Source organism: Mytilus californianus, unplaced genomic scaffold (assembly GCF_021869535.1).
Source record: "Mytilus californianus isolate M0D057914Y unplaced genomic scaffold, xbMytCali1.0.p SCAF_6, whole genome shotgun sequence".
NCBI classification, from domain to species: Eukaryota; Metazoa; Mollusca; class Bivalvia; order Mytilida; family Mytilidae; genus Mytilus; species Mytilus californianus.
This window is the reverse complement of record NW_026262712.1, coordinates 12,746,951-12,807,898: the sequence shown is the minus strand read 5'-3', so window position 1 is coordinate 12,807,898 and position 60,948 is coordinate 12,746,951. Positions and strand designations below refer to the sequence as shown.

At 31.4% G+C, this 60,948-nt stretch overlaps 1 long non-coding RNA gene across 1 annotated transcript; it reads right to left on the bottom strand.

The window, feature by feature from the left end:
* Positions 1 to 2,310: 2,310 nt before the first annotated feature.
* Positions 2,311 to 28,492, bottom strand: LOC127705089 (uncharacterized). The gene is made up of 3 exons (XR_007983643.1): positions 28,374 to 28,492; positions 21,296 to 21,463; positions 2,311 to 2,517 (listed from the first exon to the last, which is right to left on the bottom strand). It is a non-coding gene; the product is annotated as an uncharacterized LOC127705089 (long non-coding RNA).
* Between the last annotated feature and the right edge of the window lie 32,456 nt (positions 28,493 to 60,948).

Sequence of the window (60,948 nt, the reverse complement as noted above, 5' to 3'; positions counted from 1 at the left end):
TTTTTAGAAATAATTGTTTTTCGTTCTTAAAATGAGAACAGTAAAACAAATAATGAAATTCGTCGCTTATCTCACTGGAACTACACAACTCACATGTCCTTTCATTTCGGGCAATGTTTTGCCATCTCCTCCTTTTTATAGGTAACGCATGGTTACCTGCTCTGAATCTACATAATGTAAACTATGTTTGTCTTCAAGAATAGTGAGGTAGTTTAAACATTAGATTGGTTCTAAAGACTTCAAAATGAATGTTATCGTTTGGAAAAAAATTACGGCAGGCATCATCCCAAATGTATGAGAGAATTATACCAATGTTCATTTTTAGCAACTGTACTATTTCAAATTGACCTTGACGACAATTATACCATAGTTTTATGATGTCACAACGATTTAGATTCTTTTTTAAATATCTGTTTAACCATAAATAGAGCATTTTCAGCAAAATTTGATTTCTAACTCATCTTTGGCTTTTATCTCCGAAATCTGTGTTGGCAAGATTCAATTTTGTCTATGTCGACTTCTCCCGACATGCGTCATTGCTGCTTTACAAAAATAAATTTTGCGTACATCGATTCTTGTCAATTGTCAACTTTCGAAATGGATTGCGTCTTTCTTTATGTCTGAATACGAGACTTCCAGCCTGGAAAATTAATATCGTTTTATTCTCAAGGTTAATCCATTTATTATTAGGCTTGATAAAAAGTATGTTTAGGGTGACATGTTAAAAACAAATAATGTAGTTTCTTTTTACTTCTAAAAAAATGTCAGAGAAGACGGTTGTAATAAATTCGGGGCGATTGATCCAAAATAAAGCTTAAATTTATGGCCAATTTATGTAGCATTTTTTTAATCAAGATATTAAATATTGACTACGGTTTGGCTGTTGATTTAAATACAGTTGGGTATGATTAATTCAAAATCTTAAAGATAAAAGTATAAACATTTTAACTCAATAATGTTGATTGTTAAAACAATTACTTACCCTTCGCATCAAAACAATTTCATTTTTGACTGGGAATCGTCCATGTAGGTCATGCTTAAATCTCCAATGCAGTATACTCATAGTCTGACAAATAACATTTTTTTTACCGTCATTCATAAAAATGTCCTTGTAAAATAATTTTCCGTTTGCTCCAATCCGTGAAAGTCTTTAATCATCACTGTTAAGAATTGGATCTTTTCCTTGATATCCAAATCTTCACGAATGTCTTCTTTTTCATACCATTCATATTACGATCATCTTTTTTCTTTCTGTTTTAAATATTTCGTTGGAAAGGTTATTTGACGCTCCATTACTGTCGATATATCTTGTTTTACTGATATTCGCTCCTTTTAAGAAGACTGTGATTTTTAAGAACGTGGGGGGGATTTACATGTTAGGCCCATGCCGAGGGAATATGTTTAACGAATCAAAACAAAACAAAATATATGCAAACTATCTTAACATTGAAAATTGCAATAGGTAAACACTGATATTGCTAATTAGTAGTGTTGCGGTTTTTCCTAAATTATACCATGTCTCGTGAGGAAAAACAATGTTAAAACAGGGGCTTTCAACAAAAACTATGGTATAATTTACGAAACACCGCAAAACTTTTCAAAAGATATGAAATATATTCAACATATATTGATCTTACAGAATGCCTTGTTATTTTGTAGTTTGGGGCATAGGATTTAAATATTAGGTAGAAAAAAGCTGAAACTTTCAGTTCGGACTTGATTCAGATAGTCACCTTTATTTTTTTTAAACTTTTTGCAGTGAACTTGGATTTTCATAAAACTGTACAGCTATCTCAATTATGTATTGAACATATTCTATAAGACTGAAATATCTATATGTTACTAGTTACAAACATCAATAAATATGTTTTGTTCGTTAAAAAAATTGGTTGATTTCATCACTAAAGATAGCAAAGACACGATATACACTCAACTAGTGCTTTGTTTTCAAGTTTATAAACACAACCACATCCTTAAATTTATTTTTTAGTCGTACTCATTTACAAGTATGTATCAGTCCTCTATAAATGGATATTCGTATTTGCAGGAATGATTGTTTTCATTGTATTGATGCACGAGTGTATTTGTCTTCACTCTAACAAACAGTTTATGCATTTTTTTTTTCAAATGGTTCTATGTCAAAAGACAAAAGATAACGATTAGACCATTCACATATATGATAAAGATAACATAAAGATATTGCTTACTGGAGTAAAACCTAATTGATAAAACAATGGTATACGTGTAGTTTTCGTAACAACATATATGCATCATTGCTCAATTCTAGTGACATCAAACAAATACCTGTTTGTAAGATCAAGTCATATCACAAAAGGATTACTTGGACTTGATAACACAGTCACATTGCTTCCGTCTAGATTGCATCTTGAGAGTCTGTTTATAACCTCACTAACCCAGTAGATATGATCAGTGGTTGTTTCAACAGCTATTCCTGATGGATATAAACCAGTCTGGACAACTGTCTGTAATGTTCTACTCTTTGACGGATATGCAAATCTATATAAATGATTAAATGTTATTTACATTACATAGATTCACTGATTATACCGGTCTTGTATTTAATACTAAAAACTATCCACTGTCTTGTTCATGTTGCTCGCACACACTATACTGAATGTGTTACATCATGATAGTGGCATAGTGTAAAGACATACAATGATGAATCTGTGTTTTTTTAAACAATTACCTTGAGTTTGTGCCACTGGTTTGAACGATTGTTTAAACATATATTTATCAACATATAAATGTAGGCTGCACATCGTAACCGAAATAGTTTCCATACTAGTAAAATTGATAGATTATAAGCTTGTACAGCCTAATTTCCCATTGTTTTGCTTTTTCTCAAAATCCACGTATGTAAAACTTCATTTCAAACTAATATTTCAAACTTTTATTTTAAGTTGTCAAATTTCAAGGCAAAGTTTGACAGTTGATGATGTTTTAGGAAAACGTTTTATTTGAATCTGCAAGGACTAAAAACAAAATTAATTGCAAAATTCCACATTTTTTCAGAAAATTTCATGTTCTTTTTATTATTATAATTATCATTTATATTAGTAGTAGTTGTAATAGTAGTAGTAATTGTACAAAAAAAAAAATAGTAGTATTTTTTGTATTAGGCATTTGTACTTTTCTGCCGAAAGACCTCTTATTTTTGTTCTGATTATTAGGTCTTTCCACTTTTCTGTGGAAAGACCTACTGTATTTCTTCTGATTATTAGGTCTTTCCACTTTTATATGGAAAGACCAATTGTATTTGTTCTGATTATTAGTATTATTAGGTCTTTCCACTTTTCTGTGGAAAAACCTATTGTATTTGTTCTGATTATTATTATTTATTTTTTCTTCCGCCAAATTTTGTTCTCCCATAAAATTTTTGTTTCGCAATATGTCGCTAAGATATTTCTTAATATGTAGTATCTGCGATTTTTATTTTCACCAATTCTAAGCCAAACAATTTTCTTTGTAAGAGTTATCTCCCTATTCACTGTTTATCAAATGTGTGCATCTCATTCGTAACAAAAAAAGATATCGACAAGTCTTTTTCTAAATTGTTCGTTACATCCGCAGGAATTGTTATTTAATTTGGATCGAAGCGATTCGATGAAATTTTTTACGAGGTATCTACCTTTACAAAATAAATTTGCCGGTATGTATTTTAACTCATAAACTATTAACCGTATAGACATGGAATGTTTTTATTTGAGGCCCTTAGGTCCTTATTTAGAAAATGAAGTCAAGGTCAAAGGTCAAGTTCTCAATTTTGACTTTTCCTTTTTGGGCATTTTCTCCAACACTTTTAAATATATATATAAAAGCACAAGCGCAACATGTTTGTTTTAACTCCAACATGGCTTCTTATAAAGCCATATGACCTTTTACAAAAAGGTTAGGTGACATATGACCTTGAAAAATGACAACCGGAAGTGACCTTGAGAAATCGGAAGTAGCCTTTTCGCACTTTTTTTCATGCAAAAGTACTCGGAATCCATATATTTTGCAATTTTAATACATTTCATTTTCACTATAGACTAAAAGTGACTTTCGATAAACCGGAACCGGAAGATAAATATATAAGAACAAGTGCAAAATGTTTGCTTTAATGTACTGTAGATATATAACATTTGGTTTGAAACAATCTAATGACATCTTATAGGAGTTAGTGCCCCTGAAATGTCTAATTGTAAGGTTAATTGATTATTTTTTTCAACTTGGGTCATTATATAGCCATATGACCTTTAACAAAAGGTTGCATGACATATGACCTTCAAAAATGTCAACCGGAAGTGACCTTGAGAAACCGGAAGTAGCCATTTTTGCACTTTTTTCATAGAAAAGTTCTCGGAATTCATATATTTTGTCATTTAATTCCATTTTCTCATCACTGTAAACTAGAAGTGACTTTCCATGAACCGGAAGTGGCCAATTATCTCCTGATTTACAGGCAACAGTATATAAAAACTACATATTTTTGAAATCAGTGTGAAAAATGAGATCAGAAGTGACATTTACTTCACCGGAAGTAGCACATTATATCTCTTATTTCACTCAAAAGTATATAGAAATATTTTATGTATCGCATCAGTATAAAGAAACTTATGATTGGGTCTCAATTTTAACTTTGAGCAAACCGGAACTAGCTTCTTTTCAATAATTTAAAAAAAATTATGTGGAAAGACTTTCAATGAATTGGTTTTTAATTAGGTCTTTCCACTTTTATGTGGAAAGAACTATTGCATTTGTTCTGATTGTTAGGTCTTTCCACTTTTATGTGGAAAGACCTATTGTATTTGTTCTGATTATTAAGTCTTTCCACTTTTCTGTGGAAAGACCTATTGTATTTGTTCTGATTATTATTAGGTCTTTCCACTTTTCTGTGGAAAGACCTATTGTATTTGTTCTGATTATTATTATTTTTAGGTCTTTCCACTTTTTTGTGGAAAGACCTATTGCATTTGTTCTGATTATTATTATTAATTTTTTTTCCCGCCAACTTTTGACATTTTTGTTCTGCAATAGGTCGCTTAGATATTTCTTATATTGTATCGTACAGTTTATGCGCTTGTAAATGTCACACTGCTAAGACGAACAATTTTCTTTGTAAAAGTTATCTCCCTATTCACTGTTTATCACATGTGTGCATCTCCTTCGTAACAAAAAAAGATATCGACAAAATTCTTTTTCTAAATTGTTCGTTACATCCTCAGGAATTTTTGGCTAATTTGGATAGAAGCGATTCGATAACATTTTATAGGAGTTAACTAACTTTACAAAATAAATTTGTCGGTATGTTTTTTTAACTCATAAACCTTTAACTGTTTAACCCTGGAACCTTTTTATTTGAGGTCCCTATGTCCTAACTTAGAAAATGAGGTCAAGGTCAAAGGTCAAGGTCAAGTTCTCAATTTTGACTTTTGCTTATTTTTGCATTTTCTCAAATACCTTTTAAAGTATATATAAAAGAACAAGTGCAAAATGTTTACTTTATTGTAATGAAGATATGTTACATTTGGTCTGAAACAATCCAAGGGCATCTTATAGGAGTTAATGTCCCTGAAATGTTTGATTATAAAGTTCATTGATTATTACTTCAACTTGGTTCATTATAAAGCCATATGACCGTTTACCAAAGGTTGGGTGACATATGACCTTAAAAAATGACAACCGAAAGTGACCTTGAGAAAACCGGAAGTAGCCAATTGTGCACTTTTTTCGTAAAAAAGTACTCGGAATTCATATATTTTGCTTTTGGAATACATAAACTTATTACTTAAGACTCGAAATGACTTTCGATCAACCGGAAGGCCAATTATCTCCTGGTTTTAAGGCAAAAGTATATAGAAAGTATATATTTTTGAAATCAGTGTGAATGAAGCTATCATATGAGACCGGAGGAGACATTTACTATACAATAAGTAGCAAATTATATCCCTTATTTCCCTCAAAAGTATATATAAACCACTTATGTATCGCATCAGTATAAAGTAACTAGCTTCTTTTCAAATTTTCTTTCTTGTGGAAAGACCTTCAATTGATCTCTGAACAATTGGTTTTTAATTGATGTTTTTTTCCGCCAAATTTTAATATTTGTGTTACATAATATGTCGCTTAGATATTTCTCATATTGTATCGTAGTCTATGCGCTTTTAAATTTCACCCTGCTAAGACGAACAATTTTCTTTGTAAGAATTATCTCCCTATTCACTGTTTATCAAATGTGTGCATCTCCTTCGTAACAAAAAAATATATCGACAAAATTCTTGTAACAAATTGTTCGTTAAATCCTCAGGAATTTTTGGCTAATTTGGATAGAAGCGATTCGATAACATTTTATAGGAGTTAACTAACTTTACAAAATAAATTTGTCGGTATGTTTTTTTAACTCATAAACCTTTAACTGTTTAACCCTGGAACCTTTTTATTTGAGGTCCCTATGTCCTAACTTAGAAAATGAGGTCAAGGTCAAAGGTCAAGGTCAAGTTCTCAATTTTGACTTTTGCTTATTTTTGCATTTTCTCAAATACCTTTTAAAGTATATATAAAAGAACAAGTGCAAAATGTTTACTTTATTGTAATGAAGATATGTTACATTTGGTCTGAAACAATCCAATGGCATCTTATAGGAGTTAATGTCCCTGAAATGTTTGATTATAAAGTTCATTGATTATTACTTCAACTTGGTTCATTATAAAGCCATATGACCTTTTACAAAAGGTTGGGTGACATATGACCTTAAAAAATGACAACCGAAAGTGACCTTGAGAAAACCGGAAGTAGCCAATTGTGCACTTTTTTCGTAAAAAAGTACTCGGAATTCATATATTTTGCTTTTGGAATACATAAACTTATTACTTAAGACTCGAAATGACTTTCGATCAACCGGAAGGCCAATTATCTCCTGATTTTAAGGCAAAAGTATATAGAAAGTATATATTTTTGAAATCAGTGTGAATGAAGCTATCATATGAGACCGGAGGAGACATTTACTATACAATAAGTAGCAAATTATATCCCTTATTTCCCTCAAAAGTATATATAAACCACTTATGTATCGCATCAGTATAAAGTAACTAGCTTCTTTTCAAATTTTCTTTCTTGTGGAAAGACCTTCAATTGTTCTCTGAACAATTGGTTTTTAATTGATGTTTTTTTCCGCCAAATTTTAATATTTGTGTTACATAATATGTCGCTTAGATATTTCTCATATTGTATCGTAGTCTATGCGCTTTTAAATTTCACCCTGCTAAGACGAACAATTTTCTTTGTAAGAATTATCTCCCTATTCACTGTTTATCAAATGTGTGCATCTCCTTCGTAACAAAAAAATATATCGACAAAATTCTTGTAACAAATTGTTCGTTAAATCCTCAGGAATTTTTGGCTAATTTGGATCAAAACGATTCGATGAAATTTTATATAGGTTATCGACCTTTACTCAATAAATTTGTCGGTATGTTTTTTTAACTAATGAACGGTTAACCGTATAACCCTGGAATGTTTTTATTTGAGGCTCCTATGTCCTAACTTAGATAATGAGGTGAAGGTCAAAGATCAAGGTCAAGTTCTTTATTGTGACTTTTCCCTATTTTTGCATTTTCTCCAACACTTTAAAAGATATGTATAAAAGAACAAGTGCAAAACGATTGCTTTATGGTAATGAAGATATGTTACATTTGGTTTGATAACATCTAATGGCATCTTATAGGAGCTAGTGCCCCTGAAATGTTATAATAATTATAAGGTTAATTGATTATTACTTCAACTTCGTTCATTATAAAGCCATATGACCTTTAACAAAAGGTTGGGTGACATATGACCTTGAACAATGACAACTGGAAGTGACCTTGAGAAAACTGTAAGTAACCTTTTTTGCACTTTTTTCATGAAAAAGGACTCGGAATCCAAGTTTTGTAATTTATATACATTAACTTATCACTAAAGACTAGAAGTGACATTCGAAAAACCGGAAGTGGCCAATTATCTCATAGTTTACAGGCAAAAGTATTTATAAACTATATATTTTTGGAATCAGTGTGAATAAAGCTATCATATGAGACCTGAAGTGACATTTACTTCAACGGAAGTAGCTAATTATCTTCCTTATTTCACTCAAAAGTAAATGGAAACCACTTATTTATCATATCAGTATGAAGAAACTTATGATTTGATGCCAATTTTAACTTTGAGTAAACAGGAACTAGCTTCTTCTCAATAACTTTGTAAATATATGTGGAAAGACCTTCAATTGTTCCCTGAACAATTGGTTTTTAATTATTACTTTTATGTTTTTTTTCTTCCTCCAAATTTTGTTATTGCGATAAATGTTTGTTTTGCAATATGTCGCTTAGATATTTCTCATATTGTATCGTATAGTTTATAAGCTTTTAATTTTCACCCTGATAAGCCGAACAATTTTTTTATGTAAGAGTTATCTCCCTATTCACTGTTTATCATATGTTTGCATCTCCTTCGTAACAAAATAAGATATCGACAAATTTTTTGCAAATTGTTTGTTACATCTTCAGAAAATTTTTCGTAATTTGAATCGAAGCGATACAATGACATTTTATATGATTTATCTACCTTTACGAAATAAATTTTATAGTATGTGTTATTAATTCATCAACCGTTAACCGTATAACACTTGAATGTTTTTATTTGAGGCCCCTAGGTCCTAACTTACAAATTGAGTCAAGGTCAAAGGTCAAGGTCAATATCTGAATTGAGACTTTTCCTTGTTTTTGCATTTTCTCCAACAATTTAATAGATATTTATAAAAGAACAAGTGCAAAATGATTGCTTTATGGTAAAAAAGATATGTTACATTTGTTCTGATACAATCTAATGGCATCTTATAGGAGTTAGTGCCCCTGAAATGTCTAATTATAAGGTTAATTGATTATTACTTCAACTTGGTTCGTTATAAAGCCATATGACCTTTAACAAAAGGTTGGGTGACATATGACCTTGAAAAATGAAAACCGGAAGTGAGCTTTTTTTTGCACTTTTTTAATGAAAATGTACTCGGAATCCATATACTTTGTAATTTAGATACATGAACGTATCACTAAAGACTAGAAGTGACTTTCGATAAGCCGAAAGTGGCCAATTATCTTCTGGTTTACAGGCAAAAGTATATAGAAACTATATATTTTTGGAATCAGTGTGAAAGAAGCTATCATATGAGACCGGAAGTGACATTTACTTCACCGGAAGTAGCTATGTATCTTCCTTATTTCACTCAAAAGTAAATAGAAACCACTTATCGAATCAGTATAAAGAAACTTATAATTGGATGTTAATTTTAACTTTGAGTAAACAGGTAAACGGTAAGGAACTAAGCTTCTTTTCAATCACTTTGAAAATTGAAGTTGACCTTGAAAATGACAACTGGAAGTGACTTTGAGGAAACCGGAAGTAGCCTTGTTTGCACTTTTTCCATTGAAAAATACTCAAAATCCATATATTTTGTAATTTTAATACATTTACTTATCACTTAAGACTAAAAGTGACATTCAATAAACCGGAAGTGGTTAATTATCTCCTGATTTACAGGCAAAAGTATATAGAAACTGATGATTAGATGACATTTGAAAATTGATGTCGAAAAACCTTCAATTGTTCTCTGAACAATTTGTTTTTAATTATTTTTTTTCTTCTGCCAAATTTTGTTCTTGCGATAGATGTTTTTTTTCGCAATGTGTCGCTTAGATATTTTTCATAGCGCTTTTAAATTTCACCCTGCTTAGCTGAACAATTTTCTTTGTAAGAGTTATCTCCCTATTCACTGTTTATAAAATTCGTGCATCTCCTTCGTCACAAAAAAATATATCGACAAAATTCTTTTTACAAATTGTTCATGACATCCTCAGAGATTTTACGCTAATTTGGATCGAAGCGATTCGATGAAATTTTATAGGTGTTATCTACCTTTACGAAATAAATTTGTCGGTATGTTCTTTTAACTCTTAAACCGTTAACCGTATAACACTGGAACCTTATTATTTGAGGTTCCTAGGTCCTAACTTAGAAACGAGGTCAAGGTCAAAGATCAAGATCAAGTTCTAAATTTTGAATTATGCTTATTTTTGCATTTTCTCAAACACTTTAAAAGATATGTATAAAAGAACAAGTGCAAAATGTTTGCTTAACTGTAATGAAGATATGTTACATTTGTTTTGATTCAATTTAATGGCATCTTATAGGAGTTAGTGCATATGAAATGTCTTAATATAAGGTTATTTGATTATAACTTCAACTTGGTTCATTATAAGGCCATATGACCTTTAACAAAAGGTAAGGTGACATATGACCTTGAAAAACGACAACCGGAAGTGACCTTGACAAAACTGGAAGTATCTATTTTTTGCACTTTTTTCATATAAAAGTACTCGGAATCCATATATTTAGTAATATAGATACATTAACTTTTCACTCAAGACTATAACTGACTTTCGATAAACCGGAAGTGGTAAATTATTTCCTGTTCTACAAAAGTATATAGAAACTATATATTCTTGGAATCAGTGTGAAACAAGCTTTCATATGAGACAGGAAGTGACATTTCCTCCACCGGGGGTAGAATATTATTTCCCTTATTTCACTCAAATGTATAAAGAAACCAATTATTTATCCTATCAGTATAAAGAAACTTATGATTGGATGCCAATTTTAACATTGAGTAAACCAGAACTAGATTTTTTTTCAATATCTTTGAAAATTGATGTGGACAGACCTTCAATTGGTCTCTGAACAGTTGGTTTTTAATTATTAAATTTTTATTCTTCCGCCAAATTTTGTTATAGTGTAAAATTTTTCTTTCGCAATATGTCGCTAAGACATTTCATAAATAATATCATACAGTTTATGCGCTTTTTATTTTTATCCATTCTAAGCCGAACAATTTTCTTTGTAAGAGTTATCTCCCTGTTCACTATTTATCAAGTGTGCGTATCTCCTTAGTAACAAAAAAACGAAATCGACAAAATTCTTTTTCGAATTTGTTCGTTACATCCTCAAAAATGTTTGACTAATTTTTATCGAAGTGATTAGATGATATTTTATAGGAGTTATCAACCTTCATCAAATAATTTGTCGGTATGTTTTTTTTAACTCATAAACCGTTAATCGTATAACCCTAGAAATTTTATTTGAAGTCCATAGGTCCCAACTTAGAAAAAGAGGTCAAGATCAAAGGGCAAGGTCACATTCTCAATTTTGACTTTCCTTTTTTTGGCATTTTCTGCAACATTTTTAAAGATACATATTAAAGAATTAGTGCAACATATTGTAATGAATATATGTTACATTTGGTCTGAAACAATATAATGGCATCTTATAGTAGCTAGTGCCCCTGAAATGTCTAATTATAAGGATAATTGATTATTACTTCAACTTGGTTCATAATGAAGCCATATGACCTTTTACAAAAAGATAGGTGACATATGACCTTGAAAAATGACTACGGGAAGACACCTTGAGAAACCGGAAGAAGCCAAAGTATATAGAAACTAAATATTTTTTTTAAAATCAGTGTTAAAGAAGCTATCATATGAGACCGGCAGTAGCACAGTATCTCTTTTAGTTCACTTAAGAGCACATCGAAACCATTTATTCATAGTATCAGTATGAAGAAACTAGCTTCTTTTCAAAATTTCTTTGATGTGATATGTGAAGATATTTCTTATATAGAATCATACAGTTTATGCGCTTTTTATTTTCATCCATTCTCAGCCAAACAATTTTCTGTGTAAGAATTATCTCCCTATTCACTGTTTATTAAGTGTGTGCATCTCCTGCGTAATTCAAAAAGATATCGACAAAATTCTTTATCTGAATTGTTCGTTACTTCTTCAGTAATTTTTGTCTTATTTGGACTAAAGTGATTCAATGGAATTTTATAGGAGTTATCTGCCTTTATTAAATAAATTTGTCAGTATGTTTTGTTAACTCATAAACCGTTAACCGTATAACCCTAGAATACGTTTTTATATTTTTATGTGAGGCCCCTAGGTCTTAACTTATATGTTATTTTTTTTCTTCTAAACCCTTTTCTTGCGGTAAAAATTTGTTTTGCACGATGTCGCTTAGATATTTTGGATATTATATCGAACACTTATTGTGCATTAAAAACCTATCTCGTAAATGCGCAAACTTTGTATTATAAGAGTTATCTCCCCAAACACTGTTTTTTCTAGTTAGTTTATCTCATCCGTAACCAAGAAAGATAACGACAAAATTCTTTCTTTATATTTGTTTGTTGCGTCCTAAGGATTTTTGGCTGATTTGAATCGAAGCGATCCGTTGAAATTTCATATGAGTTATTTACCTATATCAAAGAAATTTGTCGTAAAGTTTTTGTAATTCGTAAACCGTAATTCAGAAAATGAGGTCAAAGTCAAAGGTCAAGGTCAGGTTCTGGATTATGTTTTTTGTATTTTCTCCGATATTTTTTACGTTATATATATATAACTAGTGCCAAATGTGTGTTACATTGTGATGAAGATATGATAAATTTGGTCTAAAACAATCCAGTGAAATTTTATATGAATTACTGCCCCTGACATGTTTTATTTTAAGGTAAATTGATTATTTCTTTATATTGATGCACGATAAAGCCATGAGATCTTTTTCAAAATGTTGTATGACATATGACCTTGAAAAATGTCAACCGGAAGTGACCTTGAATAAAGCATTGTATGTATTTGTTTTATAAAAAATTACCTAGAAACCATATATTTTTCAAATGGACATGCATAAACCTATCGTTTTAGACCGGAATTGACATTCTTAAAAACAGAAATAGCAAATTATTTCCTTATTACAGGCGTAGGTATATACAAATCCATTTTTTTTTTAAATCAGTGTGAATAAAGCTATCATTGGACATCGGAAGGGAAATATTCTTACCCAGAAGTAGCCAATATCTCCTATTTTAGAGGAATAAGTATATATCTAAACCATGTATTTGTGGAATCATTGTAAATACAGCCACCATTTGAGACCGAAAGTGATATTTTCAGAACCGGAAGTCAGCAATTATCTTATAAGAAACTTATGATTGGACGCCAAAAGTAACTTTAAGTAAACCAGGAGTAGGGTCTAATCAATTATTTAGACAATTTTGGAAAGATCTTTGATTGTTCTCTGAACAATTATTTTTTCATTTATTTTTTTTTCTTCTTCCGCCACTTTTATGTTTTGCGTTTAAATTTTGTTTCGAAAGATGTCGCTTAGATGTTGGGTACATGATATTGCACAGTTATATCACCTTTGCTCAGCCTTTACCATCAAAAATGGTCGTTTTGTTTTTGTAACTCAAAAAAATGTAATCCGTATCAATCTAGTCTTTTTATTTGAGGTCCTTCGGTCCTTACTTTAAATATTAGGTCAGCCATCAGTTTATCAATCTATCAATCAATATAATAGGTGTCATTGCCTCTGGACTGCTTTATTTTAAGATAAATTGATTATTTCTTCAGATTTGTACGTGATGAAGCCATAAGGTCGTTTGCAAAATGTAAGGTAACATATTACCTTGAAAAAATTCAACCGGTAGTGACCTTGAGTGAAGTCTATAAAAAGGACCAACCAGCAAATTTACTTTGTACCGGATCTTCTAGAATAGACGATATTATGCAGATAAGGAAAAATCGTGTATTATTTGTGAAGTTGATACGGAATATTTATCAACAAGATCTTATAATGTTCCGATGAACTTTCTTAGAAAAAAGACGACACGTTCTTTGACATTCGCCTGGTTCATCAACTTTCTGCTGAGACAATGGTGACGTGTTATTAAGTCTGAGTAGCAACTGCAAGCTCTGGAATACCGAATGAGTTGGGAAATGTATATCCCATATGCAGGCGAAGTTGGTATATTGCTATTAATGTGGGGGAAATTGATAATTTCAAAATAAAAATCGTCTCGTTTGCCATAGATTCTTGTACTGAGATGATCGTTAATGTCAAATTAAAAGTATAAGTCTAAAAATGAGACAGAGGAAGCCGTGTCTGGTGTTTCTTTAATTTCTAGTTCTTGATGATATATAAATAAAAGGCAATCACTTAAAATTTGATTGTTAATGGAAAAACATCATCAATATATATGAATGTGAAATTAAATGATCTGGGCTCTTGAATCTTTTTGTTTTTTTTTTAAGTGTCAGAAGGAGCTCCATCTTATCTGACAATAAGAAGTGGTCGGCAAGTAGAGGTACACAGTTCGTTTTCATAGGAATGCCGCCAATTTGTTGAAAAAGTCTACCAACGAATTTAACAAATATGTTGTCAATGAGAAACTCTAGCATATTGATCAGTTGCTCCTCTGTGAAGAATGTTTTACCTTTTTTGTTCAGTATGAACAAAATATGACGTTTGGAATCCAAAAGTAATAAATTTATATCGTTTGATACATCTTTATGTTGAAAAGCCTTGTGAATTATTTCTTTAAGACGAGTTTTCAATTGCACATGGCAAATGGAGGTAAACAGGGTTGACAAATCTAGAATTTTGATAAACTAATTTCAGTTCCAAGTCAGGAATATGACAGTTGTTGTCAATTCGTTTGATGTGTTTTGTCATTTGATTTTGCCATTTGATTAGCGACTTTACGATTGAATTGTCCTCGGAGTTCAGTATTTTATTTTATTTCAATTTTTCAGAGAAAGATCGAGATTTAAAATTATCCAGAAGTTCTTTAGAATTTTTTTGAATCCACAAATGGTTAATACCACTACGCGAATAAACAGCTTCACAGTTTTTCTGAAGACCTTTTTTTTTCTGCAGACAGACTCTATGTTAAAATAATGGACAATTCTTTCGTCGAACATGTAGATAAGCCGGTAATGTACCATTGTTTGTACGGAATTTTCTGAAGATAAGGTATTCAATAAAAACAAGGTAAGTCCTCCGATTTGCTGAGCTATGTTATGTCAACATTGTTGTTTAAATACACAAAATATTGCCAATCACCTCTGTGTAAACAGACTAAAACTTTAGCCCAGACATGGGTCGAACTAATTTAAATATAATTGATTAAATTAAAATAAAGATAACACCATTTTTTAGAGTCACTAATTAAATTATGTTCACATCTGATTACAATTGCCCCAATGATGCTTCAGACAAGTATTTTACAAGAAATAAAAAATACCATTTTGAAATGAATGACATAGATCTCTGGGCATGTCCTTCATTACAAAAGTCTCTGTCATTGAGGAGAGTCGCCGCACGCACTGCATGATATAAACATATGTATATTGTGTCTTGTACTTTTATTCTCCTTATGGTATATCATCTATTATGAAATTTGTTAACTGCATGTAAACTAAGGATGTATGCCATCAACCCTAATTCAAGCTATTAAAGATATCAAACTTACAAATTCGTTCACAAATCACACGTGGAATAAACAAACGCTTTCCGCTTTCCGAATGAATTAGTTAACTACCCTTTTGATATCTTTTTGATAAGACCTGTTTTGTGTATTACAATTTTCATTCGGCATTGGTCTTCTGTTTGGCCTATTTTTAACTTGTATTGAAGTTAAACACGCTTGAATTAGAGTTTCAATTATGCAGTCAATTATTAATTCATTCAAAAAGTTTTTGTATATTTCACACGTGCCTTGTGAACGAATGTTTAAGCTTTACATCTTTGATAACTTATAACTATTTAAGTTGACACACAGAAGAATCTAAATGTGACAACCAACTGCATCCACTCTTCAAATTTTCTTGGCTTATAATCGTCTTGTTCTTCTACGAATGAAGGCAATAATAGTATACCACTGTTCAATAATCATAAATCGATTAAGCGAAAACAGATCCGGGTCACAAGCCAAAGCCGTAGGACACACATAAACTATAACAGCAGAAACACTAAACTGCATCAAAAATAAACCGCCAACATGCATAGAAACGGACTATTTGATGACAACTGCAATATTCCTGACTTAGTACAGAACATTTAAAAAAAGATGAAGAGTTGAACCTGGTTTTATGACTAGTCAAACCTATTGCTTATCGTGCAATGTTAAAAATTCCGCTTAAACGGCAACAATACGTGACACGAATACAGTACAAATAAACACATGAAAACTCAGGACAGAGAAATATATAAATGAATAATATAGTAGTACATTTCAACATGTAAACCACAGAATAACAACGGACAATTATCATGAATTTACGACACTACCCCCTGATATCACACACGAATTAACAACGCCACAAAAGTGACGTATTTTTATGACGTTTATGACGTTTATATTGTCACAGGTACATTTCGAAAAATAGAGCAAATTAGTTTTATTGTAGACACGTGCAAGAATATAAAATTGGTATTGAGTTTGTAATAGTGGGATTTTATGTAAATAAAATCATTTTCTAAACATAAACATAGCATAGTGACTTACTATTATACTACTATAGCTAAAGCCATTGTCATTGGAAGTGAACATAACGCATACTCAACTTAGCATGTTGCAATTTAGAGTTAGCATTTTGATGACTCAATCCATCATCACGCTGTCTTAACATATTTAGCTTTAGCATAACGTTTCGTAATATATGACAGTTGAGGCTTTCTAAACCGACAATCTGCCAGGGACTTTTCGTAATATATGCATAAGTGAAGAATGAGGAATAATTATGAAACGTTGGAGAGAATACATTTGATAATGTTGAACGAAGACAGGATTGAAAGTGCTCTAATAAAGATAGCAAACATTTGTAATTTGTATAATGTGTGGTGTCTGGGTTAGAACATTTAACCGAATTAATAATATATGTTCAGGTATCTTTAACCGCAGTTTTCGATTTTGTTGATTAATTACACGTATTCACTGCCCTAAACGAGTGATATTTACATACAAAACACATATGGTTCTTTTTAACACAAGTATGTTTTGCCCATCAGATAAAAAGCTTTCAGACTTAGATTGTTTTAATTGTCGAGGACACCCAGTAATACATGTCTATACATGAATGAATACCTGTAATTTTCGGTCTTAAATTTAGTATTAATAAAGTTTAAATCATCTGTCTGGTCTTGTTAGCGCTGTTACGCGAACATTTCTTCCAAAAGTTTTTTTTTTTATGAAAATCATATTTGTATAAGTAATGTCTTGGACAAATTAGAAAGTCAGTGCCAAGCAACTATTGTCAAGGAACTACCCCACTTGAAAATATAGTTACATGGAGAGGTTCATCGTAAGTGCTTTCAAGTTTGCATCAGGACTATGATGAAACTTATACTGAAGATTTATTACTGATGTCTAAGACGACTTTCTTACATCAGCACTAATTAAATATGTGTACAGGAACTGTTTCTCAGAAATGAAAACTCTGAAGAAAATTGCATTGTAAGTGTTCTTAAATGTACATTTTGGAAAGCCTATTGTGTGGCCTCATTGATACATTGTATACCATAGGAGACACAACTGGGCTGCTTTGCAGAATGAATTGATTGGTTCCTTTTTAGTGTTTATCTCTCAACTTTTAGAATGTACAACAACAGCAAACATTAACATTGTCCCTGTTGAATAGCTTCAATTCATCATGTAAACACAGTCTTTATCTAGATAATAACTATTTTTATTTCTTTCCAAAAAATGAACGTCATGCTATTGTGAATTGAGTATAAATCTGTCGAATATCAGTAATTTATATCAGTATTGAAACTCTTATGTAAACAAAATTATATACACTTTTCTTTAAAGCAAAATAACAACCGTAAACGCTGTTTCATGATTTCGGAGAAAAGCTCTTGTAATAAATCTCGATTATCTTTCAAGTGGCCTTGCAATTACTCGATTTTATTCAACAGCCCGATGGCACCAGCAATAACATGTTAATAATATGCAATCAATCGTAAATTCAGACAATATTACGTATATTGGTTGAATGTTTAGGCGTTACTGTGAATACTTAATGCCTATGTCGCGTTCACATCTGCATTTCTGAACGTGAACAATGTGAACGTCCTTAATAAAGGTGAGTTTGGAAATGTTATTAACAAAAAAAAGTTTTAACTGAAGTTAATTGACTATCTTATTCAATAAAAGTTTAAGTATGTCAAGACAAAGATCTTAAAAAGATGAATGAAAGAAGGTGTAGGCACTAAACAAACCCATAAGGATTTGCAGAGTTAAATACTTATTAAAATAAAACGTGCTTCTTTTGTCTTGTAAACAACACCGTGATAAATCGATATATCTATACTTAGCGCAGAATCAAAGATGTGCATATTGGTGGCTGCTACTATTTACCTCCCTAGTAAATCATCATGTATCGCATCATATGTGCAAACACTATGTCGATTTTGCTGTGTTCAAATTGAAATTTAGAAAAACACAGAACTGTTTTTTTCCTATTATAATGCATACAAAAATAGATTAATGCACCAGAGCTTAAAATATGTATAAAAACAAAATAAAATGAAATTCTGCGAAATATAATGTAAAATCAAGGCACATTGATTGCATACTAATGAAAACTCTTTAAGGGGCACTAGCTACGAGATTCATACAAAAATCTTAAGTACGATTTGTTATTGTTCAATCAATAATAAAAGTGAACTGGTGAAATAATAATTCGCTTTTAGCAGCTAATGTGGTTCAGTTTTGTTTAATTAAGCCAAGAAACATTGATGCTGAATAATTCACTTGCAAGTGAACAATTCGACCTCATTGAATCCGTATTAATATGAACATCCATTTAACCCTTAGCATGAATTGTTGCGTGACTGGTTATTTAAAGGAATTTTCATTAATATATATGTAACACTCCCAAACGTGTCCGATTCCCCCAAACGTGTCTATTCTCCCCAAACGTGTCTGTAATATTCATTATTCCCAAAACGTGTACGATATTTGTTATTCGCCGAAACGTGTCCACTATTTAACGTCAAAAAGTCTCACGTCTTTTAGCGCTAATACATGTATTTACGCTATTTTACTCTATTTATGTAAGCATTGATTCTCTGTGACGAATACGAATACGAATACTTTATTTCTCATAAAACTACAATTACATAGTTATAGAGAACATACATAAATATAACTCTAAAGTACAATTATTACAAGCATGTGTGAACAATACAATGAAATAAACTTGGAGGACTGACTTTCACATTTATAACTTTGATAAATTTACATAGTTTTTCTAATATTACAATATTAGATGAATTAACCAGTTGATCAAATTTATAGATATTAGGGTTTGACCAACAGTATGTAGGTAAACATTTCTTTCTTTCAAACTTAAAAGAGCCACAATTCATAATATAATGGTACTCGTCACCAATGTCGTTTGAGTCACAGAGACGGCATATTCTGTCTTCTCTCGGTAAACCCTGCCACCTTCCAGACTCAATCGGCAAGTTTTGACTACCACATCTTTATTTGAATACTGTATAAATGAATTTGTAAGGTAAAACAGAAAAATATTTTTCAAATTGGAAGTTATTTTTAAAAATACGATACAATAAAGTTTTAGGTGATTCTGCAACAAATGCAAAGTATTCTTGTTGAAACTGGTCTTTGAGTTTTTGCTCAATACATTTTGACACCCATTTATCAGCAAACTGTGCATGTCCTAAATGAAATCGATAACGTTAACGGCAATTTTATGATGGGAACACAGGTGATGAAGTTGTCATTTACTAGAATTAGTTAGTTAAATGCCGGTTTTTAATGATTATCATAATTGCAAATTTAATCTCTAAATATGAATTAACTTTTGACTAAAATTGCTTATTGTCCAGTTGCAAGTATTTCATACTCATTTAGAGCGAACATACAAATAGCTCTAGAGTTGAATTAATCGTGTACTATATAAAGTATAAAGTATTTTGTATTTATAAACGCCGATGATGCCTTTTATATTAATCTGAATATTGCACGGCGAGCTTTATCAGAATTGACTTCCCTTTTGTCAACAGTTCTAATACTTTAAAAGCTCTTCAAATCACAAACGGGTTATCAGGTTTTTTTTAATTTTAGGTTTCCAGCATCACTAAAGTCACACGATCAAGAGTCATAACGTCCAGTGCCAAATATTTCATGCATTATTTGAACGACGTCATCTTGACCATTCATATTCTGTAGATAGGTTCTACAAATTAATCTGTTATCATACCGGGAATTTAGGATTGGGCCTACATTTTTACAGCTATTCAGGAATCTGGAAATAACATTAGTTGGGATTTTCATGTAAAAAACAAATAAGAGCGAGTAAAGACCAATTTTTTTATGACATCAATAAGAAACTACTTCAATCTCCGTTATGTAATACGATGCCGTTTTAAATAAAATGTGTGGAAATATAAAAAAAAAAAATGTTGCATTAAAAAATACAACTTATGGCACCATGAAAGAGTGAAGTGCTATACAAAGATTTTAATGCGCAGAGAAAGAGACATTTTCCCTACACGAGGTATCTGATTTAATTGCAGCAACATTGTCGTTATTAAATAAAAATATGAATTTTTCGCTATTTGATATTTATAAGTTAAAATGTTTAGCTTAATGTATCATGGTTTGTCTATAATGGGTATTTAAAAGGACATGAAGTTCATCTTCAATAGTATAGCTCCACAACATGTCCTCTCGTGGACTTCTTTTCTTTCATTCCTTCCAGTGGAGCTATATTGGACCATTGTTACACAAATGGATGTTTAGTCTCATCTTAGTACTGTTAAACAGAAGGAGCAATCTTATTCTGTACCAATTTTGTGTATATGTGCTTGCGGTACAGAAAGATCTGACCATTCATGTCAATAGTATTTTTTTTTATATTTGACCATTCATGTCGGGATATTCATATCTTTGTTAGAAATATCTGACCATTCATGTCAACGATATTTTCTGATTTCTGACCATTCATGTCATTAATATTGTTTTCATTTTTTTCTTTGTATAAGGTGAAACATGGCTTTAAATGAGCCCTTTGACTAAATAGTTTTGAATTTTGTTTAGTATCAATCAATGTGCTTTGTTTACTGTTTGGCCGTTGTTTTTTTTTTTTTTTTTTTTTGTTGGAGCTGAACATTGATTGAATTACCTTTAACGTCTATTATTGTTTTTTCATATGAAATTGTAATAATTTGCCAAAATAAATGTTTAATTAAATTCGCTTTAATCTTTTCTTTGAATTTATTTAGTATTACTTTGCATCCAGTTATCTAATGGTTTAAATATCTGACACGTTCTTTAACTTAGATTCTCGAGGATGGGTCATATTTACTTCTACAATGCTTATTGTTTACATACCGAACGATATCTTTTCTACTATGTCTTGGAAAATAGATGAATCTGTGTTTGAAATCATATTCCATCGCATACACGTGACTTCTTTGCTCTACCAGTACAGTAACATTGCGTGTACCAATATCAAATTCCATAATTGACGTGGGGTTTGAATACAAGTGCCTTGATAAGCTGAAACAAAAAACTGAAACGATGAGAACTCAATTTTTTCATTAAAATCAATAACACAAAACACTAAATGGTGTTTAACCATGACAATATCCGGCATTTGTATATACTCGCGATCACTTTATATTATTTAAATAGTTAAAAATCTTAATATTTACGACCGACTAATATGCATGCATTTAAACAGTATTTTTCTAGAAGATATGGTCTGTAACCCTCTATTTTTATTTGATATTTTGAAAATATTTTTCAAAGCAAATATGTCACTGAAAATTAACCTATTACATCGTTTAATGTTTCTACAATAAGGGAAAACATTTCCGCTTTATAACCCATATACTATTATTCAATATTTTTAAACGAAATAACAAGGTCCATGACCACCCCATATCAATATTGAAATTTGAAAGTACATTGACCCATACGTTTTTTGCAGAATTTAGGAAAACTCTATTGTATATCATTTAGACAGCCCAGCTACCTTACAGTTGGGATTCAAACAATATATTTATGTTCAGATACGTATTACTGATTCACTAATACAACACTATGGCAGTTGTTATAATCATAAGGATAACGTTTCTTCGATTAGAAGTAGTTTTATCTTAAGTTGACTTGTAGAATTATTGAATAGCCACTCCAAATAAATAGGGATATATGGAGAACTATTGGCATCATTGAAACACATTTTACAAAAACAAAGTATTTATGAAAAGTAATTATATCATTGAATGTTAACCTATTATATCGTTTAATGTTTCCACATGAAGGAAAAATTCACTTTTCCCCCTAGTAACCCATATGCTATAATTCAGTATTTCTAAACAAAAGAAGCAGTGCTAAGTATATATACACAAATCTAATATATAAAGGAAGATGTGGTATGATTGCCAATGAGTCAATTCTCCACAAGAGACCAACTGACATAGAAATTAACAACATTAGGTCACCGTACGGCTTTCAACAGCTATTGTTTGGTTTACTTTTAAAAACTGTGACTTTGATGGAGAGTTGTCCCTTTGGCGCTCATACCACTTCTTCTTATATATATGGCATTTGTTTCAGCGCTCATGCCGTTCTATTAATAGATATAAGAAGATGTGGTATGAGTGCCAATGAGACAACTCTCTTTTTTATGCAAAAAATGTCAATTACGTGTATTCATGTACGATGCACGTTAACAGTAATATCACAAAAATACTGAACTATAATTTCTAAACGGAAAGTTCCTTATCAAATGGCAAAATCAAAATCTCAAACCATCAAATGAACGGATAACAACTGTCATATTCCTGACTTGGTATAGGCATTTTCTTATGTAGAAAATGGTGCATTAAACCTGGTTTTATAGCTATCTAAAACCTTTCACTTGTAAAACAAACGCATAAAACTACATTATATTGACAACGATGGGTGACCAAAACAAACAGACACATTAGGTATGCATGTAACATATAGGGGTACAGCAGTCAACATTGTGTTATCATCTTAATCACTACCAAAACATACATTTACCATGGCAAAATAACACAATGACGCGATGCTTTTGTTTCAAAGCCAAGTCATAGGTAACAAAGAAAGAAAAAAAGGCATACAAAGAACACCAGCAAATATGAAAGACAAGAATACAAACATTATCATAGAAAAATGACGGGATGTATAAGTACAGTACTAACATGACCAAGTCATTGTAACAAAGAAACACCAATAGGCACATAGATAAAGCATAATGACAAAAATAAAAGAAAAGAATAAAAAAATTATCATATAACAATAAGTCATAAAGTATAATGAATTGAAACTGTTTGTTTTTAAATGGGTTACCTTGCTATCAATAGAGTTCCGATTTTTAAGGGACAAATATAACATATTTGTTTTATAATTCATGCACTCTTTATAAACAGGTATGTGTATACTGCGAAACAAAAACATTTAACTATTTGTTATAATACAACTTAATGTGGAGCAGACCAGCCTAGAGTTAACGGTAAAACAGGTTTGGTACAATTGTTGTTATTCAAAACGAAGTAAACTCTTACACGACTGGTTTTGAAATTAAATTCAGTAGCCAAAAGTAAAACATAGAACTCTGAGGAAAATTCAAAACGAAAAGTCCCTAATGAAATGGCAAAATCAAACATTCAGACATATCAAACGAAAGGATAACAACTATCATATTCCTGGCTTGGTACAGACATGTTCGTATGTAGAAAGAGGTGGGTTAAACATGGTTAAGCTAGCTGAACCTCTTACTGGTATGACAGTCGCATTAAATTCCATTAAATTGACAATGATGTGCGAACAAAACAAACACACGAAATAGGTAAAAATGTCAAAAATAGGGATAAAACAGTCAACATTGTGTTATAATCCTGATCAATATAAAAACAAAACACATGTCAACAAAGAAACACAAAAAGGCATATATACAGAGCACATTAGCAGAAATGACAAATACAAAGTTTTATAAGAACTCAATGACAGGATGTATAAATACCGAGCCACGTGAATGAATATTACTAACAATAAACTAAACAGTCACAAAGACAAATAAAATAATATTATAACACGTTATTAAGATGATAAAAAACGTCAGTGTCTAGAATCTATACTTCAAGACCGTCGTGTATTAGTTGTGAAGTTGATACGGAATATTTATCAACTAGGTCTTGGTATATTCCGATGAACTTTTTACGAAAAAGGACGAGAGTTCTTTGACATACCCCTGTCTCAGCAACATTGGGCTTGGACTCTGGTGACGTTCTTCAAAGTCTTAGTAGCAGTTGCAAGCTCTTGAATACTGAATTAGTTAGAACATGTATATCCTATATGCAAGGGAAGTTGGTATATTGGTACTAACTTCGGGGAAATTGACAATTTCAAAATTAAAATCGTTTCGTTTGTCAAAGATTCTGGTTCTGAGATGACCGCGTATGTCATGTTCGAGGTATCAGTCTGAAAATAAGACAGAAGAAGCTGTGTATGTTGTTTCTAGCTCTGGAGGATATATTAAGCTAACCCCTTCAGAAAAATTGTCATTGGAAAGAATAGCATCAATATATTTGAATGTGAAATTAAATGATATGGCTTCTTTGATCTTTTTGTTTTTGACAAATGTCTGAACTCCGACCCATGTGAACAAAATAACAGGTTGGCAAGGGGAGGCGCACAGTTCAACAGTTCAACTATTTTGCCATTAAGATACTCCAGCATACTGATCATGTGTTACTCTTTGTAGCATGTTTAACCTTTTTTTTCAATATTTACAAAAAATATTGTATTTTTTCCAAAATTAATTCATTTACAGCGTGTGCTACCAATGTTATGTTAAAAAGCATTGATTTTTAATTTCATATGATAAATGGTGGTAATTAGGGTTAAAAAATTAAATGTTTTGATAGAACTAATTTCAGAGAAAGATCGAGATTTAAAAGTACCCAGAGTTTGTTTTATATTCCACAAATGGTTAATACCACTACGCAAGTTAACATTTCCATAGCATTTCTGAGCACCATCTTTCACTGCGGACATAATTTTTGTCTATCTAACGAATAATTCTTTTGTCGAACCTCAAATTGTTCATAAAACAATTATTCTATATGTGTGTGTAGAGATAGTGACCACATTTGGTGAACTGGTGCAAAATATATTCATCTGATAATATAATAAACTCGTATTATGTACTAGTAGTAAAACATTGTACGCAAAATGCGCGTTTCGTGTACTTTACACTCATTAGTGACGTTCGAATAGATAGCTAAAATACAAAATTAAGAACGAAGTTTGCGAGCATTGAGCACCTAGCATTTCGAAAGGTTTTGTCAAATAAAGATAAGGTGGTTCATTTATAATGTAGACAATCCTAGTATAGCATGTTTATCTATTGTCATAAAAATTCATAATATCCAATAAAATTAGTAGATTTAGCTAACAAAGTCCTTATATTTAAATAAACTTTCAATCATTTTTAGTGGAAAAAATGTGTTAACGTTAATTGAGCTATCAATAAATATTGTTTGGTAGCCCCTCTTTGTGATTAATGTAAGATAATTTTGGTTAGTTTTCCCAACAATCTATCATTATGGGGAGATAATATAATTATGTTTTCATTTATAGTCTTTTTCAAAATAGTTAAAAATTCAATTATAATTTTTCACTTAAGCAGTTTGCATACGTTTGAAGTTCAGGATTAAAGTGGTTGATATAGTGTTCTGTTTTTGTGTTGGTGCGTATGTGTGTGTGTTGGGGGGGGGGGGGGGGGGGGGGGGGGGGGGGTTACACTTCTTTCGTGTATTTGTCTTTATGGATTGAGTAATGTAGATAATTGTCTGCCTCCTTTGAGTTCTGATATAATTGTATACACCATATGAAAGCAACAAATGCTTTTACAAGAAGCAGGATCAATGCTGTTGGAGATTATTTGATGCATACCACAACTTGAAACAGTGTATTATTGACGGCCGAATGAAACATGTGTTATTAACCTGCATATTGTACCTCAAATTTAAAGTACATATACAACTTTTTTTTTAATTATTACCAGAACACGGCTTTTTAGGAGAACAATTTAACGATTACTTGACACTTGGACGAATAAACTATATATGTAATTTCAGAATAATTTGCCTCATTACACTAAGGAAGTTAATGACGATGAGGGTAGATCTGAACGACCTTGCACACCCATGACGGTCTTGCACGGTCGGTATATTTTGAAGTATCAACATAATACTTATAAGATAATAAAATAATTCTTTATGTTGGTATATATAAATTGTAATTATTTCAAAACAAATCAGGAAAATTATAGATATACATAAATGTCTTTAATAAACCAATAAAAAATAATAAGATCTAGTACATTTATAGATTTTGCAACGATTTTTAAAAGATTCAATAAAATAACTTTATTTAAAGATGAAATTATGACTCTGTTTAAGGTAGGTAATCAACGCATTGAATTTTTGGAATAGAACATAGTACAAAGGAATGTAACTCTTGCATACCTATATGACACACCAAAAGAATTAATTATTACAAAATTCCTGCTCCACCTTCAATGATTGATTGATTGATTGTTGGTTGCTTAACGTCCAGTGGCAAATATTTCATGCATATTCAGGACGAGAACAAGTTCACAATAAATACAATAGGTAGGTTCTGTAATAGATTAAGGGATTAATGTCGGAGAAATTTAGACTACCACGGGAAACGAGGGTATATTGGATAGGAACAAAAATTTAGCCTTGCAACAGGTCACCTACGGACCCCTCAAAGAGTTGTTGCAAGGGTTCTTAACGTGCAAAGAACGTGGCACTCTCTTTACACGAGGCATCGGATTTAACGTCCCCATTCTGACCGGACGTGGCTGCAAATTTGTACATCCCGCACAGCCAAAACGGACGCCCCACTTTAGCACGGGTTTTACTGCCGGTCGGAGGAAGACCAATGGTGACCATACTTCTATTCCCCAGTCACCCTTGGGGGTCACCTTCAATGACGACTATGAATTATCAATAGAACCAACAGTTGTAGGTCTATGGGATAACGATAGCTAATGAATGCTAACCCACAGTGAAATAGATTTGTTAATTAATTAATTCATTAAACCTACTCGAAAAATGCACACACTACTTAATTTCCAAAGCTCTGAAAAAACGTGTTTACACATTGATATTATATGGTTGTTAAACATTATAAACCTCTAAAAGTATAAGACATAATACATTTGGTATGCTTGCATCAACTTACCCAAATAAATATTTAGTTGAAGTTTTAACAGTTGACAATGTTTACATTTTTATCCATTTTTGATTTCTCGTATATATCACAAATTCTTGTTAAGATTTGACTTAATACCAATATCCCGATGTCGTCAGGTAAATATGCTACATGATTGTATTTCGAGAAAAAAGTTGTTTTAAACAGTAAATGCACATTTATAAGTATGACCATGATACTGTATGTCACCACTTAAGTTCAGACTACTGGACTGGTGATACCTTTAGCAGTGGCATTGACCCGGTGGTTGTAAATTGACTTATAACAACACAGTTGCACAGAATGTATTGGTAATAGACATTCTAATAGGTTAGAGACAACTATTTCGTACATAATGTTACCGCTTCGCATTTTTGCTTTCGTATCTAAATGCATGTACAACATTATGATGGTCGCCAGTGTTTGAGGGTTTTTTTAAGAACACAATCGCTTGATGTTGTGATTATAGAAGACGAAAGAAAAAACTGTATGTGAAACAAAATGAATCATCTTTCGTTTTATAATTATAATACTATCGTTGCACATGCTGTGAACGTTCATTCGTTAAATGGTAAATGCAACATGTTAACAGCACAACATGCTTTTAATTAGTCGATTTCGTTTATGAATGGAATAAAACACGATATAAACGCAGCCAAAAGGAACGAAACATGCAAACGGACTGAATGAAAAACGTAACAAAAACGGAAACACACATTGGGAATGTTGCGTGGTTCAGCAGCCGTATAATTGTGTTAAGTTTAAAGACAAATTAAGTTTAAAGACAAATTAAAACAAATCTTCTTATATCTATATAACGCATAATAAACTAGATCAAAACAACCGATACAAACTAATGACGCAGTTTTGCATCGTGTATTTGAATGCTGAGCTACTTTATAAATATTTAAATAATTGATTGTGTTCCTGCGTTGATTCTTTATTTGTATGTCATTATCGTTGTCGTCAAATTTAGATATATATTAGACCTTTTTGGTAAATTCAATAAAATGTCGAGTTCTATTACGTAATATTAAAATTTATAACTATTGATAACGATCAACTATAAACCATCGTTTATTCTACAATTATGTGTGTTTAAATTTCTATATATTTAGCTTGCGAAAATATTACAGTATAATAGAATACTCACACGATGCCAGTAGTATGCAATGCAGTAAAACACACAAACAAAACACAACTTCTACTTCCATTTCAATCAGAATTAGGTTTGTTTCAACCTTTATTCGACTGAATTTTTAAACGTGAATCTTCCGGTTTTAATATAGACGAAATATTGTGTTTACTTAAGCGTATCTTTCCCCCGGGTGTTTTTTTTTTCTGGTCTGTTACATATCACCAGGATATTCAATCCACGCACAGTGTATATAGAACTTATTGACATTTACTTACTGATACAAAATGATTTAAAATGAAGACTTATTATGACAATGCGTATTTTTAATTAATCAAACGATAATATTTCATTTCAATTACAATTAGGTTATTTAGATTAAATAGTGTTATATTCAAACCGTTTTACTTCTAACGATCACAATGAAATCACAAGTTTCGTATATATTTGAGAACAGAATAATTTATAAAGTCATTTCATTCTCTTTTTATATAAATTAAGGTAGTACAATGTTTAAATATCAAATTATTTTACATGTCAGCTCTTTCTTTTTACATGTTTTACAGATACTAATATAATGGTTTATACTCATATTTAAACACTGACACTTCTCCGTCCGTTTTGACAAAGAAAATCGTCAGGGATACAATGCATGTTAAATGTCACACCAATTTAATAAACCTGGCATGAGCAAAAACACATCTAAATATATTCTGTTCTTTAATTTACATTTTTGATGACTGATTTAAATATTGTAAAACAATGACCATAATGCGTAGAGTTAGCGTATGTTTGGTTAACAAATGACTTGCAATATCTTTGATCGACATATTAAAAAAACACCCGGACATATGATTGACCAATTGAAATTTACACTTCGGCTCATAAGACGATAGTTTTTAATTTGAATTCGGATTGCATAATTTAAATTATAAAGTTTCATTTTCCAATCATTTGACTTCTTGAGATCAAAATTGGATGACGATTTTGCGCACATACAAAAGAACAGAACAATCTGCAAAGTAATTTTATACTCTTTATATAAATATGGTGATATTGTGTTAACATATCAAATTATGTTTACATAAAAGATCTTTCATTTTACAAACATTGTTAATATGCTGGAGATTAATATTTAAACTCTGACACTTCTTAATAACTGTCCAAAAAGAAAATCGCGTGATAAAGAAATGCATGTTGCTAACTTCTCAACAAGTAAGGATAACCCGAGACGAAACAAACATAAAAATATCCTGTTTCATAAAAATGTTGGTATTGACTCATTTAATGATTGTTGAAAATAAACATAATATCTTGTGCGTACGTGCAACATGCATTTATAGATTTTATGATAAAGCATAAGTTTGGTTAATTGTGTAAGCATATTTGCATCTTTGACAACTTCAGGTCATATAATAGGCTATCAGTTATATGACAGACAATGAATAATATTAATGCAACCTTTTTCATTCCTACATTTTGAAGAAACGATATAATTTAATGATTTGAATCCCAACCTCCCATACTTATTTCTAGCACAAACTATTATAATATACAAACATCTAAGAGTTGTGTCTCTTATTTATATTTCCAGAACTATCCTCGTACAAACCATATTGTAAATCGTCATATTAAAAGTTAATGAAGAGCATCTAGTTAATTTTCTACCGTGCACCGGTGTTTGCCAAAATATCTGTACCAACACTTCGCAACGTGTGTGCTATCTATATACTGTATTGTAATAAATAATGAAATCTAGTAAACTGTAACTTTAATTTGTATCACAATGCTTGTATGTGCCTGTTTCTATAAAGTGTCCGCACTAAATATTTGTTCATGGCACATTTGTTGAGTTTGCGTTAAAAATGTGTCATATTTCTTTAAGCATCCATTTGGCATGTTGTATCCCAGGACCAACTCACACACCTAAAGAATCTGTGATTCCAAGAATCAATTTAATTGAATGCTCCATGGGTTGCAAATGTTTGTTGTCGAGTTATCGTTTTGTAGTTTGTCAACATGAGGGATGAATACGTGTGTTTAGTTATATATACTATGTATATCTTAATTATATGTCTAGTTATCTAGTGAGATGTGTGCTAAATTATGTAGTTTTGTAATAAAACTGTGGCTTAATAATGTCAGTACCGTTGTTGTAATCATTATATATCATTGACAATAAACAATATGAGATATCTAATAAGCTGTTGATGATTCACACATATTTGAATCTATCTGTACGCACGAATCTGAAGTATGATGTATGGTTTACTTATCTCGGCTAGTACATGAAGATCTAATTAGTATCATGCATATAGAGTTTAATGTATCTTTCACGTAATGCAACGTGGAAATAATGTAGGGTTATGGGAAAATAACTTTACTCCAAGAAAAATAGATAGCAGAAAGGAAGAAATATGTTTTCAACAAAAGTGATTACACAAACCCGACACTCTATATGACTGTCGAAAGGCAGGATCATGTAGCTCAGTGTTTGCAGTTGAATCATGTCTATCATAGTTGTTCTAAGTAAAGTATTATGTAATACATTATACAATTATATTTCTCATTTGATATGTTTCATCGATTAATGTCGATGTCTTTTACAGATGACTATACAGCATTTTGTTTATTGTAGAAAGCCGTACAGTTGCTTACATCTACCTAATTCAAAATGTTGGTGGATATTGGTATGACTTTTCAAAATATAGAATATAGAACATTAGACTAATACAATATACTACATGTATATAATTATACATATACGATGTCAATGATACGCAGTGGGGTACTACACTAAAAAAAAAACAATGTCTTACTCTCATGTTCGTCAGTGCAAGGATTTCATCATACATAATGTCACTTAAAAAACGTGTAAACATCAATTATCTGGCTTTTTTATCAACAAAATATGGTTTTTAAGTACTGACATGATAATTCATATGTTCCTTCAATTAAAGAGATTGTACACAAATGAAGTTTAAAAACCGGTCTTAGGCTATACAATTGGTCAATTTATATTTGCTCATTTAGTTTGAAAGTTAAAAATAATCGGTATCAACATTAACGTTAGATAAAAAAAACAACCCGTTTACCCAAGGTCTATGAACATGTGTTATATTACAATTACACTATTATGTTGTTGGTACTTCTGTCTAACAAATATGTTGACTACACTTTTCATTAAATCAAAAAGACACTTTATCTTTATATTTAATAGGTAGATCAAACACCTTTTGACGATATCTTAAATATTTCGATATGATGACCAATATCAAAATAAATTCACTCAACTATATAATATTATGTATGACGATGTTATACTTTATTAATTACTAAACAGTGAAAGTCTGTAACGTGTGTACATTTTACTTGTATGTCAGAAACTACTTCTTGTATTCAGATACATCAAAAGACAACTAGGGATATGCTTTGCACAAACCACACGTGCATTATTGTTTAGAAAACTTCATGTGGTTTGTTTTTTAGGACATGAAATGCATTTTTGGTTTAAACTTCGGAATATACCCAAGTAATTACACAGAATGGTGGGGATAAGGAATTGAAAAAAAATAGGTATGATGTCTTTATAGCCTCAATTTTATTTTTATAAACACATCTTAGAATCCATCCATCTCCCATATGTGCAATATACAAGTAGATTTTCGTTTAAAAAGAAATATTTCTTTACTTCAAGAACATCAGAAGTAAACAACTATTTGATATATTTCAACCGAAACGCCTCAGATTTTGCTAGGTAAAATAGGGAAATAATAAAATAAGATACAGAATTATACTTACATGATATCAGTGGTTCGCAGTGAGCAATTACACACATACAAAACCATATTCTTACTCCCATTTTCATCAACGCAATTCTTTCTTTATATTAAATTTAACTTATAAGACTTGTAAACCTCAATCACTCGGCTTTTATATCAACAACATTTGATTTAAAATTATATGACATCATAATTGATCTTTATTCAGTGAAAGAATTTTAAAAACCGAGCTTAGGCTTTAAAATTGAAAAGTTTCTCATTGCCGCTCATTCAGTCGGAAAGAAGTATACATTTTGTATTGATATTTACTTTAGATAAGGGAAACCTATAGGTGTCATACCACCATTGATTTTCCCCTATTAATCTTTGTTAAAAATATGCAAATTTATCTTTGTTTCAAAAAGTACTTGGCTGTGAAGTGTTATCTTGTCCAATATCATAGATGAATTTCACATAATATTTCGTGGCATATAATGAAATTACCATCACGGGAAGTTAACCATTACAATTTACAAGCTGTAGTAACCATGTAACCTCAAGTTTCAAAATAATTCTGTAGAAACACCAATTTAAAAAAATAATGGTGCCTTGAAACACCAAAGATAAGTGGTTTTGATTAAAAATGTTTTACCTACATAAGATTAATTTCCTATAGCTGTCAAATTCAATGGAATATTTTTGTTTACCCTTTTACGTATGCAACCGAATGCGACGTATCATGATTTGCTAGTATTACACATAACTACTAGTGAAACCCCGTTCTATGGGTGCTATTTTACAATTACATCTGATTTTTAGTCAGTACGTCAATTGGTATTGATTACACTTGTTATTGAAACTCGGATATGTCAGACAGCTTATATTCCTGACATGGTACATGTAGTTCTTATGCCAAAAATGGTGGATTAAATCTAATTTGTTAGCAATTAAACCTCTCACTTGTATGACAGTCGCATGAAATTCCGTTATACTGAAAATAATGTGATAACAAAGCAGACATAGTTAATAATAATTAGGGGTACAGTAGTCAACTTTTTGTTATAATCTTAATCACCATTAAAACAATCAAATATACCAACAAAGAAACAGAAATTGGCAAAACACATGTTTAAACAATATTTCAAATGAAAATCAACAGTATATTTAACTTTGAAATATTAACAGTTTGACATAACTTACTTAAAAACTCATGCACGAAACCGTTTTTTACCTATTGTATGAATAATAGATATATAAATATTAACGGAATGTAAGTCGTTGATTTTTTTTGATTTTTTATCGTTTAAATAAGTGAAAGAAACTTCCACTGCAAATACTCAAAAGTTGTATTGGCTAAAAGTTGACAAAAAGAAAACATTTGTTTTAAAAGGGTCGAGATACAAGGAACAAACGTGACCAGAGGTCAAGATTGTGAACATGCGAATCTTACTTACATGTATTCATGATATTAGTTTACAATAATTTCTATTTAATCAATATAAAAAGGCAAACTATAGGAAGTTATTTTTGAATTAAGACATAATGGACATGAACAATCACCATACCTATTGCATTCTAACTGAAATGTGTAAAGTATTTCGACGGCAGTTCCTTAAATTTGGGTGTATAGAATGATTTTATTTTTCAAGTTCTAGACTTGCATGTATATATGTTTCTTTTTGTTTGTCCTTAAAGCACTTTAAAAATTAGTCGTCAGTTTAAATATTGCGTAAACGACGAAACTGATATACTCTGATGATGCATTTAATGACAAAATGTTCGGTAGGATATTTTATATGAAACTGACTGATCGCATAACATTGCCTATGTATATTCCTGTGGTTTTTTGTACACATCAAAACATTCCGGGAATATATAATTTCTTAATGGAAATGTTAAAACAAATTTCAGTCTTAGGATGAATAGATGTAAAGGTAAGTAACCATCATTTTTTTTTAAATCATTACCTCGCAGATTCTTTATTATACATGTCGTTTTCGACGTTTAACTTTCTTTAATTAATTGATTGATTGACATTGAAACAGTAGTTGGACTAGTTAGACCACACAGCCACCATTGTCCTCTAACTGTTTTTTGAAGGAGTTCAGATTTATTTTAAGTATTATTTTCTTTGTGGACACTATGGTAAATAACTAGTTGCAAGTATTCCATTGTGTTATAATTTTATTAAGTGAACCAATAATCGTGGATGCATGGTTATTTCTGTTCGTTGTTAGTGGCTTTGAACTAGCTGTCAGTAACTGCAAGGACTATCAGATCTGTGCTTAGTGTCTTTTTGTTGTTTGGATATACAAGTACCCGGACACGTCGACTATGTGCAGTATTTGTATTTGTATCCATCTGATGAATTAAGCCTTTTTCAACTGTTTTTAATAGTTTGTTCTTATGTTGTACTGTAACACCAGTGTCCATGGTTAGGTGGAGGGTTGGAATCCCATTAACATGTTTAACCCCACCACATTTTGTATGTATGTAAATGTCCCAAGTCATCAGCCTGTAATTCAGTGGATGTCGTTTGTTGGTGTGTTATATATTTGTTTTTCGTTCTTTTTTGTACATAAATTAGGCCGTTAGTTTTCTTGTTTGAATTGTTTTACATTTGTCTTCTAGGCCTTTTATAGCTGATTATGCTTTGCTCATTGTTGAAGGCCGTACGGTGACCTATAGCTGTTAATTTCTATGTCAATTGGTCATTTGTGGAGAGTTGTCTCTTTGGCAATCATACCACGTCTTCTTTTTTTATACAATATGTAATCCGAACACTACAATAAGTTAACGTTAATTGATGGAATATAATTATCACTCCAAATTAATATTAATACTTTAGAACAGTACATTTTCCCAATGATGATATAAGTCGTTTATGTATAAACGTAGATATAGATGAAAAAGGTGTTTGTTATATCGGCAACTCGAGGGATGTTCTATAACTGGTGGGTTTGTTTTTTTACGTTTGGCATGTTTATAATTACAATTAACGATATGTACAAATTTAGCTAATGACAGTATTATGCATGTACATGTATTCTAGTCAATCGTATCAGGCACTGGTGTGGGGTGCTAACCTCATTGTCATTGTTTTGTTACTGAATATTAAACATGTCAACGCATATTTTGTATAAGCCAAATAATCAAATGAATTATAACAACATGACGAATGTAAGCTACTGGATACATTACGGATGTAGGATGTTTTGATGTTAGAATATAAGGATTAGGTTGCTGACAAAGCGGTATTATTCCATATATTAACAAAAACACATGTTGAAAATTGAATGACCAATGGAAAAAAATTAAGTAGATTAAATCAGGTGAAAACAAAAAGAAACTAATGAAGACTGATTTGTAGCGCGGTTTTAAGTGACCATTTTTTTGTCAGATACTTATAACTTGCCATGTGTTTTTACAAACAATGATTCAAATATCTGTATTTCATAGTTTATTTCGTCAATTCAGATAATACTTGAAATTTTTTGTGTAATGCATTATCTGTTTTCTTCCTCTGTATACTAGCAACAAACATCACGTACACATACAATGGATTGTAAATCAAAATTTAAATCCTATCAACAAACTTTTTTCAAAGATCTTGCACTTTTTACTTGACATTATCTGTTTTCTTCCTCTGTAAACTAGCAACAAACATCACGTACACATACAATGGATTGTAAATCAAAATTTAAATCCTATCAACAATCTATTACAATCTATTACAATCGATTATTAAATCAACACCACGTGTTGTTTTTGTTAACCTGATTTTTTATTAGTGTATTGATTCTTATATATAAATAGTCACTTGTCATAACCTTTTTTAACGAATCAGGGGTTCAAAAAGGATAGCACAAAACACCAGCCAAATAACTTCGTTGACATATTCAAAGAATAAAGGTCTATTGGGCTGATCATCTATATTAGTTAAAAAAAAAATCTAAACATATCGAAAAGCTGCACAATTTAACCGTAATGGGAATTCATATAAATACAAAATACATACATTATTTATTTCTTGATGGACGTTATTAGCTTTAAATGTAATATTGTTTGTGTTTTGTTTTTTTTTTAAGCATTCGTATACCATGCAGAGAACAAAATGAGTCATGGTTTAACTTTATTTATTAAAATATAAAGCAGATCAGGGTAAAACAATAAGAAACACATAAATGACACAGAATTGCATTGCGGTTAGTAAACTCATAAACCGTGTATTAATGTGGTTATTCCTTTTCCTTATGTCATATTTCATGTCGTCAGTTTTTTTTACTTTTTTTTTTATCTCAACTGTGTTTCCGCCCTCATTACACATACATGATTTGTTCTATTGATTCTAAATACAATATGTCCTAAAAATGTATAGAAAACACATGCACACCACATGTTATTAACTGTAAAACTTTTTTGGAATCCCAAGTTACATCTCTTTTTGTGAAACTATTTCTTATGATAAATTGAATAATTGACATTCTTTGAACAAAAGCACAATATGATTACCAATTGACGTAAATTGGCAGTCAAAAATTAGTTAGTTTTTATTTATTTTAATCAAATTTGCGAATATAAAACAAATAAAGACGAATAGTCGTGTGTCATAAGTATGCAACGAAGTATACGAAACATGCACAAAAAAAAACGTTTATATTCATTTTTACAGTACCAGAACGTTTTCAAATTTTATTTGCTTTTTAAATTAGAAACATATAGTGTTTATGTAAATCTGCGTTAGTCCAGGACGTATTACTTCTAGTATATTAGTAGTCCCTAGATACTATCCTTTTGGCGCAGTCTTTAGTTGGTTTTCAACATTTGGTCCTTGATCATTCTGAAATGTCTACCTAAACCTTATGGCATTGAGTAAGACGTCATGACATTTTGTGCTGTTATTCTGACAATCGTTTAAAACGACATAATGGTAAATGTCGTATGTAGTTGAAGCAATATATTCTAAGCTAACATAGCTAACTACTGTAGCCAGTGGCAGATAGTGTTTACCTTCAACATTTACGTTTTTATACTGTACTATCTCAAGTGGATAAACATGGTGATTACAGGAATGCTGTGAGATAGTATATAGAATAGTGAATGGAAACGAGGAATATGTCGAAGCCACAACAGCCCGACAAAAGAGAACCAAAGACTGTTCTTAGGTCTTCTACACAGCTGGAAAATACCACACGTTTGGGCGTATTTCAGCTGACCTCTAAACAGTGATCTATAGTAGTTCAGAAAAATGGACGCCACATTCCAATGGGAACCAATTGTGCTCCTCTTCTTGTCGACTTTTTTCTTTATTATTATGAGGCTGACTTCATACAGGAATTTCTTAGGAAGAAAGATAAGAAGTTAGCAATATCCTTTAACTTTACGTTCCGCTATATAGATGATGTTCTCTCACTAAATAATTCAAAATTTGGTGACTAAGTTAAAGGCATCTATCCCATCGAACTAGAGATAAAGGATACAATATATACAGTCAAGTATGTCTCTTATCTTGACTTACATCTAGAAATTGACAATGAGGGTCAGTTGAAACCAAAACTTTACGACAAAAGAGATGATTTCAGCTTCCAAATTGTGAACTTTCCATTTCTATTTAGCAACATCACAGCAGCGCCTGGATATATCTCCCAATTGATATGATATTCCCCAGCTTGTATTTCCTATCACGATTTCCTTGAAAGAGGGTTGGTGCTCAAAAGGAAGCTATTTAACCAAGAGTTCCAAATGGTGAAGTTGAAATCATCCCTTCGTAAATTTTACGGACGCCATCACGAGTTGGTTGACCGTTATTGACTAACCGTTTCACAGATGATATCGGATATGTTCCTTATGTCGTAGCTACAATCCACTTCCCTTTTCACCACGAATGTGACCTACCAAATTAGACTATTTACCGGATTTTTAATTGCATAAGCAACACGATGGATGCGACACGTGGAGCAGGATCTGCTTACCCTTCCGGAGCATCTGAGATCACTCCCAGCTTTTGGCGGGGTTTGTGTTGCTTCGTCTTTAGTTTTCTATGTTATGATTTGTGTACTATTATATGTCTGTTTGTCTTTTTATTTAAAGCCATGGCGTTGTCAGTTTATTTTTGATCTATGAGTTTGACTGTCCCTCCGGTATCTTTCGCCCCTCCTTAAACGTCGTTATATACAAATGATAGAAATTGAAATTAAACATCCTTACAGGACAAACACATGCTGGATGTTCCTAACTTTGGACAGGCTTAAAAATGCGGCGAAGATATACATGTATTGTGATGTTTTAGCCTTCCACCTGTCGCAATTGTGGAATACAAAAATAACGTTTCTTCAAATATCCTTTTACTATTTGAATTCACATAACTTGATAACATACAACCCCCCCCCCCCCCCCCCCCCTCGGATCCCCCTTCCCCCCAAAAAGCTCATTTATTAAAAGTGTTTCTCATCCAAATGTCTTACATTGAATAGAGCTATTACTAAAAGTAATTTAACCTGAACAATAACTAGTCACCAATGATTAGGATGTTTATAATACGGTTATACAGTAATTATGCAAGTAAGTGTATGAATGTATAAAATTTAGGTGCAGGAGATTCAGTAACAACAACAATCGTACATTAATTTACGTCGTTAGCATATTTTCATTATGTTAACTTAGTATAATAAAACATCATAACAATGTAATATAATTCTAAAATGTCCTTGACAATTAAATGCCTTCACATTTTGAAAAACATTTGTTTAGATTAATTTAGTTAAACTCTCGTAACGTTTGAAAGGTTGACTTCCTGTCGGCATAGGCAAAACGTTTTATCAAGGATATTAAATGAGAAACAATTCATTTCTTGACATAATTCTTCCTTATTTTGACAAAAAGTGGGATGATTTTCAGTATTTTTTTAAATAGATAATTTTGAATAAATGAGTACGACAACAAGTATATACGATTGATGATTTATTTATAAAAGATGTTCGCTTGACAAATTTAGTGATTTGTTTTGCTAAGCTAGGTTTTGTAGGCTTTAATTTTCCGGAAAACTCCGTTCTGTTGCTTTTTATATAAACTTCATTTATTTTGTACTTTCATAATCATTGTTAGCATGACTGGAAATGATATAAAAAATAAGCTAGACTTGAATTAGAACTAAGATGACCTCTTTTCAACTTCTCTGTATCCAAATTAGTTTCAGAAACATCTGAAGTAGGTTATAAGCAATACATTGTACTCATAATTTAACATACCTGTGACCTTATTTTGCTCATTAACAAGCTTCTGTGCAAGTTTGGTAAAAATCGAGGATGGTTGAAAAAAAACTTTCACCAAAGAGTGAATGTTATGCTAACTCGAAGAAAAATTAAGTCCCTCTATACACCTGGAAAAAAGTATTGCAACACTTCCTTGAAAAAAATGTAAAATGACATGATTGTAGAATGTGTATAATTTGGGTTTTACCAAATACTTTTAATCGGTTTATGTTTCAAAATTAAATTCATGGTATTTACTTACTTTTCATCGTATATTAATGCTACATGGATAGGACATAACAGCTGCACGAAAATAGTTTTTCGCGCCTTTCACAAAAAAAAATAAAAAATTTGCAGGACTCATTTTTTCCAAAACATTAGTTCTGCAATTAATACAGTTTTTTTATACTTTAAACTCATTCAGAACTGTTTGAAATGCCTGGTTTAACACACATTTTCTTTTTCAGATGTTTGATTTGCTGTAAATATTACTTTTATATAATGTCGGTATAGAAGACAAGACAAAGCTTGAATAGCTTTTTCAGTACAGCTCTAAAAAAGCGTCTCTCTAGTTCGTTTTTGTTTTGCCTGAAAAGTAAGTTAGTAACAAAAATTCAATTTTAAACCATAAACGAATTAAAAGTATTTCGTAAACCCAAATTAAACACATTCTACAATCATGTCATTTTACATTGTTTTCAATGGAAGTGTTGCAATACTTTTTTTCCAGGTGTATTTAAGTAAAATAGTGAAAAACAGCAATAAATATTTTACAAAATTTCTTCTGGATACTATAATTAGATCATAAACAAGCTTCTGTCTAAGTGTGGTAAAGATCAAGGATAGTTTAGGAAAGTCATTATAATTTTAAAAACTGTAACCACAGAGTGAATGAAAAAGTAAATGGCAAAATAACTAAGTCCATTGATAAGTAATATACGAAAAAACAGGAAATAAATGCTTACAAAATTTTCTTCTAAATACTAGCTTTAGATCATAAACAAGCTTCTGTCAAAGTTTGGTACAAATCCAGGATAATTTAAGAAAGTTATTAAAAATTTCAAAACTTTAATCACAAGGTGAATGTAATGTTAATTGGCAGAAAAAGTCAATGCATAAGTAAAATACGGATAAATAGGATTTTTTTTTAAAGTTACTTCCGGATACTATTTTATGATTATATACAAGCTTCTGTCCAATTTGGTAGAAATCCAGGATGTTTTAAGAAAGTTATCTAGAATTGAATCTGTAAATGATGAGGAGACATTGGCCCTACCAAGGAGCAAAATAAGCCAAAGCCACCAATGGGTCTTTAACGCATCGAAAAAAAAGCCTACACACGAAGGCATTCAGCTGGCCACTAAACACCGTATACGAGTTCAGGAAAAATAAACACCACACTGAATAATTTGTATGCAAAACTCCGAAATAAACCAAAAGTAAAGAAAAAACACACAAGACTTACAACATTTACAAAGGCTATATTCCTGACTTGGGACGGGCGCATAACATGTTATGTGAAATTCCATTTACATGAAAAATAAACGCACACACCTTAATACGCACAGTGACACTCAGTTTAAAAGACGTTTGAGTCCGATGTTATAATACATAACAGAAGAGGTAAGTAAATAAGACTTTCTTTCACTGTTTTTACGTCATTACATTAAATCTGTTGGCTGTTTTCTGACTTTAACTTAAGTCAAGTACGTGTTTTTCTATTAGCTGTTATTGGCTATGAACAAGCTTTCAGCAACTGCGACTGCTTTTAGATCAGTAGTGTGTATGTGTGTTGTCTTTATTCTATTAGTTTTTGTGCTTCGTTCCAATTTTATGAGTCCAACCACTGCCAATTGATATTTACAGTTGATCCGTATGTAATGGTGTTACACCACTGTCCAAGGAAAGGGAAGGGTTCATGCCTACAAACATATTCAACCTGCAACATTCTATATATTCTTTCCTATTTTCAAGAGTCTGTAAATAAGTGGTATGTTGGTTGGTTTCTGTCATATCTTTTTTTGGCTGATTGTTTTTTTCATAACTCAAGCCGCTTAATTGTTTTGCATTTTTATTATGTCGATGACTTATGTAGTTTTGAGCATGTGAATTGCTCGTTGTTGAAATCCAAGGTATTTTATAAAAGTACAATTGGCCATAAAAACATAAAAGACAATATATAGTATATCCAAATTCGTATATCGTATTTCGAATCAGAGATATGGATGAAGAAGATACATACACGGTTCAAAAGATATAACGGAAGTGCTTGACAAAGCTATGCTATAACGATGTCCATCACCTCAAATAAAGCAAAAATATGCTATTTTCAAATTGATTGATCAACCTGAATAGTTGTAAAATATAACGAAACTTAATGTGTATAACGTATACACAAGTTATGATATAATCATCAATCAAAAAAAGATTTTAAAAACAGAGCAACACCGTTATAGTTTAGACAATATTTTACAATAAAAGTAAAAACTTATAATAAACCTGTACACAACGTATACATGAATGTTAATTTAATAAAAAAGAACATTTGTAAGCACGCTCATATACCCCACGGCCCCACATTGTCACTTGACAAAAACAATCTTACCAGATTCATAAGTTTAAGACTCATAACTCTACAAAAGTTAACTGATAAACATGTGATTTTGTATATGCACATTAACATAGTATGTCCAAACTAACTACAAAGTTTCATGAAATTATTTTCTATGGTTTCAGAGGAGTTGCGATGACAAGAACATGACGGACGAACTGAGTATGTTGAGGCCAATAAGTTCAAAGGGGCATAACTCCTAAACAAAAATTGAATCATAATTTACTGTCGATATGCACATCTACATTGTATGTCCTTAATATCTGCAAACATGTTAAGGAAAACGACGATAAGAAAACATCTTTTGAGCTCTCATGTACAGTTTCAATTTATTTGATAATGTGCATAATTGCCATAGAAATGCAAAATATTAAAAATCGTTCTACTAACTTAAACTACAAATGTACTTTTCAGACGCCAAGTCTGACATTTATCTAAGATATTTGTGTGATTGAATTACAAATATTAACTTTGTTCTAAACGACACTATTAGCTCATTGGAAAATAATTAAATAAATATATGTACTATTTTTGTGAAAACTCCAGCATTCTCTTTCGCCATATTAAATATAAGTATCGGGAAACAACGGGAAATGCATATATTATTTCATTTATCATTTAAATGAAATGGAATGATAGCCCTTCATTTGCTATTCTAATTATAAATATTCTAGTAAAATTAATTTCATAGTATGAACAGATTAAATGCATAAAACATGTCTAGTTCAAATTGACCTGAACTTATACAGTACAAGGACCGATTATAAATTTGTCTGAGTTTTTGTAGCACAAACAACAATCCGTAGAATGAAAAAATGTTCGTTTGGGTGACATCTTTTAAATTAACCATAGGGCTACCTATTTCTTTCTAGTTGGTGTTTAATTGACAACATCATAACGATTGTTTTTTTAATTAATCTGATTAATCTTAAGAACAAGTAATGTTGTCTTCTGATAATGAAGGAGTATAGTATCCATACTTTAGTTGATTGTTTAATGCATACATCAAAAGTTCACTTTTGATTTGGACTAAAATACGTGAACACCTTTCGTTGACATTGATTAATTTGAGGAAGTCAGAAAAAAAACACTATTTTGCAGTATTTTGACTAGTTAGCTTCACCATGTTCACCAAAAATTATAAAAAAAAATATGATATACGATGTCACTATTAATCTTCAAGTATTACAGTCGGACAACCGGAAGCCTCTGAGTAGGAATATCCTAATCATAAGTGTCTGTCAGACAAGTTGCAATGGCGGCCAATTTTGGTGTTATTTTTGAAAGACCGTTTTCATTAAATTTCAATGATAATTTTCAAAATATCGAAGTTTCCAGATGGTAATCAAAACAAGTTATTGCTGTTCTTTAATTTATTTGACCAAAAAGGGCAGATCGATTGAATAATACGACAATAATCAAGTTTTTCAGTGTAAATTTTCCAGCTAAAAAATTGTCATTTTTTCCTTTATGTGAAAAATCGAAGCGAGAAAGTTTCGAGAGACACCTTAAGATTGCTATATTCTAAAAACTGAGTTTTTCCGCTTTAAAATGTGCCCTCGTTTGTGAAAATCGGTAAATGAACATTTTTTTGTACCTATTTTGAAGATTGGGTTTTTTTGCTCGGAAACCCGGATTTTTGCCCCGAAAGCGTTTCTTGCTTACACATTATCGTTTCCTTTATTATGTCCTTTGTTTTTTCACCGGACAAGTTTACATAGTATCACCAAGTGGTTTCAACTCTTAAATTCGTCAGAACTAGGAAATATTAATGTTGAACGTGTCGGTGATACTGAACAGAGTCGATTAGAGAGAACTAGAGTCTACTATGGGCTTCATATGGATGGTAAACAACTTCAAGGCAAGCAATAACAAGCTTAAACCCTGACACTGACAGGCCCTGTGGCTGTGGTCAAACAAATACATGCACTTACTTGACAGATTGTTGGCTTAACACACACTGTCACTGTGTTACAGCAGGGACCTAGTGTAAGGTCCCTGCATGGTTACAGCTAAACTTTGATGATTTTCAATGCAAAAAAGATTATGCAAAATGAAACGAGCTGCAAGATAAACTGATATTTATAAGTCATCATAAATTATGACCCATGAGTAAGTAAGATACCAAAAACACTTAGAACATGTAGAACGAACATCTCTAGAAAATGCCACCTCTTCTTCGATGCTTCTTCTTAATTCTTCTTACATATAAGAGTTGGGTTCCTGACAAAACCAAACTCACCTACATATAAATAAGAAGATGTGGTTTGAGTGAGAATGAGACAAACTCTCCATCCAAGTCACAATGTATAATAATAAAATGCTTTGCTGGGCTCAGCTTGATACGACCGCAGAGGTCGAGACCTAAACAGTTGGGGCAAATATAGACACATCATTCAAGCTTGATACAGCACTGAATTTGGATTGTGATTAAATATTTGACACAGCACAGGTTTCTGACACAGAATGAATGTGGTCTAAGAACTTAAAAAAATTTAATTTACCTATTCAAACCATATCACTATTCTTTGCTTTTATATATAAATCAGAAATAACCAATTTAAAATGGAAAATTTTAAAGAACCCCCCCCCCCCCCCTTTTTTTTAACCCCCTTATGATTCATCACCCCCAAACTCAATCCCAGCCTTCCCTTTGTGGTATGGTACCTGAAGTACAATTTCAGAGAGATCCATACACTTGAACACAAGTTATTGTCTGGAAACTAGAAAAATGCGTGTTTTTTGGCCCCAAATTCCTAAACGTTTAGGGCAATTACCCCCAAACTCAAACCCAGCTTTCCCTTTATGATATGGAACCTTGTAGTACAATTTCATAAAGATCCATACACTTACACACAAGTTATTGTCCCGAAACTAGAAAAATGCTTGTTTTTGTGCCCCTTTTTTTGCCCCCAATTCCTAAAATTTGAAGCAATTACCCCCAAAATCAATCCCAGCCTTCCCTTTGTGGTATGGTACCTTGCAATACAATTTCAGAGAGATCCATACACTTGAACACAAGTTATTGTCTGGAAACTAGAAAAATGCTTATTTTTGGCCCCTTATTCCTAAACGTTTTAAGCAATTACCCGCAAACTCAATTCCAGCTTTCCCTTTGTGATATGGAACCTTGTAGTACAATTTCAGAAAGATCCATACACTTGCACACAAGTTATTGTCATGAAACTAGAAAAATGCTTGTTTTTTTTGGCACCTAATTCCTAATATTTTGCGGCAATTACCCCCAAAATCAATCCCAGCATTCCCTGTGTGATATGGAACCTTGTGGTACAATGTCAGAGAGATCAATACACTAACACACAAGTTATGTCTGGAAGTTACAAAAATGCTTATTTTTGGCCCCTTTTTCCTTAACTGTTGGTACCATAACCCCCAAAATCAACCCCAACCTTCCTTGTGTGGTATTGAATCTTATGGTAAAATTTCATAGAGATCCATTCACTTAAACTAAAGTTAGAGTGCGAAAACTAATGTGTCTTCGGACGACAACGATGCCATTGTCATACCAATATATGACCGCAATTTTTTTTAAAAAGTTAACAATTATAGGTCAAAATACGGCCTTCAACACGTAGCTTTTGCTCACACCGAAAAGTAAGCTATAAATGGCCCCAAAATTACCAGTGTAACACAATTCAAACAGAAAAACCAACGGTCTAATCTATTTACAAAACAAGAAACATCTATGCAACATACCAACAAATGACAACCACTGAACAACAGGCTCAGGTGCATGTAATAAATGCAGTGGGTTTGAATGTTTTAACTGGCGCCAACCTTCACCCTAGCCTTAGACAATGGTGTAACAATACGACATAATATGACACACTACAAAAAACTAACTGAAAAAAGCTGAAAACGCATCGAAGTATTAAATCTGACAGATTTTTAAGACAAAAGTTAGATAATGAAAGCCAAAATACCAAATAGTTAAAAACTACAGAAAATACTAATGCTGAAACCAGTATAAATAATTTAGCCTAAAAACTGGCCACTTATGGACCACTCAAATTGAGCTTGTTGAGAGGGATCTTTAACATGCACAGGACGTGGTACTCTCTGAACATGGGACCTCATATTTAACATCCCCATCCTAATATAAAGGGCCCAGAATGACCAGTGTAACAAAATTCTAAACAGGAAATCATGTATGACTTTCAAGAAACATACACAGCTTCCAAATTTCCCAGTAATGAGTAACATCAAGTGATTTCCATAAACAAATATTCATTTTCCCACATTCAGTCAGGGATTGAAATGTTTTTGGGTTGTATGATACATCATTCAAAGCTTTCAAAGTTTGTTAACAAATTTGAACTGATTGTACCCAGGAGGGTTATATGGGTGCAGAATAAGGCCAAATAAAAAAATATGTGTTTCCTAACACATCTTTGAAAATAAAATGCTCTGCTGGGCGCAGCTTGATACGACCGCAAAGGTCGAACCCTGAACAATTTGGGCAAGTATGGACACAACATTCAAGCTTGATACAGCTCTGAATTTGGATTGTGATTAAATATTTGACACAGCATAGGTTTCTGATAATGAATGTTTCACAGAATGAATGTGGTCTAAGAACTTAAAAAATTTTAATTTACCTATTATGGTCCAATATCCAAAATCTAAATACATGGTTATATTCAGCATATCAAAGAATCCAAAGAATTAAATTTTTGATGAAATCAAACAAAGTTTCATTTTGGACCCTTTTGACCTCAATGTGGACCAATTTGATAACGGGCCCAAAAATCAAAATATATGGTTAGATTCAGCATATCAAAGAACCCCATATATTCAATTTTTGTTGAAATCAAACAAAGTTTAATTTTGGACCCCAACTTGGACCAACTTGAAAACTGGGCCCATAATCAAAAATCTAAACACATATTTAGATTCAGCATATCAAAGAACCCCAAGAATTCAATTTTTGTTAAAATCAAACTAAGGTTAATTTTGGACCCTTTGGACCTTAATGTAGACCAATTTAAAAAACGGGACCCAAAATTAAAAATTTAAATACACGGTTAGATTTGGCATATCAAAGAACCCCAAGAATTCAATTTTTTATCAAATCAAACAAAGTTTAATTTTGGACCCTTTTGACCTCAATATGAACCAATTTGATAGCGGGTCCAAAAATAAAAAATCTAAATACATGGTTAGATTCAGCATATCAAAGAACCCCATATATTCAATTTTTGTTGAAATCAAATAAAGTTTAATTTTGGACCCCAATTTGGACCAACTTGAAAACTGGGCCCAAAATCAAAAATCTAAATACATTTTAGGTTCAGCATATCAAAGAACCCCATATATTCAATTTTTGTTAAAATCAAACTAAGTTTATTTTGGACCCTTTGGACCTTAATGTAGACCAATTTGAAAACTGGACCCAAAATTAAAAATCTAAACACACGGTTAGATTCAGCATAACAAATAAATAAATGTGGTCAAAGATTTTAAAAATCTAATGCGCCATACTGTGCACTTAAAAGATTACTTCTTGAAATTTTTCAATATTTAAAATTTGAAGAATAATTCTTTTTAATTTCTGAAATCTGAAATGAGAAAAAATTGACCCCCCACAATGTCTTTTTACCCCCCCCCCCCCCCCTCCTTTTTTCCCCAAAAAAATTATTTCCCTCAAGTTATGGTCATGATCGCTTTTCAAATTTCCAATTACCCATTTAAATTTACCATAGTGCTAACTTAATCTATTTTATAATAGAATTTAAAATACGGTATGGTGTCAAATCTTTCATATGGATTTTTTTGTAAAAAAAAAAAAATGCAACATTTGCAGATATTTTTACTGGTCTTCCTTTATAAATATGCATTTCTTTAAACATAATTTAAAAGCAGTGTAAGGGAAGTAATCAAACCATTGTATTTGGATTACCTCCCTTCAGGCATGGGGCGAATTACATTGCAATGTAGTGCATTATATTACAATTACTTTGACCAAACCATGCATTATATTACAATTACAATTACATGCATTTATCAAAGTAATGCAATATATTACAATTACTTTTGCAAAGTAATGCCTTGAATTAAACATTACATTTGAAAATTTTATTAGTGAATAGAAAAATTAAACATTTTAAAAAACAACTAAAAGTCACAAAAGATTTTAGCATATGCAGTAACTGTGCCATGAATTGAATATAAGTATACATGTAAAAAGTCTATTTAAGTTGACTTTTACAATTTTTAATTATTTTAACTTAATGTTGACTTTACTTTTATAAATATATATTTTTTTTTTTTTTTTTTAATTTTAAACGAAATATTTAATTACTGCGAATTACTTCCCTAATTATAAAATAAACATAGACCTTAATTAATGAACATTTGTCTAAATGGTGAAAATATTGATTGTCATGATTGTTAAACAAACTAATTAGTGTTTTATAACAAAGTTTAATTATCTTTTATTTAAGCAAAACAAAGATATTCTTTGATCTTATGACAACAATACAGCTATGCTTTTCAAATATCAATCGTTTTATGCAGGAAAGTGTATGAAATAAGATGAAATAAAGAATATATTCTAATAATTAACATATTCTTAGTTAGTCAAGAAATCTTAAAATTGGTTTATCTGAAACTCCAACAATATGTTAAAGATGTAGTATGTGAAAAAAGTAATGACATGTAATGCCATGTAATGCATGAAATTACACAACTTTTTGCTAAAGTAATGCATTATATTACAATTACATGTAATGCACAAATTGCTGCATTACACATTACATGCAATTACTTGGAAAAATGTAATGCATTTTACATTACACTGTTTTAAATTGTCTTAATTGTTCATTAAGGGATGACATCAAAAGATCAATGTAGGATAAAAAACTTAAATCAAATAGTTTGGGGGTGGGGGTTAAAATTGCTGCAAGTTTTGTTTATCCAAAATAGATTTTACATATATCCATATTGGTCAATCAATTTTTCACAAATTAAGTCAAGAGGGGGGGGGGGGTCAGTGAAAAAACTATGTGAATAAAGTTTTTTATCCTACATTGAACTTTTGATGTCGTCCCTAACCATTACTTTATACATAATTTAAAAGCAGTGTAAGGGAGGTACTTCAAATATTGTATTTGATTTATCTCCATTACACTGCTTTAAATTATTTTTTGTACTAAAGTATTTGCCCATTAACCAGGACAACCTTGTTTTCCCCCCTTTTTTGTCCCTAATTCCTAAACGGTTTGAGCCATAACCCCCCAAAGCAAATCCTAACCATCCCATTGTTGTATGGAAACTTGTGGTATAATTTCAGAAAGATCCATACACTAACACACAAGTTATTGTCTGGAAACTAGAAAATGCTTATTTTTGGCCCCTAATTCCTTAACTGTTGGTACCATAACCCCCAAAATCAATCCCAACCTTCCTTTTGTGGTATTGAACCATATGGTAAAATTTCATAGAGATCCATTCACTTAAACTAAAGTTAGATTGCGAAAACCAATGTGTCTTCGGACGACGACGACTAAGACGACGCCAACGTCGTACCAATATACGACCCCACAATTTTTTTGTGGTATAAAAACCAAACTTTCAAGTTTTAACAAATATTTAATGGGTATCCTGTCAGGACTGTTATTTCTTAACTTCAATCTATGTTTGTATTATGTACTTATCTCGTTTGTTTTGCTAAAAATTTATACATTAACCAGCACATTTTAATGATGCATTTATCAGATACAGCATGCATGTATACATTTAATATATTTAATTCTTTGCACCAGTAATTAATGAGCTTGCTTTTCCTAAATCTGTATTCCATTTTTGACATATACACAATAGCTTGCTTTCCTAAATCTGTATTCCATTTTTGACATATACACAATAGCTTGCTTTCCTAAATCTGCATTCTATTTTGACATTTACACATTAGCTTGCTTTCCTAAATCTGCATTCTATTTTGACATTTACACATTAGCTTGCTTTCCTAATTCTGCATTCTATTTTGATATTTACACATTAGCTTGCTTTCCTTAATCTGCAATATATTTTGATATTTACACATTAGCTTGCTTTTCTTAAGTATATGGACCTTCTGATCCTTAACCACCCCCTGTAGTATGCTAGTTAGTTTATAACATAACTGCATGGTGGATGTTGTACAGTGCTTTATAACATATGGATCTCTAACCAGTCCCTCCAAGCACTATGGACACTGGGGGTTCTAACTAGTACTACACAAATATGTACAAGTATATTTATTCATAAATTTCTGAAGATGCAGGACTGAGAACAGACTGAGCTCAGTACAATTAATAAATCTTTGTTCTGTCAACTGTATCAATATCTGTCAATTTAAAAAAATAAATTTCCAGTATTAAACAATAATTCATTTATAACTTGAAATTCAGAAAAAAATTTAAAATTACTTAAGTGTTGAACAAATATGTAAAATTTATTTACCACTTAATTATAATATATTTAAATACAATTTTTAAACGTATTCTCTTCAGACTTGTTTTAATTTGAGAATTTTTAGAGGGCTGTTCCTTTGTATGGAAATCTCAAATTATTAATTACTACAAGAGTGAACACACTGGAATATCACCTGTTTTAGTAAAAAATAAAAGGAGATGGAGTAAATGTACATGGGACAAAATCACACACAATACATAGAAAAATTAAAGAATCTTAGTGAGCACGCTCACATACCCCACGTCCCCACATTGTCATTGGAGAAATAAAATACGTGCAAGAAAAAAAAATTGCATCAGAAAAATAAATTGAATCATAATTTTCTGTCAATATGCACATCTACATAGTATGTCCTTATTATCTACACAGTTTCATGAAATTCTGTTGTGTGGTTTGAGAGGAGTTGCGATGACAAAAGGTTGCAGTAGTATATTGGGCAAATAAGTTCAAAGGGGCGTAACTCCTGGAAAAAAAATTGAATCGTAATTTCCTGTCGATATGCACATCTACGTAGTATGTCCTTATTATCTGAAAAGATTTCATGAAATTCTGTTGTGTGGTTTGAGAGGAGTTGCGATGACAAACTGTTGCAGTAGTACATTAAAGTAAATAAGTTCAAAGGGGCGTAACTCCTAGAAAAAGAATTGAATCGTAATTTCCTGTCTATATGCACAACTACATAGTATGTCCTTATTATCTAAAAAGGTTTCGTGAAATTCTGTTGTGTGGTTTGAGAGGAGTTGCGATGACAAGAAACAGGACTGACCGACGGGTCAAAAACATTATACCCTCCGCAACTCGTTGCATGGGGTATAAATACATGTCAAAACAATTTATAGCACTAACTTGCCAAAATTTTAACCAGAAATGGGATGATCGGACAAACTGACACACAGACTGAAAAACATATTGCCCCTCTACTATTGTAGGCAGGGCATAAACAAATATTTTTATCTGAACATGCATTGTTATAATGGTGATTGTTTGCTGCATCATTTCCTTTCTTTAATCCTAGGTTACTTTAATATGAGATTTTGCTTTATAGTTTATTCATTGGAAGATTTTCACAAATTTTATTAATGGTAAAAATTTCTGCAAGCTTAAAAAATAAGAGTTGGTGCGGGGCCACTAGGCAATCTACCCACTTTGGCAACCAGCCACATAATTTATAAGCCTAGGCAGGGAATCGAACCCTGATACACCAACAACTTATTTATAGGCCGTAAAATTTTATATTGATTTGCTGAATCTAAACAATTTAATTTGATTTTATAATAAAGTTTGTGATCTTCCAAACACAAGCTATACTTTGAGTAAAAAATTGTTTGAAAATGTACAAGTCAAAAGTTCTGCAAAAATGTCAAAAAGATAAGTTACAATAAATTCTATCACCTTCTTATGAACAAAAAAGCATTCTGAATATTAAACTCATCTGGAGAAAAATGTTTTTCTGTATTGATTTAGAGGAAATAATAATATTTTACAATATTTTACATCAATTATTGTATGGGTGATTTTTTTTTTGCTGCTTAAAATTTCAATCAATTTTAATACTTTAATCTAAAAAAATGCCCAAATTTGTGAGAGAAAAAAACATTTAAAGGAAAATAAATTCTACAGTACAGGAGTAAAATGGATTCATGCACTTTCACATTTTTAGGTCAAAGAAGTATAGTAAATGCATCATATTATTGGCTAGATGGTTTTAGTCTTTTACCTCTCCTTTACAGCAACTGTTCTAAATTATCATTTAAAGGGCAACAACTCCTATAAAGGGTTTATCAGCATTTCAGTAAAACTTTTCTTGATGCTGTCACTAATATTTTTTATTAAAATTTCGAGTTATGTATTAAAATAAATGTTTCAAATGAATAGGCAAAACTATCTTAAGTTTAGCAAATTATAAAATAATGACAGTTATATATTTTGAAATCCTAAAACTTATTTTTTTAAGATCTTATTTTGCTATTTTTTACCAGTATATGGATTATGTGGTTTATGAGTTAGAATAATATAAAGCTGTTAAGTTTTAAAATTGAATAACTTCTATAATTGTTAATGGGTCTGCCATAAACCTCTTTTGGGGATTTTAAATTAAACACGTCCACCGGTTTTATTGGTGAATTCACTGAACATTCATGTACAGCGCCCTCTAGCGACCCACCACGAGCATATAATTTAAATTTTCATGATCAAATATATTTAATTTATCAAAAGTTCTCTGTTGTAATTATTTAACATACTCGTAATGACTCTTGAGCAGAACTCGTGTTACCCAGTGTTAGCCCCTCCCTCCCCCCACCAATAAAAGAGGGAGAAAACCAGTTTCTTTTCACAAAGATGTTCTTTTAGAAATTTAGCTTGGATATTGGGATGTTTTTTTATTTATTGGTTCTTAAAATATTAAAATTAAATGTTTTGTTTTTACATAATACAGACCTTCTAAAATTCAAACTGACCATTATTCCGTGCGTTCATCGTGTATCGTGCGTGTTGCGTGCGTGTATCGTGCGTGTATCGTGCGTGTACCAATCGTGCGCTCATCATTCATCGTTCCGTGTATTTTCCGTGTAACGTGCGTGCATCGTGTATTCTTAATCGTGTATGGTGCGTGTATCGTGCGTTCATCAATCATTCATTCTTAACCGTGTATCGTGCGTTCGTCAATCGTGTATAACTGTGTTCTGTACATCAGATAACGTGCATTTGTCAAACGTTCATCTCTAATCGGGTAACGTTCATTCATTGCGGTTTTTATATGATAGTCGGTTATAGAGCTCATCAAAGCTTATATTTTATCTCACGGTTAAAGTGTATATATATGTTCCGACTTTAAATAAAATTTACATTCATACTTACTTTCTTGTGAACACTTAATTAACTTCATCGTACATAACGTTCATACAGATTCATGAATTTTTGTGTAAAATTTATTTATCATCTGTAAACATTTCGTGGTTATTCAGTGAATCTTGGCTGGGACTGACACATTTTAATATAATGATACATGTTCTACGTACAAACAATAACATGGTGACATTTCTACGACAGAACAGTTAAAATTGGAATTTCTATTCAACTGAGCGAAATGGGCTTAAAAATATACTGTTGGCCAACTGTTATTTGTTAAAAAATATTTCGCCAATTAAAAACAACAGTGCTTTTGCAAAATTTAGATGTGGGGTAGCTCCACTAAAAATAGAAACTGGAAAGTATGAAAGAAGAGAAGTCCACGAGAAGACATGTGTTGTAGCTCTACTATTGAAGATGAACTTCATGTCATTTTAAAATGCCCATTATATGTAGATTTAAGACAAATTATGATACATTAAGCTAAACATTTTAATGAACATTTTAACCTTTTATTATCAGATAGCGAAAAATTTATATTTTTATTTAATAACGGCAATGTTGCTGCTATAGTTGCCAAAAACATCAACAATATTTCATTGAAAAGAAACGGCATTTTATTTCCTAGTTCTCAAAGAAAAAATGTTTTATTTTCATATAGTACAGGTGGACACTGTAAATTTTAAATGTAAATGAGTAAATATATTGTGTCTTAAAAGTCTCTCATTATTCTTTTTAAGATTGGTACATACAATGCAAATGTTTTAATGTTTTATGTTTATTCCTGTGACTCTCATTTTATGTTTGTATGTGGTGAGACTATAATAAAATATTGAATCAGTATTAACATGATTAATGTTCAACTTGAGTCATTTCTCCAATGTTGAACAATGCAAAATTATAATTCTTCGCTTATTTGGCAAATTCATATATATTCTACTAAATATTCAAACATTTAAGTTTTGGTAAATACCATTACAAATATAATGTTTGTCTTCGTTTCTGATGGTCACGTGCACGTAAGGTTATTCCATTGAGAAAATACAATATACAAGATTGTCGGGTCAAGGATTTGTATAGTGACAAATCCTTGGTCGGGTAAATGTGGATTGCGGATTAAGATTTTAGATGTCAAACTTGAATTAACAAATTAAACTGAGGCGAATTTAACACGAATATGTATTTTCTCTTCAACAGTGTTTTTATTCTCTGTTCTTTATTTTAATTTAAAATAAGCTAAATATGTTTTGTGGAAAATTGAATACAAATAAACATATGTATTTGAAAGCATTTTTGTTAATTAAACAAGTATAAGATCACGCAAATATATCCCGTATTCCTTAAGAAGGATTTTAAATTGAAGAACTTTTTAAACTTGAAATTGTGTTTACGAGTTTAAGATATTCTTTTTTATTTAAATGTTTTGATAAAATAGTTAAATATATTGTATTATCATAACAAGTCTTTATTTAAATGGAATAAACATGGAACACTTTCACAGATTCACTTTTCATTGTGTTCATGGTTGCATATCAAGGACACCGTTTTTAATGTAGGTCTAAAAGATTAATATCCGAAAAAATAATTCACAATAGTGCTTTGTATTAAAGAATGACGGATTATTTTACCATGGGGGTATTTTTTGTTCCGTTACTGAGGACATTTTTTTTGTCCTTTATGAATCCATATGACAAATTTGACTCCAATAAGGATAAATTTTATCTTATAGAAAAATCGGTAGTTTTTATCGGATAGATTTTGTGTTCATCTTTATCGGATATAAAAGATTGAAAAATACAAACAATTAATTGAAGTTTCGTATGCATCTATCACGATCCAGCAACTTTTGACTAGTATAAAGGGTTGCCTTGGTTTTATAGCTCAAAACGGTATTATTTGTTTTGCTTTACATTGGGTTAAATAATGAAATGTATGTTTCAGAAATTTACACAAGTTTGATTTCGGCTTTGACTCCCGGGGACACTGTCGTTTACAGTAAAAGACGAAAATCTACACATGTACGTTCTTATAAAAAAGAAGTTGTGGTATGATTGCCAATGTTCATCATTATATCATAATTATTGTACTCCCCCTAATAATGAATCTATAATATATGCCACTGGACGTTAAACGATCAACTATTAATTCATCCATCTTATCCTTTTAGTTTTGTGATAATTTGCATATTAAATACATGAAACAACAGGGGCGGATCCAGCCATTTTAAAAAGGGGGTTCCCAACCCTGGGCAAAAAAGGGGGGGAGTGTTCCAACTATATGTCCCCATTCAAATGCATTGATCGTCCAAAAAAGGGGGTTCCAACCCCCTGAACCCCCCCCCCCCCCCCCTGGATCCGTCACTGAACAACTGCAGAGTTTCACTAAAGTTAGAAGGCCGATATTATTGCACATATAAAACAGACATTAACATCGATCCCTACGTTTTGATCCCCTCACAAAACAACACTTTATAAATTTCATGCATCCATAACGCTTTTCTGGATTTTCTTTCACTAGGAACGCTCAATGCTAAATATTTGAAAGCCAAAGAATGTATAAAATAGATAGGAGTGTAGAGCTATATGACCAATAAAGGGCCTATACACATTCACAACATTCTGTGTATTTATGTGTCTGTCCAAAGTCAAAAGCACGTAGTTCAGTGGTTTTCGCAACATCAATTCTGTTATATACATGTATTTGGGCTTTTTTTTGTGGCAAGATACATGTAGCTTTGAAATAAAGAAGGCCGTTAGTTTGCTCAATTGAATTGTTTCATATTTTTTTCATGTCGGGGCGGGGCCTTTAATAACCGACTTTACAGTTCCCGTATTTTTTCATTATTGAAGGTCGTATAGATATAACTGCTAGCATTCCTCTTGATTTGAACTTCCTTGAATAGTTGACTCACTAGCAATTATACCACATTTTCTTATTTTTACATAAGCCTTCAATCCATCAAAAGCCAATTTAGTCTGCTGTAGCTGAAACCTACGTTTCTTAAAAAAAAATCTAAATTTATATACTGACAATTTAAGAAATGTTTGTCATAGATATCTGTTCGTGATATAAGTATCAAAATATTTTAGCTATGTAAACCCTTAAATAAACCCTATTTCTTTGGGCAATACCTACGGGAATTAAAATAATAAAAACCATTATTAGAAAATCGGAATATATATGTGTGTATGACTCGGAGGTGCAATAGAGATCATAAAGTTTGATGACCACGCGTGAAGTGCGCTGGTCTGCGCCGAAGTGCGACGAGCTGTTCGATGGTTTGCGATGGTTTATATAACGCGGGATACCTAGATTAAAGTCTACAGATGTGCAATTATTATGAGCAGTATATTTGTTTCAATGTCAGTATATAAAGCATTTACTAGTGTTATTGTCTATGAATGTAATAGTTAAAGTTGCCGCGTACTAATTTAGAGATCGTCCTATTTGATGTTTTGCATGTGGAAATTATTCTTGCTTCAACATGTATCTTTACTTAATTTGTTCCTCTAATGAGATCATCATTTACCGTTATATAATCATAAGAATAGTTTCACGGTGGACCCGTATGTATTGAGGGAATGACACTTCATCGTACGTAAAAACAAATCTTTCGTTTATTTCCCGTTTCACAGTCCTACATGTATATTGAATTTTACCCACAACTCAGAAAGTTGACCAGCGCGGGGTATGCTTAAACCTCTTATTCTGGATGTCAGGTAACTTACTCGTGTTTATGTTGGATTGCTGTCTGATTGACGAATATCCGTCATTTTATATATATATATAACAAACAAATTTAAATTATATATATATATATATATATATATATATATATCTAAATTGAAAACAACGTTCAAACCTATGATTGCGTTGGATAAAAACCGAGTTTTTATACGTGTGCATGCAAAACAAATTTCTTGGTAGAGGGGTCTAAATACAGCACAAACAACATTTTCCAAAAGACCAAAAAAGTGAAAAAGTATATTTTAACAAAACGCATTTGACTAACAGGTCGAACAACAAATGTTCTTAAACCCTGCTGACTGCCATTGGCGATTGCCAAATAAACGGATCACCGATGTAATAAATGGATCTTAATTTTAAATTTAATACTAAACAGAAAACAATAAACTTGCGGAAAAGATGATATACCGCAAACAAAAGGTGCAAAGGTTTTTGTACACCATATCCGGATTTCGACAATTAATGTCTCTTCAGTGATGTTAGGAATCGAAACGATATTTGGAAGGCCATATAATTTACCTCAATTTAGGATAGACTCTTGAATTTTAAAGAGTCGAAATAGGATGAACGGATCATATACACCCGAAGGCAAATATAATACAAGCCCAAACGAAAAAATATAAATATGTCTAAATTGAAAACAACGTTCAAACCTATGATTGCGTTGGATAAAAACCGAGTTTTTATACGTGTGCATGCAAAACAAATTTCTTGGTAGAGGGGTCTAAATACAGCACAAACAACATTTTCCAAAAGACCAAAAAAGTGAAAAAGTATATTTTAACAAAACGCATTTGACTAACAGGTCGAACAACAAATGTTCTTAAACCCTGCTGACTGCCATTGGCGATTGCCAAATAAACGGATCACCGATGTAATAAATGGATCTTAATTTTAAATATATATACATTTAAATTTGTTTTTAGGGATGCATCCAGTTGCACCTTTTCATTTAAAAATAGATTTCTCAAAAGATTACTCACTTCAATACAAAATAAATAAGGGAAATGAAACCTCTTCTCGCATGTTGCACTTTGTGTAATTATTCTCTTCGACAAAATACTACCTTGAACTCAATTTTGGTATAAATATAAAGAAGCCACATTTGGTTCTTAAATGGATATTTTTTAAACACTTAAAGCCAGGTAAAGCCTATCTCTTGATATAGGCTCTTAAATTCGGCAACTTTTAGAGACCGACCGTGCTTGGGCTGTATAGCCAGTCAAGGTCGCTAAACTCTCATTATCCGTTTAGAGATTTTCTGAAAATACGATGGTTACTGTCTCATTAGAAACTAAAACCTTATCAAATATGGTGGCCTTCGGCTGTCATCTGCTCTTTTTGGGTTGTTGTCTCTTTGACATATTCATCATTTCCATTCTCAATTTTAAAATAACTAAAAATATGATAAACAGTTGTCAGATCAATATTCATTTAACAAGCCAGTGCGTTGATACAGGTTATATTCTACTGAATTTACTATATCCGTTATTATTACGTAATTATATAAGTCCCGTGTCCAGGTAAAAATAACAATTTGTGGTTTGTATGTCAGGTGAAAGTGACAACGGGTGGTATGTATACTAAAATGTTTATCGTCTTCCATTATTCATGAGGGTGTGGATGGGGGTTTATAGAATAGAAAATTATTGACCAAAAAATAAAGAATACAAAAAATAACCAGACAAATATATAGAAAAGAAAATAATGAGGTACTAGAATATATGGAATAAAGAATGATCGACAAAAGGTATAACGATTAGAAAAAAATGCCTAAAATGATACAATACAGAAATAATGAATCCCTATTCAGACCCTCATAATCTGACGATGACATTTAGCTTTAGGACAATTATGGGCATGTGATACAGTTTTAGAACCACAGTGATTTTGTTTTACAAAAGTTCACATATATACAAGCTAATTTTTACAAAATCAATTTGTATATGTAATAAAAATTATATCTTCATGTGCTAAATTTAAAAGACAAATGGGTTTGAATTATTCGACATTTACTTATAACATTTCGGTTTCTTGGACATTTTTGTCCTTTGAACAGACATCCTTAACTTTTTTGTTTCAAAAGATAAAGATATGCGGATTTCGGTAAAGAGATTAGGAATATCTCCGTTACAAAATTGGGCTCTACATTTGTGTAACAATTCTTTGTTAATATTTAATTTTTGTGAAAAAAAATTGATACAAGAAGAAAAAACGGTATTTTTGTTGTATATTTATCCAGTTAAAAAACAGTCGGTAATTTCTTCATAAAAGTTGCAACGAATAATCTTCATACAGTATCAAGCAAAATGTCATGTCTAAAATGAGGGAGCCATAACTGATAACACTTTTTCCTTAAAAAAATGAAAAAAATAATTATTTGGATAAGAAAATAACCCAGATATTTAGATATATTAGAATAAAAATATTTTTTGAATTTTTTTAAAAATCATTTAATATTCATCGGTTTATGATTAAATGAAAAATATAGAAAATTGTTAAGCTGTTTTTAAGGAAGGAAAATAATGTTTGTCCCGAGAAAAAAGCCCCACCCCCCCCCCCCCCCCCCCCCCCATAAATGATCATTAATTTACCTAAGTGGGGGCTTAAATTTGAAGACCGATCGCGAGGCCTGACTGCCATAAACAACAGATAACGAACAGCAAACAGTGGATACACCAATTGATATGTATGAAAGACAACGGCGGACACAAAATGATTGCACTGAATAATTTCAACTACCATTGAGATCGTTTTTTTTCAAATCTCCTTATCAAATTAGAAATGCATTTTAAAAAACCTTGGGATATCTTTTACAGTTTGGAATTGGAATTGGAATTAAAAATTGCATTTCCCAAAGAGTTTCAGGTAAAACCCCGAGAATCTCACCTCCTAGAAATTTGAAGTGCCAGGATGTTTGAAAATATGTATGAATTTTATTACATACTTGAAATTGTATAAGGAATATAAAAAGATTCAGTATGTTTACTGTACAAACAAACAACAGACACCAAGTGATGGATACAATTGTGGCTTATATTGTTTAATTCATTTTTACTGAGAGCAAAATTTGATTGATTGATTATTCAGTGGTTGTTTAAACGTCCAGTGGCAAAAATTCATATTCAGGACGAAAAGTCGTTTCAGAAGTATATTATGAAGTATTTTGTATTACAAATGTTTAAATTTTCTCATTATTTGGTAAATTTCATTTTCTTAGCTATTTCTAATTAATTTGTACGAATCAGATTTTTCTGACTAATTATATATTTTGCTCTAAATTAACTCTTACGATTCTGATAATATAAGGAACATTGTAACTTAAGTAAAAAAAATGAGATTATGATTGTTTAATCAGTTGTTATGTAAGTTCGCTCGTGTCAGTCGGATCACTGATTTTCGGCAATATCAAGGAAAAACCGGCACGTTCCAAATATTGTTCAACTACTCATTTAATGGTGATTCTTTTTCTTTAAAAATTGGAATTTATGTAATAAAAATCTATCTATCTCTACCATAGTATGAAAACAGAGTACAAGTAACACGTCCTTTCTAGTCCTTAGTGGCATATTATAAGTCCTTAGCAGTGTTTAGACGTATAGGCAGAAAACAGTCGAAGGCAACCAATGGGTAGAAAATCCCGCACCGAAATCGTTTTTCAGCTGGTCCCTAAACAAAAATGAATTTTAGTTCAGTGATAATGGACATCATACTAAACTTCGAAACATACAAATATTTCCTAAATTTCGGAAAGTAAACATATGATAATAAATTAGTTAAGGATACAAATAGGCAGATAAAAAGAAGGGGGGGAGGGGGGTCAATGCATTTGAATGGGGACATATGGTTAAAACCACCCCTTTTATCCTGGGTTGAGAACCCTCTTTTTAAAAATGGCT